Source organism: Chiloscyllium punctatum, chromosome 8, assembly GCF_047496795.1.
Source record: "Chiloscyllium punctatum isolate Juve2018m chromosome 8, sChiPun1.3, whole genome shotgun sequence".
Classification (NCBI taxonomy): Eukaryota; Metazoa; Chordata; class Chondrichthyes; order Orectolobiformes; family Hemiscylliidae; genus Chiloscyllium; species Chiloscyllium punctatum.
This window is the reverse complement of record NC_092746.1, coordinates 85,749,855-85,821,943: the sequence shown is the minus strand read 5'-3', so window position 1 is coordinate 85,821,943 and position 72,089 is coordinate 85,749,855. Positions and strand designations below refer to the sequence as shown.

The window sequence follows — 72,089 nt, the reverse complement described above, 5'->3', positions numbered from 1 at the left end:
TCTCCAGCATCTGCAGTCCTCACTTTCTCCTACAACATCACATTTGCCTTCCTAAATGCCAACTGAATCTGGATGTAAACCTTAAGAGAATCCTGAACTAAGACTACCAAATTATTTCATGCCTCAGATTTTCAAAGCCTTTCCCTGTTTAAAAAATAATCTGTGTCTCTATTCTTCCTATCCAAGGGCACAAATTCACACTATCCAACATTGTATTCCATCTGGCATTTCTTTGTCCATTCTCCTGGCCTGTTCAAGTCCTTCTGCAGCCTCCCTGCCTCCTCAACACTCCCTGTCCCTCCACCTATCTTGTCTCATCTACAAACTTTGCAACAATGACCTCAGCTCCTACATCCAGATCATTAATGTCTAATGTATAACATGAATAATTGTGGTCCCAACACTGACCTCTGCGGAACTCAACTAGTCACTGGCTGCCATCCTGAAACCGTTCCCTCTATCCCCATACTCTGCCTTCTGGCAATCAGCTGGGTCATCTAATCCTCTATCCATGCTAGTACTTTGCCCCTTACACCAACAACCGAGGTTAGGTTAACTGGCCTCCCTCTCTTCTTAAATTGGAGTATTACATTAGCTATTTTCCAAACCTCTGGATTTCGAGCATCAACAGTATTTTGTTTTTATTTAAGCTTTATTATTGTAGTTGTCCCATTTTGCATGACCTGCCAACCTGAATTGGAATTGAAGAAGGCACAGCAACAATTAGAAGTGTAGGAGCGTAACCCCGACTGAGGATGAAGACTCAGGAGACAGGCAGGATTCAAGCAAGTGGAATACTTTTGTTCAAGCAGAAACTGGTTGTTGCAGGGGGAGGTCCAACTGATCTTCCCCGAATCTGGCCTTGATGTGTGCACTCAATATTTTGCTTAATTTTTAGCTCAGATCAGAAGAGAGATCAATGATACACTGTGATTTTATAGTAAAAAGCAGTATTCGTATACATTTTGTGTTACAATGATCACATACAACATGGTCACTATGTCCTTCCTTCTTACTCCGTATACCCAGTCCTATGAGACACCTAATCAATGATGGGCTTTCCTATCAACAGCCCCATGTTCCCGTGATTTTATGGTGTTTAACAGACACTATAATTTCTACACCTTGGGATCTTCCTATACATCCAATTCATTCACATCCCAAAGTTACTAGCTATACTCCTTCGAATCTGTCTCAGGAGTGCTTATCTCTCAGGACAGTTTGAATTCTGTTATTCTTTGTATTCTATGTGCTGCCTGTATCAAATCTCATATTTTCCACTGTCCTAATTATATATGTCAAACTACGAAAGACAATTAGTTTTAACTACTTGTTATAAGATTTGTAGTGTTGATTTCTGTTATAAAGGGTAAAGTTATACAGCTACTTCTACTCTTAGCACTTTGTGATTAATGGGCTGTGAACAACCCATTTTTTTCAGGGCATAAGAGAAGTCATTTCCTAAAGCTAATTAACCTTTACATATAGGTTTTAAATGCCTTTTCTTGAATGCTTGTAGAATGCTTTGGTTGTATGTATCTATCTTTATGTTGAAAACTACCCCTATGATTCTCTGAAGAATCTTTCATTGGAACCTCCTCCTTAATATTCTGAATCATTTCAAAAACTAATTACTACAAAATAACTTTGTCTGTTGTTCTTGTTTAGGGAGTTTATGGGCTGTATCTCACACCTGGTATTATTCATTTACTGGAACAATCATCCTTTCATTAACAAAGCTGGGATCAGTCTTTTGTTTTTTTTTCAGACATCTGCTTATCAAAACTGTCTAGGAGAGTTGCTGCACAAGGCTCCTTCACTTGCCTTGGAGTACTTCCGTCCAAAGGTACCACTGTGTTTCACTTCAAGGCTAGAACAGGCTATTTGTCATGTTTATCTCTTGTCAGCCATTTCCTGTCTTAATGTTGGGATAGGCTGCCTCATTTTATTTGCCACTTATCGGCCATTTTGTATCAGCGGGCATGGGTCATTTTGGTATAAGCAGGTATTGGCCACCTCTACAGAAGCAACATCAGATAAATAGTGAATGTAAGGGGAAAATCATAAGACATTCATAACACACATTGCATCCGGGTACGGCAAAAAATAGTTGCGACCATGAAGCTTTCAATATTGTCTTCAGTCATCTTTAAAACCATTAAGCCAACCTCACTGTTAATGATTTCTTAAAGTGCAGACTAATGAGATGTAAAGAAAGAGATTAATGATAAAAATTCCAGATATCATAAGATTTAATTTTATTTTGAACTAAAATGCAAAAATGTAGGTAAAATGATCAACTCATGGCACTTTTTAGACTGCGCTTCACCTGCTGTTGGATAATGTGACCTAGTTGCCATCCTGTTCATTATTAATAGTGATGTGAGTGAGTGTAATGCAAGAAGATGGCACTGGAGTGTGGTGACTCTTTGCGAGCTCTCCCCAGCAGATTAACTCCTCACATTTCTTAGAAGCGTTCTACTCTCTTTAGTCTCAATTTTAATTCTTTCTCTACACCTTCTCTGCAGCAGCTACACTATACTCTGCATTCTCTTCTATTGCACTGTTGTATTTATGTAAGGTATAATTTGTCTGGGTAGCATGCAAAATAATGCTTTTCACTGTATCTCAGAACATATGACAATAATAAATCAAATCAAACCAAAATCAAAAAAGGCTAGCTGTAGTATCATTGGGGGTCACCACATCTCCAAGGTAGATTGCAGACTGCTGATGTACTCGGAACTAACACCAAAGAAATTGAGGTAGTTGTAACATTAAGACAATTAAATGTCTAGCATGACATCCAACACCTAATATAAATACTTACCTGGAACCATAACATTAGCTTTGATATATGAGCCCTTTAAATTCTTATTCCAAGCCTACTTAGCTGAGATGGCAAAGAACATTGGTATGTTGTTTCCAACCCTGTTCCTGCTTTGAGACCCACTGCTGCTCACCAGTGCTGGGTGATTCATCACTTGGAGACTTCTCTACCTCACTTTCTAACTCAGCTGGAAAACCAATTGCGTTGCTTGGCTTTGAAAGTGGTCTTTGCTGCTTTTGACGGAACATGGTCGTGTTCCTTTGAAGCACTAACCATTTCTAAAGTGTTTTCTTTCATTGTGATGTTGAGAAGGACCTCGAGAAACAGAAAAATAATTAAGAGACCATAGATTAATAGATGTAACAGAAGCTGTGCAGTTGTGTTTTTTTTTGCTTTATGAATGTGACAGTTAGATACCCTCACTGGAAATGTTTGTGGCCTTATAATGAGTTTTTTTTTAAAACGTCATTCATGTGACGAATGTATCACTGACTGGGATTATGTTTATGGTCCATTCCTAGTTGCCCTTGAGAAAGTTGTGATGGGCTGTTATCTTGAACCACTGCAATTCATTTGGTGTAGGTTGATGACGAGGAAGTTTCAGCAATTTGACGCAGTGACACCTAAGGAAAGCTTACATATTTCCAAGTTGGAATGGTAAATGCCTTGGGAGAGGATCTAGCAGGTGGTAGTGTTCTGATGTACATACTGTCCCTTGACCTTCGAGATGGTAGCGGTCATGGGTTTGGAAGGTGCTGTCTAAGAGCATGAATTCCTGAAATGCTTCTTGTAGATGGTGCTCATTGGTATTACTGACCATTGGTGGTGGAGGAAGTGAATGTTTCTGGATATGGTGCCAATTAAAATGATCTGTTTTCTCCTGGATGGAGTTACATTTCTTGAGTGTTGTTGAAGCTGCTCTCATCCAGGCAAGCGGGGAGTATTGCATCAGACTCTTGACTTATATCTTCTAGATGTTGCACAGGCTTTGGGGAATCAGAAGGTGAGTTACTTCACATGGGATTCCTGGCCTCTGACATGCTCTTGTAGCCATTTTATTTGTATGGATAGTCCAGATCAGATTCTGGTAATGGTAACCCCCAGATGTTGATAGGGAATTTAAATCTGCCTAGGTTGTGGGACAGCATATTAGTTTCACTTGCATTGAATTGAAACTATGGCCTAAATCAACAGTTGAGAAGAGGTCACATATGTGTTAAAAGTGCAAGGGAAATAAAGAGATACTAGACCATAGCTAGTGCATGGCTTGAGAACCACTGGTTATGTGGAAAATAAATATTTAAGTGAACTGATTGCATTTAGTTTTGCCACGTAACATGTATGTAATTCTATGCATATAGTTTAAAAATAATACTCAGGTGTGAGGAAATAATGTACCAAACTAATTATGCTCCAGGAAATACAAATGAAGAAGGAGGAGTGTGCAAAGCTATATATGAATCTATTTTCATGAACATTTAATGCCAATGCTGACGTAGGCTGCTGACATATGAGTTTACACTTCTGCAGTTTTTGACTGTCACCTGCACCCACGTCTACGTCAGTGTGGATTAGTTCAGAATAAAATTATGTGAACTTTTTAGAAATGCCTTCAAGTGATGAACATTGAGAGATAGAAAGTAGGCATTTTAACCACTGTGCTATTTTGTAAGTGTGAATTTGAGAATTCTTTGTATTTAAATAAATCAGTGTAAAATAATTACTCTGTATTCATGGCAAAGCTGAACAAGCTATAACTCAAGCCACTTTGTTGTAAATAGAATCACAGAGATATACAGCACGAAAACTAGTCCATACCGAACAGATATCCCAATCCAATCTAATCCCATTGGCCAGCACATGGCCCATATCCCTCTAAACCCTTCCTATTCGTATACCCATCCAGATACCTTTTAATGTTTCAATTGTACCAGCCTCCACCACTTCCTCTGGCAGCTCATTCCATACACACACCACCCTCTGCGTGAAAAAGATGCCCCTCAGGTCCCTTTTATATCTTTCCCCTCTCACCCTAAACCTATGCCCTCTAGTTCTGGAGTCCCCCACCCCAGGGAAAAGACTTTGCTATTTATTCTGGACTCCCCCACCCAGGGAAAAGACTTTGTCTATTTAGAAAAGACTGCCTAAATTTTTAATTCTAATATGGTGGATCTATCAAAGACAGAAAACCTTCAAAGGATTTTTGTTTTTATTCAGTAGCATAGAAAGCATTTTATACTATTCCTAGACTGTCGAAAACAGGAATTCTGGTATCACAGAGCATTTGAATTACAAACCTAAAGCAAGCTTTCTTTTTGTAGATCATCAGCTTCTTTTACTGCTGTTAACCACAACACTTTTTTAAAAATCCAATTGAGTTAATTTTGCTTTAAATTTTAGACACCATTCAATAAAAAATATCATTGACTATTGTTCCTTAGCAAATGAATTCCCCTGATGTGATTAGAGGGCTGTTAACCTGCAGTTATATGAATTCAAATAATTCAAAAAAATATGGAAACACTTTAAGCAAGTGAAAGATGTGACCACTTATCACAGGTCCTACACTTGTAACATCATTACCAATTAAGTGAAGTTTTAATTTGATGGTCTTTTCGTATAATCATCAGGCATGGGTTTTTAGCAATTAACAGGGATTAACACACGTATATTAACTGCCTATTACTATGTAATTTATGTTTTATCATTTTAGGTTTTGCACTGCGTATGAAATAATGTTTCCAGGAAAGACTCCAACATCAGAAACAGAATGGTTGTGTGAAGGTTTAATTCCCCAATCTAAATATTTCCTAACTGCTGAAAATGTGATGTTATAGGCAGTTGTCACCCTGTTGGGTGAAAGATACGTCAGGTATGTCAGAGAGTCTCAGGGCTTCTCTTAGAATACTGGGATTGACAAAATCTGGGATGTACTTCACCCAAATACTTCCTAGTCTGTCAAAGTTATGCCATGGATTCATAATGTTAGCAATTTCTGAACGACAGCAACAAATTTATAGTATGAATGTCATTCCCAATTTAAAATCAGGATTATCAGCCAATCAGGGCAAACATCAGGCCTATCATACATCACTGATTTGATTAAGACACCATATTTGATCCCCAGCCTCAGTTAAATACATCAAATACATTAATGACCTGAACCTAAACTCAGTAATGTGAGAAATTCACAAATGCATTAAGAATAATGTGTACAAGGTCTGCTGGGGATATGCAGGAAAGGTCTCAGGAATAAAGGCAGTCTGGTTCAAGGAGGGGAATGGAAATCCAGGACTGAGGAAGCCTAGACTTTACACATGAGTTCTGGCCCTCCTATTCATCCCAGCCCACAAAAAAACCTGAAAAAAATAAGAATAAGTCACTTTCTCAGTCCTCCTCTGAGCTTGTTGTACATTAGCACCATGTTTCCACAGGGAGATCAGCAATAGACTATGAACTAAATTATATTATCATATTTTCATTTTTTTGTCGATCAGTTAGGTCACCACCAACCTTGAATTAGAGCCTGACACCTTACCTGAAGTACATCTGTTAAAGAAGGGAAGATGCACATCTAATGGGGACAAGGCAACCGCCATATCTATGATTTTGCAATGCATTGCATGCCACATTTTAATCATGTGTGGGGGAATATGTTTAAGAAAGTATAAATCCCTTGAGATATATAATATAGCTTGGAGGCTATAAGCTAATATCACTTGAGGATAAATTTATATTTTCCAGTTAAAATGGAATTCAGTGTGATCAGATGCAGAATTTTCATGTCCACCGAGCTTGCCAGCTACGAAAGCCTGAAATTTTAAAGCCAAAGCACTCAGCTTTTGTATTTAGTCCCACACACATCCAAACATATGCACAAAATTTGAGATAATAAGAATATTCAGTCATGGTATTTATAATGTACACAGAGTCATGGACATTGTGATTTCCCAGTTTTTATACTCCATTTGAATCATACAAGGAATGTGAATAAATAAGTAACCTAGTAAAACAGACGCTTAGAGATTGAGTGCAGTGCCAAGATTTCATGCACTTTGGGTAATCACACTGGCTTCCGGAGCCCACCAACCCCCATACCATATGTTGTAGAGGCAATTGAACTTTATGCTGCAGCAAATTATGTTTTAATGTATTTTATTCAAAGTGCAGATACATTTTTAGTAAATATACATGACCCTTGTAGCAGACATTAAAAGGGACAAGTAGTTTATTCTTTCATATTATTCATTTTCACCATTAATGTAAAAGCAATGACATTTAGGCACTAATGCCAATAGACTTTCAAGCTTTTGAATTCCAACTAAATGTATTGTAAATTGTGCCCATATTTCTGAGGAAATTTAATGATATCCAACTCATAAAAAGTTTGTAATGAATCAAGTACTAACATTATGACTCAGTCCACTTGCTGTGTTCATTTCATTCATATACCTCATTCCTCATTGGGTGTTTGAATTGATTATTAGCCTCACTTTAATAATAGGTATATTGCTGAAACAATTGATAGGTGTAAACTTTAGAGAAACTTGAACACTGCTAAATTAGTAAATAGCAAGGTGAAAGAGAAAATCCTGCTTATGTAACCTCCTTGGTGAGCTGTGACTAACCCATATTTTTGTGTGATTGAATTTGTAAGCAGATGCTCACAAAGAAGATTGTTTTCATCCTAAGTAGTAAACTGCAAGGTACAGCCTGGATAAAAATTAATTGAATAGAAATTTATTACAGAGAATAGTGTCAGAAAGGGAAAAGTCAGTGGAATATCTATAATATGTAAGTTAGCTTTTTGTGCTTGAAAGTTTATTATTAAACATTTTGTCACCATGCTAGGTAACATCATCAGTGAGAGTCTCTGGTGAAAACCAAATCATCCGCCGACATTTCCGCCACCTCCAAAAAGACCCCACAACTAGGGATATATTTCCTTCCCCACTCCTTTCCGCCTTCCGCAAAGTCCGTTCCCTCCGTGACGACCTGGTCAGGTCCACACCCCCTACAACCCACCCTTCCATCCTGGCACCTTCCCCTGCCACCATAGGAACTGTAAAACCTGCACCCACACCTCCTCCCTCACCTCTATCCAAGGCCCTAAAGGAGCCTTCCACATCCATCAAAGTTTTACTTGCACATCCACTAATATCATTTATTGTATCCGTTGTTCCCGGTGCGGTCTCCTCTACAATGGGGAGACTGGACGCCTCCTAGCAGATCGCTTTAGGGAACATCTCCGGGACACCCACACCAATCAACCACACCGCCCTGTGGCCCAACATTTCAACTCCCCCTCCCACTCTGCCAAGGACATGGAGGTCCTGGGCCTTCTTCACCGCCGCTCCCTCACCACCAGACGCCTGGAGGAAGAACGCCTCATCTTCCGCCTCAGAACACTTCAACCCCAGGGCATCAATGTGGACTTCAACAGTTTCCTCATTTCCCCTTCCCCCACCTCACCCTAGTTCCAAACTTCCAGCTCAGCACTATCCCTATGACTTGTCCTACCTGCCTATCTTCTTTTCCACCTATCCACTCCACCCTCCCCCCGCCTCCGACCTATCACCTTCATCCCCTCCCCCACTCACCTACTGTACTCTATGCTACTTTCTCCCCTCCTCCACCCTCCTCTAGCTTATCTCTCCACGCTTCAGGCTCTCTGCCTTTATTCCTGATGAAGGGCTTTTGCCCGAAACGTCGATTTCGAAGCTACTTGGATGCTGCCTGAACTGCTGTGCTCTTCCAGCACCACGAATCCAGAAATCTGGTTTCCAGCATCTGCAGTCATTGTTTTTACCTACTGGTGGTATGTCCAGCCTCTTAAGATGGGTGATCTCATTTCTGGTTCTTTTCCTCAAGGGAAGGTAGATCGGGTCTAAATCAATGTGTTTATTGATGGAGTTCTGGTTAGAATGCCATGCCTCTAAGAATCCTTGTACGTGTCTTTGTTTCATCCGTGCTAGGATGTGTGTGTTGTCCCAGTCAAAGTGATGTCCTTCTTTGTCAGTATGTATAGAAACTAGTGATAGTGGGTCATGTCTTTTAGTGGCCAGTTGGTGTTCATGTATCCTGGTGGCAAGTTTCCTGCTAGTTTGTCTGATGTAGTGTTTCTTACAGTTCTTATTTAATCGCTTTTTAAGTGTGTTGGTAGGTTTGTGGGCTACATGATGCCAAGGGATCTGAGTAGTCTGGAAGTCAAATTCCCTTACATCAAAGACATATCAGAAATGACTTCCAGACTACTCAGACCCCTTGGTATCATGGTAGCCTTCAAACTTAAATAGTGGCTAATGAACCTAAAGGATCCATTAGGTACCACCAACAAAACTAACATCATTTATAAGATAGCTTGCAAGAACTGTAAAAAAAATTACATCAGACAAACTAGCAGGAAACTTGCCTCCAGGATACATGAACATCAAAAGACATGGCCCACTATCACTAGTTTCTATATATACAGACAAAGAAGGACACCACTTTGACTGGGACAACACACGCATCCTAGGATAGGCGAAACAAAGACATGCACGAGAACTCTTGGAGGCATCGCACTCTAACCAGAATTCCATCAATAACCACACCAATTTAGACCCTATCTATCTTCCCTTGAAAAGAAGTACCAGAAATGACATTACCCACCTTAAGAAACCAAGACCTATAAATAGAGTCAGGACATACCACCAGTGCTTTACCAGAGACTCTCACTGATGATGTTACTTAGTATGGTGATGAAACATCTGAAAAGCAAACGTTCAAGCTCAGTGAGCTAACTTACATACTTATCATCAACCTGAGCTACAAATCTTCTCAAAATTCACTAGAATGTCTATAGTATTCAATGTGTGATAGAAAAGGCATTTGAATTTATTGAGGCAGAGCCTAAATTATATGATGAAAGGTCATCAACCTGAAACTGCAAAATATTCCCCTTTCACGAAGTTGTGGAAGAAGTAGCAAGAAAGGTAAAAAGTGTGTATAAATGTTACGGTACACCTCTAGAGTAGATGAAACATTGCCACTGTGCCACAACAGCCTAAACAGATGGGTAAATAATTGAGTGAGTTGGCCCTGGCCAGAGAGTCCCTCATTTCCTGCCAACTTACTAACTAAATTATGGGGAAAAAGGTCCTTTGGAGACTTGACACCAATTATGACCCTTAAATTGTGAACTATTAGCCGCTTAACATCCTGAATTTGCTACCTCCCTGATTACCTGCCATCCCAGCAGGTGAGAAAGTGGCTAGTTTCCTGACTGGGAAACCAGGGTGACCTGCCTGCCAAACAGGAGACATTTGGAGACACAGATGGCAGGCAAGAATGTAGTATCTGAAGACCACTCATCTGTCCTTGCCTCTGATTCCCCTGAATCCTACTCCCCCTGACCCACACACCGAAGAGAAAAAAATGCAATTACCATCTTGCCACTGGATCCCCTCAGGTACCATCTCACCAAGCATCTATATCATCATAGGAATTTTTTTTTCTGCTGTAGTTCAATCCCCTTGTAATGAAGACCAACATGCCCTTTGCCTTCCTAATTGCACCTGCATCTGCATCCCAGTTTTTAATGACTTATTAACATAGACACCAATGTCCTTTTGGTCATCAAAATTTCCCAATCTCTCACCATTTAATAAAGTATTCCCCATTTCTCATTAACATTATGTTCCATCTGACTTGGTCTACACTGTACAAATCCACTTGAAGTCTCCTTGCATCCTCCTCTCAATTCATATCATCACCTACTTTTGTGTTATCACCAGGTATGGAGACATTACATTTGATTTCTACATCCAAATCATTTATATATGTTGCGAACAGCTGTGATCTTAGCCATGATTCTTCTGATACCCTAATAGTAACACCCTGCCATCCTCAGAATGATCCATTCGTTCCTATTCTGTATTTACTGTCTGTTAATCAATTGTCAGTCTATACAGTACTAGTATATTGCCCTCAATACCATGTGCTCTAATTTTGTTCTCTAACCTCCCACATGGGGCCTTCTAGGAAGCATTTGGAAAACCAAATATACCACATCCCTAATCTATGCTTCATGTAAAATCTTCAAGAAACTCCAACCAATTTGTCAAACATGATCTTACTTTCAGAAATGCATGTTTACTCAATCATATCATTGAAGAAGTGGAATACATTTTTGTGGTGCTTCTCAGTGTTGTGGCAATATTGGCTATAAACTAGCATGTATGCAGTCAATTATAACATTGTACCATGGGAACCCTCACAAAACACCACAGTTACACGGGAATGTCACACCTGCACATTCCCATCCGAGGACCATCCTGACTTGGAAAAATATTGTCACTCCTTCAATATTGTTGAGTCAAAATCCTGTAAATCAAACCTGATTGTAGGTCTATCTACAGCACTTGGACTGCAGCAGTTCAAGAAGGCAGCTCACCATCACCTCTCAAAGGCAACTAAGGACAATTAATAAATGCTGTCTGACTGTATAGCAACCAGGAGATGTTGCAATTGTCACCTATTCCAGCTTGGAAGGTGTCCAACATATCAAAATCTCACCATGGAGGTCAGAGCAGGTAGCTGGTGACTTCAGCTCACTGCTTGCTCCAAAGTATCTTCATGTTGGACGCCAGGGACCAACATTTCAGGTCAAGCTCTATGGGTGCCATATACATGCATACCACAAGGTAAGTTCTGTACACAAAGAACAGGATAATACAACCTGAGTAATTACTTGAACCATCAGTCTACTCTCAATCAACAGTAAAGTGATGAAAGATGTAATCAGTGAAAGAGGTCATCAACAGTGTTGTCAAGTAGCACTTACTTAGCAATAATCTGTTCAATGATGCTCAGTTTTGGTTCCTCCACTCAGCTTATGAACTCGATACAGCTTTGGTTCAAACATGGACAAAAGAACTGAATTCCAGTGAGGTGAGAATGACCATCCATGATATTAAGGCCATATTTGACACAGTTTGGCATCATTAAACCTAGCAAAACTGGAGTCAATGGGAATCAGGGAGAAAAGTCTCCACTTGTTGCACTTACATCTAGCATAAAGGAAGACAGTTGTGGTTGTTGTCATTTCACCTCCGGACCATCACTCTAGGAGTTCAACAGCATAGTGTCCTCAGCCCAAATGCCTTCAGCTGCTTCAGCAATACTCTTCTCTCCATCATAAGATTACATTACAGTGTGGAAACAGGCCCTTCGGCCCAACAAGTCCACACCGACCCGCCGAAGCGCAACCCACCCATACCTCTACATTTACCCCTTACCTAACACTACAGGCAATTTAGCATGGCCAATTCACCTGACATGCACATCTTTGGACTGTGGGAGGAAACCGGAGCACCCGGAGGAAACTCATGCAGACACGGGGAGAACGTGCAAACTCCACACAGTCAGTTGCCTGAGGCGGGAATTGAACCCGGGTCTCCGGCGCTGTGAGGCAGCAGTGCTAACCACAAGTGGGCAGCATGGTGGCACAGTGGTTAGCACCGTTGCCTCACAGCGCCAGAGACCCGGGTTCAATTCCCGCCTCAGGCGACTGACTGTGTGGAGTTTGCACGTTCTCCCCATGTCTGCATGAGTTTCCTCCGGGTGCTCCGGTTTCCTCCCACAGTCCAAAGATGTGCAGGTCAGATGAATTGGCCATGCTAAATTGTCCATAGTGTTAGGTAAGGGGTAAATGTAGCATTATGGGTGGGTTGCGCTTCGGCGGGTCGGTGTAGACTTGTTTCCACACTGTAAAGTAATCTAATCTAATCTAATCATAAGGTCAGAAATAAGGATGTTTGCTGATTTGCATCTGCTCAAATACCAAAGCAGCCCGTGGTACAGGCCAGGAGTGTGATGGAATACTCCCCATTTGCCTGGATAAGTGCAGTTCCAACAACACTCAAAAAGCTTGACACCATCCAGGGCAAAATAGTCTGCTTGATTGGCATCTTTACCACAAACAGATGCTCCCTCTTCCATTGACGCACAGTAGCAGCAGTGTGTACCATCAGCAAGAAATTCATCAATGCTGTTTAGAAGCACCTTCCACAACCATCACTTTCTTGAAGGACAAGAGCAGCAGATACATGGGAACATCGGCACCTTCAAGTTTTTCTCGAAGCCGCTCATCATCTTGACTCAGAAATATATAATCATTTCTCCACTGTTGTTCATAGAATCCCCAGAGAGTGGAGACAGGCCAATTGTCCCAAAAAATCCACACACACCCCTTTGAAGAGCATCCCACTCAGACCAATCCCCCAATCCTTTTAACCTTACATTTTCCATGGCTAATGCACTTAATCTACACATCCCTGAACATTATGGGCAATCCACCTAACTTGTCTATCTTTGGACTGTGGGAAGAAACTGGAGCAGCTGGGAGAAACCCACACAGACACATGGTGAATGTGCATCTCCACACAGACAGTAGGCTGAGAGCAGAATTGGACCCAGATCCCTGATGCTATGAGGCAGCAGTGCCAATCACTGAGCCACAATGCCATTCAGTCAAAATCATGGAATTCCTATCACCCCATAAGGGCGTACCTACACCAAAAGGACTGCTATGGTTCAGGAAGGCCACCACCTCCTTAAGGGCAACTGGAAGCCGACAACAAATGCTGGCCTAACCTACCAAGTCCACATCTGCTGAGTAAGTTATACAATGGCATTCATTTGCAAGGGATTTAAGTGCAAAAGTGAAGATATCCTATTGAAGTTGTATAGGGCCTTGATGAGAATGCACCTGAATTATTATGTACAGTTTAGGTCATCTTATTTAAGTACAGAGATGCTTACTATAGATGGTTACATTGAGGTTCACAAGAATCAGTCCTGGTATGACTGAGATTGCCTTTTGAGATAAATTTACAAAACTGGGTCTGTATTTCCCATCATTTTGATGAATGAGAGATGATCTCATTGAAACTTACAAAATCTAACAGGCTGTGATCAGGTGGATATAGAATAGATGTACCCCTGGCTGGTGATCATAGTACTAGGACACAGTGTCAGGATAAGGGATAGGCCTGTGAAGATGGAGCACTACTTCACTCAGAGGATGGTGAATCTTTGGAATTTCTTACCCCAGATTGTCATGGACAGAAATCAATATATTTCCAGAGCCTAATTACATTAAGGGGTACGCAAACAGTGCAGGAAAGTCATGTTGTCATGATGATCAGCCGTGATCCAGAATGGCAGGACAAGTTCACTGGGCTGAAACATATAAACATAGATGATAGAAGCAGGAGTAGGCTACTAGGAGTAGCTCAACTCTTCAGGCCTGCTCTGCCATTCAATATGATCCTGGCTGATTACTGAGCTCAATACCCTATTCTCTTTCACCACAAGAGCTACATCTATCTCCTTGAAAACACATAGTGTTTTTGTCTCAACCACTTTCTGTGGTAGTGAATTCCAAAAGCTCACCACTCTCTGGGTGAAGAAATTTCACCTTATCTTGTTCCAAAAAGGTTGTTATCCTTAAACTATGGTCCCTTGTACTGGACTCCCTATGCATAGAGAACATCCTTCCTAATCTGCCAAGTTCTAATAGAATTATGTAGGTTTTTACAAGATCCACTTCTCATTCTTCTAAACTCTGGTGAATACAATCTTAACTGGCCCAGTCTCTCCTCAAATGTCAGTCCTTCCATCCTAGGGACCAATCTGGTAAAATCTTCACTATCACAAGAGATTCCTTCTTCAGGTAAAGAGTTGGAAACTGCATGTTATTCCAGGTGTGACCTCACCAATGCCGTATATAATTGCAACAAGACATCTTTGTTCCTGTACTCGACTCCTCTCATTATGAAAGCCAACATACAGTTTACCCTCTGTACTGCATGCTGTACCTGTACACACTTACTTTGAGAGACTGGTGCATGAGGAATCCTAGGTCTTGTTGCATCTACCCTTTCTCAAATTATAGTCATTCAAATAATAATCTGTCTTTCCATTTTTTGCCACCAAGCGGATAACCTCACAATTATCCACGTTATACTGCATCTGCTAAGCATTTGCCCGCTTATTCAGCCTGTCCAAATCACACTGCAGCATCTCTACATTCTCCTCACAGCTCACCTTTCCACCCAGCTTAGTGTGATGTGCAAAATTTGAGATATTACATTTAATTGCGTCATCTAAATTATTACCATATATTGTGAATAGCTGGGGTAGAGTACTGCTCCTGTGGTACCCCACTATACTGCCTCCCATCTAGAAAATGACTCATTTTCTTCTTACTCTGTTTCCTGTCTGCCAGCCAATTTTCTATCCATCTTCATACACTATGCCCCAATTCCATGAGCTTTAGTAATACATATTAATCTCTTACGTGGAATTTTGGTGAAAGCCATCTGAAAGTCCAAATAAACCATATCCACTGGCTCTCCCAATCAATTCTACTATTTATATCCTCAAATAATTCCAGTGGATTTGCAAAGCATGCTTTCTTTTTTGTAAATCCATGCTGACTTGTCTGAATCTAACAGAGTTTTCTTAGTGCATTATTATAAAATCCTTGACAACGGACTCTTGCATCTTTTCCACTGCTAAAGTTAGACTCACTGGTCTATAATTTCCTGTTTCCTCTCTATCTCCCTTTTTAAATAGTGGGGTTACATTAACTAGCTTCTAATCTGTATAAACTATTCCAGAGTCTAAAGAGTCTTGAAAGGTAACCACCAATGAATCCACTTTTTCTAAGCTACTTCCTTAAGCACTCTGGGATAAAGATTATCATGCCTGGGGATTTATCAGCCTTCAATCCCATTGATTTCTCCAGAACCATTTCTCTACTAATACAGATTTGCTTCATTTCCTCTCTCACACTAAACCCAGTGTTTCCTATTACTTATCATATATTATTCATGTCATAGATTCATAGAACCATCCAGCATAGAAACAGACCCTTCAGTCCAACTTGTCAATGTTGACCAGGTATCCTAAACTGAACTAGTCCCAGTTGGTTGAATTTGGCCCATACCCTCCAAACCTTTTCTATTCATGTACTTATCCAAATGTCTTTTAAATGTTGTAACTGTACCTGCCTCTACCACTTCCTCTGGCTGCTCATTCAACACAAGCCCCACACTTTTTGTGAAAAAGTTGCCTCTCAGATCACTTTTAAAAGTGACAGAACCAATCCCAAATAGTGAAGGGACCAATATTCTTGCGGGTGGTTTTACTAGCATTGTTGGGTGGACTTAAACTAGCTTGGCGGCGGGGTGGGAACCTAAGGGAAGGCTCTAAGTTAGCTAGAGTAGGTGAGAACTTAAGGAAGAGGAGAACCAAAATAGTAAATAAAAATGCAAGAAGCAGCTGAGCAGTGTAGCACTAAGATGAGTAGAAACCAGGTAGAGACAGAAAAAGAGAGAATGCTTAAAAACAAAGGTTCTTCTGGTGGAGGTTTTAGGATTCAAAAAGGTTTAAAAACTAATATAAGGGCACTTTACCTGAATGCCCATGGCATTCGAAATAAGATAAGTGAGTTGATGGCACAGATCATTGCAAATGGGTATCATTTAGTGGCCAGTACAGAGATGTAGCTGAGGGTGATCATGATTGGGAGTTAAATATCAGGGGTATCAGACTATTTGGAAGAACGGACAGGAAGGAATGGGAGATGGTGTAGCTCTGATATTTCAGGATAACATCAGGGCGGTAAGATGGGTGAAAATTAGAAATAGTAGAGTGGAAAAGTCACTGATAGGTGTAGTCTATAGGCCACCAAATAATAACATCATGGTGGGGTGAGCAATAAACAAAGAAATAACTGATGGTACAGCAATTATCATGGGGGATTTTAATCTACATATTGATTGGTCAAATCAAGTCAGTCGAGGTAGCCTTGAGGAGTAGTTCATGGAATATACCTGCTATAGTTCCCTCGAACAGTATGTAATGGAACCTGCACGGGAGCAAGCTAGCCTAAATCTGGTCCTGTGTAATGAAATAGGAATAATGAATGATCTCATAGTTGGGGATCCTCTCAGAAGGAGCCATCACAGTAAGGCTGAATTTAAAGTACAGATGGAGGGTGAGAAGGTAAAATCCAATACTTGTGCTTAAACAAAGGAGACTACAATGGGATGAGGGAGGAGTTGGCTAAGATAGACTTGGAGCAAAGACTTATTTGGTGGAACAATTGAGGAACAGTAGATGACTTTCAAAGTGATTTTTAACATTGCTCAGCGAAAGTACATGCTAGTGAAAAGGAAGGACTGTATGAAAAGGGATAATCAACCATGGATATTTAAGGAACTAAAGGATGGTGTCAAATTTAAAGCTAATGCATACAGTGGCAAAGATTAGTGGGAAACTAGAGGATTGGGAAATCTTTAAAAGTCAATAGAAAGCCACAAAAGAATTACAAAGAAAAATAAGTAGATGATATCAGCAAACTATCTGAGAATATAAAAACAGATAGCAAAAGTTTCTACACATATATAAAATGAAAAAGAGTGGCTAAAGTAAATATTGATCCTTTGAGAGATGATCAAGAATGAAGGATGAAGGGGGATTTAATAATGGGAAATGAGGAAATGTCTGAAGCATTGAACAGGCTTTTTGTGTCAGTCTTCATAGGGGAAGACACAAATAACATGCCAATAATCGGTGACAAGGAGGCTATGGCAGGTAAGGACCTTGAAGTAATCATTATCACTAAAGCGTAGACAAGGTAGACAAGTCTCCTGGTCCTGATGGAATGCTTCCCAGGGTATTAAAAGAGATGGCAGGGTAAATAGCAAATGCACTCCTATAATTTACGAAAATTTGCTGGACTCTAAAGTGGTTTCAGCAGACTGGAAAACAGCAAATTGACACCATTGTTTAAGAAGGAGGTGGACAAAAGGCGAATAACTGTAGCCCATTAGCTTAGCTTCTGTTGTGGGGGAAATGCTTGAATCAATAATCAAGGAAGAAAAAGTGAGACATCTGGATAGAAATTGATCCATAGGGCAGTCGTAGCATGTGTTCATGAAAGGCAAGTCATGTTTAATTAATTTACTGAAATTCTTTGAGGACATTACAAACACATACTATAAAGGTGCATGCCATTACGGCTAATGTATTAGCATGGATAGAGGATTGGTTAACTAAGAGAAAGAAAAGAGTGGGGATAATTGGGTGTTTTTCTGGTTGGCAATCAGTGGCTAGTGTGGTGCCTCGGATATCAGTGTTGGGAATGCAATTGTTTACAATTTGCATAAGTGACTTGGAGTTGGGGACCAAGTATAGTTTGTCAAAGTTATCAGATAACACTAAGATAAGAGTGGTAGAGCAAAGTGTGCAAAGGACACTGAAAGTGTGTGGAGCAACATTGATAGGTTAAATGAGTGAGCAAGTGTCTGGCAGTTGGAGTACAATATTGGTACATGTGAGTTCATCCATTTTGGTTGGAATAACTATTATTTAAATAGTGAATTGTAGCATCTTGTTGTGCAGAGGGACATGGGTGTCCTTGTGTATGAATCACAAATAGTTGGTTTGCAGGTGCAGCAGTTCATTAAGAAGGTAAATGGAATATTGTCCTTCATTGCTAGAAGGATGGAGTTTAAATACAGGGAGGTTATGCTGCATCTGTATAGGGTGCTGCAGAGGCCACATGTGGAGTATTGTGACCAGTTGCAGTCTCCTTACTTCAGAAAGGATATACTGGCACTGGAGTGGGAGCAGAGGAGGCTCACTAGGTTGATTCCAAGGTTGAAGTGTTGACTTACCAGAAGAGGTAAAAACAATGACTGCAGATGCTGGAAACCAGATTCTGGATTAGTGGTGCTGGAAGAGCACAGCAGTTCAGGCAGCATCCAAGTAGCTTCGAAATCGACATTTCAGGCAAAAGCCCTTCATCAGGAATAAAGGCAGTGAGCCTGAAGCGTGGAGAGATAAGCTAGAGGAGGGTGGGGGTGGGGAGAAAGTAGCATAGAGTACAATGGGTGAGTGGGGGAGGGGATGAAGGTGATAGGTCAAGGAGGAGAGGGTGGAGTGGATAGGTGGAAAAGAAGATAGGCAGGTAGGACAAGTCCGGACAAGTCATGGGGACAGTTACTGAGCTGGAAGTTTAGAACTAGGGTGAGGTGGGGGAAGGGGAAATGAGGAATCTGTTGAAGTCCACATTGATGCCTTGGGGTTGAAGTGTTCCGAGGCGGAAGATGAGGCGTGCTTCCTCCAGGCGTCTGGTGGTGAGGGAGCGGCGGTGAAGGAGGCCCAGGACCTCCATGTCCTCGGCAGAGTGGGAGGGGGAGTTGAAATGTTGGGCCATGGGCGGTGTGGTTGATTGGTGTGGGTGTCCCGGAGATGTTCCCTAAAGCGCTCTGCTAGGAGGCGCCCAGTCTCCCCAATGTAAAGGAGACCACATCGGGAGCAACGGATACAATAAATGATATTAGTGGATGTGCAAGTAAAACTTTGATGGATGTGGAAGGCTTCTTTAGGGCCTTGGATAGAGGTGAGGGAGGAGGTGTGGGCGCAGGTTTTACAGTTCCTGCGGTGGCAGGGGAAATTGCCAGGATTGGAGAGTGGGTTGTTTGGGGGCGCGGACCTGACCAGGTAGTAGCAGAGGGAACGGTCTTTGCAGAAGGCAGAAAGGGCTGGGGAGGGAAATATATCCCTGGTAGTGGGGTCTGTTTGGAGGTGGCGGAAGTGTCAGCGGATGATTTGGTTTATGCGGAGGTTGGTAGGGTGGAAGGTGAGCACCAGGGGCGTTCTGTCCTTGTTACGGTTGGAGGGGTGGGGTCTGAGGGCGGAGGTGCGGGATGTAGACGAGATGCGTTGGAAGAGATTGAGTCAACTGGGATTAAACACATTGGAATTTAGAAGAATGGGGAGGGATCTTATGCATTCCTTTCATCATTTTATATGTTTTTATAAGATACCAGCAGGGAGGATGTTTCCACTGGCGGGTGAAAGTAGAACGAGGGCACATAGCATCAAAATAAAGGGAGCAAATTTAGGACTGAATTGAAGAGAAACTTCTTCACCCAAAGGGCTGTGAATCTATGGAATTCCCTGTCCAGTGAAGCAGTTGAGACTACCTCATTGAATGTTATTAAACTGAAGGTAAATATTTGAACAGTAAAGAAATCAAGGGTTACGATGAGCAGGCACATAATGGAGCTGAGTCCACACATAGATCAAATGGCCTACTCCTACTCCTATTTCTTCAGTTCTTATCTCGTTCCCCTCTCACCTTACACCTACGTGAAGACAGAAGGAAAGTATGAATTTAGGTTTTCAGCCTTTTCTTTGCTCCCGTCCCCATGAAAAATTGCCCTTGTTTCTGACTGAAAGGGAGTTACAACAGTTTTCTTTGCATACTTACAGAACTTTGAAAGTTATGTTCCTGCAAGCTTACCCTCATACTCTATTTCCCAATTCTTAATCAATTCTTTGGCCCTTCTTTGCTGACTTCCAAAATGTTCCCAATCCTCAGGTCTATTATATTTGTCTTGTAAATGTGTATGCCTTTTTGTTTTACATTTGATATTATAGCTAACTTACATCCTAATTCTTGTTTGGCCACAGCTCTCTTTGCACTCTTGCACCAACACAGGAAAAAAGCGTTTTTGTAGTTCAACCATTCACTCTTCATGTGTTCGCTGTCAATCTTTTCATTAATATTTCCCAATTCATCACAGCCAACATCTACTATGGACACTCTCTTTCTGCGATCTCCCTTGGACAGATGGTGGGAGGGCAGGGTTTGTTCAGTTTTCTGACCAATCACAAAGACGGCAGCTGGGCGGAAATGACGTTGGGGAGCCTGAGCGTGTTGTTGGTAACGGTCGCCATGACAACGAGACCGGTGGACCCGCTCGTTCCAACTGCATCAAACGGTCGATTGGAGCTCCGCGATGGACGATGAGGCGCCCAGTGAGTGTATCTACAACCTGCTGCCCCGGCCCCAGCCTCCGCCCCGCCAACGCCTCAAGTGAGTGTCCGGCAGGTCCGCTGGTTTCGTCACAGGGTACGGACCCTCCAGAAGACTCCAGGGAGGTAGCGGGTTTGGAAAGACAGGGGGAGTGTGGAGTGAGGGAATGAGGGGAGGGAGGACAGAGAGAGAGGGAGGGAATGAGGGGAGGGAGGACAGAGAGAGAGGGAGTGTGAAGCAAGGGATTGAGTGGAGGGAGGACAGAGAGAGGGAGGAAATGTGGAGTGAGGGAATGAGGGGAGGAAGGACAGAGAGGGAGTGAGGGAATGAGGGGAGGAAGGACAGAAAGGGAATGAGGGGAGGAAGGACAGAGAGGGAGGGAGTGAGGGAATGAGGGGAGGGAGGACAGAGAGAGAGGGAGGAAATGTGGAGTGAGGGAATGAGGGGAGGGAGGACAGAGAGAGGGAGTGTAGAGTGAGGGAATGAGGGGAGGGAGGACAGAGAGAGGGAGTGTAGAGTGAGGGAATGAGGGGAGGGAGGACAGAGAGAGGGAGTGTAGAGTGAGGGAATGAGGGGAGGGAGGACAGAGAGAGGGAGTGTAGAGTGAGGGAATGAGGGGAGGGAGGACAGAGAGGGATGGAGTGTGGAGTGAGGGAATGAGGGGAGGGAGGACAGAGAGAGGAAGTTTGAAGCGAGGGATTGTGGAGAGGGAGGACAGAGAGAGAGAGAGGGAGTGTGGAGTGAGGGAATGAGGGGAGGAAGGACAGAGAGGGAGGGAGTTTGGAGCAAGGGAATGAGGAGAGGGAGGACAGAGAGGGAGTTTGGAGCAAGGGAATGAGGAGAGGGAGGACAGAGAGGGAGTTTGGAGTGAGGGAATGAGGAGAGGGAGGACAGAGAGGGAGTGTGAAGCGAGGGAATGAGGAGTGGGAAGACAGAGAGAGGGAGTTTAGAGTGAGGGAATGAGCCGAGGGAGGACACAGAGAGAGAGAGAGAGGGAATGAGCGGAGGGGGACAGAGAGAGAGGGAGTGTGAAGCGAGGGAATGAGGGGGAGGGAATGAGTGGAGGGAGGACAGAGAGGGAGGGAGTGTGGAATGAGGGGAGGGGGGACAGAGAGAGAGGAAGTGTGGAATGAGAGGAGGGAGGACAGAGAGAGAGAGAGTTTGGTTCGAGGGAATAAGGAGAGGGAAGACAGAGAGAGGGAGTTTGAAATGAGAGAATGAGGAGAGGGAGGACAGAGAAAGAAGGAGTTTGGAGTGAGGGAATGAGGGGAGGGAGGACAGAGAGAGGGAGTTTGGAGTGACGGAATGAGGCAAGGAAGGACAGAGAAAGAAGGAGTTTTGATCGAGGGAATGAGGGGAGGGGGTACAGAGAGAGAGAGGGAGTGTGGAGAGAGGGATTGAAGGAGTTTGGAGTGAGGGAATGAGTGGAGGGAGAACAGAGAGAGAGGGATTGTGGAGCAAGGGAATGAGGGGAGGGGGTACAGAGAGAGAGGGAGTGTGGAGTGAGGGAATAAGTGGAGGGAGGACAGAGGGGGGAGAGTTTGGAGCAAGGGATTGAGGGGAGGGAAGACAGAGAGAGGGAGTGTGGAGTGAGGGATTGAGGGAGTTTGGAATGAGGAGAGGGAGGACAGAGAGAGGGGGAATGTGGAGCGAGGGAATGAGGGGAGGGAGGACAGAGAGAGGAAGTTTGAAGCGAGGGATTGTGGAGAGGGAGGTAGAGAGAGTGGGAGTATGGAGTGAGGGATTGAAGGGAGGGAGGACAGAGAGAGGGGGAGTTTGGAGCAAGAGAATGAGGGGAGGGAGGTCAGAAAGGGGCGAGTTTGGAGCAAGGGAAGAGGGGAGGGAGGACAGAGAGAGAGAATGTGCAGCGAGGGAATGAGCAGAGGGGGGACACATAGAGAGAGGGAGTTTGGAGCGAGGGAATAAAGAGAGGGAGGACAGAGAGATGGAGTGTGGAGTGAGGGATTGAGGGAGTTTGGAGCGAGTGAATGAGCGGAGGGAGGCCAGAGAGATAGGGAGTGTGGAGCAAGGAAGTGAGGGGAGGGAGGACTGAGTGAGGGAGTTTGGAGCAAAGGAATGAGGAGAGGGAGGAGAGAGAAAGAGGGAGTGTGGAGTGAGGGGATGAGTGGAGGGAGAACAGAAACAGAGAGGGAGTGTGGAGCGAGGGATTGAGGGGAGAGAGGACAGAGAGAGAGGGAGTGTGGAGCGAGGGAATGAGCGGAGGGGGGACAGAGAGAGAGGGAGTGTGGAGGGAGGACAGAGAGGGAGGGAGGGAGTATGGAGTGAAGTATTGAGGGGAGGGAGTTTGAAGCGAGGGATTGAGATGAGGGAGGGAGTGTGGAGCATGGGAATGTGGGGAGGGAGGACAGAGAGGGGGGGAGTTTGGAGCAAGAGAATGAGGGGAGGGAGGACAGAAAGGGGATTGGAGTGAGGGAATGAGGGGTGGGAGGACAGAGAGGGAGGGAGTGTGGAGTGTGGGAATGGGGGAGGGGGAACAGAGATGGAGGGAGTGTGGAGCGAGGGAATGAGGGGAGGGAAGACAGAGAGGGAGATTGGAGCGAGGGAATGAGGAAAGGGAGGACAGAGAGAGAGGGAGTGTGAGGAATGAGTGGAGGGAAGACAGAGAGAGAGGGAGTGTGGAGCGAGGGAATGAGGGAGGGAGGACAAAGAGAGGGAGTTTGGAGCGAGGGGATGAGCGGAGGGGGTAAAGAGAGAGAGGGAGTGTGGTGTGAGGGAATGAGTGGAGGGAGGACAGAGAGGGGGAGTGTGGAGCGAGGGAATGAGGGGAGAGGGAACAGAGAAAGAGAGGGAATGTGGAGTGAAGGATTAAGGGGAGGGAGGACAGAGAGGGAGTTTGGAACAAGGAAATGGGGAGAGGGAGGACAGAGAGAGAGTGTAGGGTGCGGGAATGCAGGGAGGGAGGACAGAGAGAGGGAGTGTGGCTTGATAGAATGAGTGGAGGGAGGACAGAGACAGTGGGAGTGTGGAGCGAGGGAGGGAGGACAGAGAGAGGGAGTTTGGAGCGAGGGGATGAGGGAAGGGAGGACAGAGGGAGTGTGGAGGGAGGACAGAGGGCGGGAGGGTGGAGTGAGGGAATGAGGGGAGGGGGGACAGAGAGGGAGTTTGGAGCGAGGGAATGAAGAGATGGGGTCAGAGAGGGAGGGAGTGTGGAGTGAGGGAATGATGGGAGAGGGGACAGAGATGGAGGGAGTGTGGAGCGAGGGAATGAGGGGAGGGAGGATAGAAAGAGAGGGAGTGTGGTGTGAGGGAATGAGTGGAGGGAGGACAGAGATGGAGGGAGTGTGGAGCGAGGGAATGAGGGGAGGGAGGATAGAAAGAGAGGGAGTATGGAGTGAGGGAATGGGGGGACAGAGAGAGAGGGAGTGTGGAGGGACGACAGAGGGAGGGAGGGTGGAGTGAGGGAATGAGGGGAGGGGGGACAGAGAGAGGGAGTTTGGAGCAAGGGAATGAGGGGAAGGAGGACAGAGAGAGAGGGAGTGTGGTGTGAGGGAATAAGGAGAGGGAGGTCGGAGAGGGGAGTGTGCAGTGAGGGAATGAGGGGAGGGGGTAAAGAGAGAGAGGGAGTAGAACATAGAACAATACAGCACAGAACAGGCCCTTCGGCCCACGATGTTGTGCCGAACTTCTATCCTAGATTAAGCACCCATCCATGTACCTATCCAAATGCCGCTTAAAGGTTGCCAATGATTCTGACTCTACCACTCCCACGGGCAGCGCATTCCATGCCCCCACCACTCTCTGGGTAAAGAACCCACCACTGACATCTCCCCTTTTCCTTCCACCTTTCACCTTAAATTTATGTCCCCTTGTAACACTCTGTTGTACCCACGGAAAAAGTTTCTGACTGTCTACTCTATCTATTCCTCTGATCATCTTATAAACCTCTATCAAGTCACCCCTCATCCTTCGCCGTTCCAACGAGAAAAGGCTGAGAACTCTCAACCTATCCTCGTACGACCTATTCTCCATTCCAGGCAACATCCTGGTAAATCTTCTCTGCACCCTCTCCAAAGCTTCCACATCTTTCCTAAAGTGAGGCGACCAGAACTGCACACAGTACTCCAAATGTGGCCTTACCAAGGTCCTGTACAGCTGCAACATCACTTCACAACTCTTGAATTCAATCCCTCTGCTAATGAACGATAATACACCATAGGCCTTCTTACAAACTCTATCCACCTGAGTGGCAACTTTCAAAGATCTATGTACATAGACCCCAAGATCCCTCTGTTCCTCCACCTGACCAAGAACCCTACCATTAACCCTGTATTCCGCATTCTTATTTGTTCTTCCAAAATGGACAACCTCACACTTGGCAGGGTTGAACTCCATCTGCCACTCCTCAGCCCAGCTCTGCATCATATCTAAGTCCTTTTGCAAACGACAAATGCCCTCCTCACTGTCCACAAGTCCACCTATCTTCGTATTATCTGCAAATTTACTGACCCACCTTTCGACTCCCTCTTCCAAGTCATTAATAAAAATTACAAACAGCAGAGGACCCAGAACTGATCCCTGCGGAACTCCACTTGTAACTGGGCTCCAGGCTGAATATTTACCATCTACCACCACTCTCTGACTTCGACCGGTTAGCCAGTTTTCTATCCAATTGGCCAAATTTCCCACTATCCTATGCCTCCTGACTTTCTGCATAAGCCTACCATGGGGAACCTTATCAAATGCCTTACTAAAATCCATGTACACTACATCCACTGCTCTACCCTCATCCACATGCTTGGTCACCTCGAAGAATTCAATAAGACTTGTAAGGCAAGACCTACCCTTCACAAATCCGTGCTGGCTGTCCCTAATCAAGCAGTGTCTTTCCAGATACTCATAAATCCTATCCCTCAGTACCCTTTCCATTACTTTGCCTACCACAGAAGTAAGACTAACTGGCCTGTAATTCCCGGGGTTATCCCTATTCCCTTTTTTGAATAGGGGCACAACATTCGCTACTCTCCAGTCCCCTGGTACCACCCCAGTTGACAGTGAAGACGAGAAGATCATTGCCAACGGTACTGCAATTTCCTCTCTTGCTTCCCACATAATCCTAGGATATATCCCGTCAGGCCCGGGGGACTTGTCTATCCTCAAGTTGTTCAAAATGTCCAACACATCTTCCTTCCTAACAAGTATCTCTTCTAGCTTACCAGTCCGTTTCACACTCTCCTCTTCAACAATACGGTCCCTCTCGTTCATAAATACTGAAGAGAAGTACTTGTTCAAGACCTTTCCTATCTCTTCCGACTGAATACACAATCTCCCACTACTGTCCTTGATCGGACCTACCCTCGTTCTCGTCATTCTCAGGTTTCTCACATACGCATAAAATGCCTTGGGGTTATCCTTGATCCTATCCGCCAAGGATTTTTCATGCCCTCTCTTAGCTCTCCTAATCCCTTTCTTCAGGTCCCTTCTGGCTATCCTGTATCCCTCCACTGCTCTGTCTGAACCCTGTTTCCTCAACCTTATGTAAGCCTCCTTCTTCCTCTTTACTAGACATTCAACCTCCCTCGTCAACCAAGGCTCCCTCACACGACCATTTCTTTCCTGCCTGATAGGTACATACATATCAAGGACATGTTGTAACTGCTCCTTGAAAAAGTTCCACATTTCCACCACATCCTTCCCTGACAGCCTATGCTCCCAACTTATGGTCCTCAAATCCTGTCTTACAGCATCGTAATTTCCCTTCCCCCAGTTGTAAAATCTACCTTGTTGTGCGCACCTATCTCTCTCCATAACCAAGGTGAAAGTCACAGAATTGTGGTCACCATCACCAAAATGTTCACCCACTAACAAGCCCATCATTACCGAGTACCAAATCCAATATGGCCTCCCCTCTGGTTGGACAATCTACATACTGAGTTAGAAAAGCTTCCTGGACACACTGCACAAACACCGCTCCATCCAATCTACTTGAGCTAAAGAGCTTCCAATCAATATTTGGGAAGTTGAAGTCGCCCATGACTACGACCCTGTGGCTTCTGCACCTTTCCAAAATCTGTTTCCCAATCTGTTGCTCCACATCTCTGCTGCTATTGGGGGGCCTATAGTAAACACCCAACAAGGTGACTGCACCTTTCCTATTTCTGACTTCAGCCCATACTACCTCCAAAGGCAGATCCCCCTCAAACTTCCTGAGGGGGAATGAGTGGAGGGAGGACAGAGACAGTGGGAGTGTGGAGGGAGGGAGGACAGAGAGAGGGAGTTTGGAGCGAGGGGATGAGGGGAGGGAGGACAGAGAAGAGGGAGTGTGGAGCAAGGGAATGAGGGGAGGGAGGACAGAGAGTGTGGAGCAAAGGAGTGAGGAGAGAGAGAGAGAGAGACAGAGGGAGTTTGGAAATGAGGAGAGGGAGGAGAGAAAGAGAGAGGGAGTGTGGAGTGAGGGAATGAGCGGAGGGGGACAGAGAAAGGGGGAGTTTGGAGCAAGAGAATGAGGGGAGGGAGGTCAGAAGGGGGCGAGTTTGCAGCGAGTGATTGAGGGGGCAGTACAGTGAGAGGGTGTTTAGAGTGAGGGAATAAGCAGAGGGAGAACAGAGAGAGAGTGTGTGGAGTGAGGAAATGAGGGGAGGGTGAACAGAGGGGAGTGTGGAGTGAGGGAATGAGGGGAGGGAGGATAGAGAGAGGGAGTTTGGAGCGAGGGAATGAGCGGAGGGGGACAGAGAGGGGGAGTTTGGAGCAAGAAAATGAGGAGAGGGATGACGGGGGGGGTGTGGAGTGAGGGAATGAGGGGTGGGAGGACAGAGAGGGAGGGAGTGTAGATTGAGGGATTGAGGGGATGGAGGACAGAGAGAGGGAGTTTGGAGTGAGGGAATGTGGGGGGTGGGAGGAACAGAGAGAGAGGGAGTGTGGTGAGGGGAGGGAGGACAGAGAGAGAGGGAGTGTGGAGCAAGACAATGTGGGGCGGGAGGACAGAAAGGGGGGAGTTTGGAGCGAGGGATTGAGGGGAGGGAAGACAGAAAGACGGAGATTAGAGTGAGGGAATGAGGAGAAGGAGGACAGAGAGAGGAAGTTTGAAGCCAGGAATTGAGGGGAGGGAGTACAGAGAGAGAGGGAGTGTGTGGAGTGAGGGAATGAGTGGAGGGAGGACATAGAGAGGGAGTGTGGAGCGAGGGAATGAGCGTAGGGGGGACAGAGAGAGGGAGTTTGGAGTGAGGGAATGAGAGGAGGGAGGACAGGGAGAGGGAGGGTGGAGTGAGGGAATGAGTGGAGGGAGGACAGAGAGAGAGAGAGGGAGTGTGGAGCGAGGGAATGAGCGGAGGGGGGGACAGACAGAGAGAGGGAATGTGGAGTGCGGGATTGAGGGGAGGGAGGACAGAGAGAGGGAGTTTGGAGCAAGGAAATGAGAGGGAGGACAGAGAGAGAGTGTATAGTGTGGGAATGCGGTGAGGGAGGACAGAGAGAGACAGGGAGTGTGGAGTGAGGGATTGAGGGCATTTGGAGCGAGGGAATGAGCGGAGGGAGGACAGAGAGGGAGGGAGTGTGGAGCAAGGGAATGAGGGAGGGAGGACAGAGAGGGAGGGAGTGTGGAGTGAGGGAATGAGGGGAGGGAGGACAGAGACAGTGGGAGTGTGGAGTGAGAGAATGAGGGTGGGAGGACAGAGAGAGGGAGTGTGGAGCAAGGGAATGAGGGGAGGGAGGATAGAAAGAGAGGGAGTATGGAGTGAGGGAATGAGGGGAGGGGGACAGAGAGAGGGGGGGAGTGTGAAGGGAGGACAGAGGGAGGGAGGGTGGAGTGAGGGAATGAGGGGAGGGAGGACAGAGAGAGAGGGAGTGTGATGTGAGGGAATGAGTGGAGGGAGGACAGAGAGGGAGTTTGGAGTGAGGGAATAAGGAGAGGGAGGTCGGAGAGAGGGAGTGTGGTGTGAGGGAATGAGGGGAGGGGGTAAAGAGAGAGAGGGAATGTGGAGTGAGGGAATGAGCAGAGGGGGGACAGAGAGGGGGAGGGAGGACAGAGAAAGGGGGAGTTTGGAGTGAAGGATTGAGGGGAGGGACGACAGAGGGAGTTTGAAGCGAGGGATTGAGGAGAGGGAGGGAGTGTGGAGCAAGGGAATGAGGGGAGGGAGGACAGAGAGAGGGAGTGTGGAGTGAGGGAATGAGCGGAGAGGGGACAGAGAGAGAGAGGGAGTGTGGAGTGCGGGAATGAGTGGAGGGAGGACAGAGAGAGGGAGTGTGGAGTGAGGGAATGAGGGGAGGGGGTAAAGAGAGAGAGGGAGTGTGGAGTGAGGGAATGAGGAGAGGGAGGACAGAGAGAGAAGGAGTGTGAGGCAAGGGAATGAGGGGAGGGAGGACAAAGAGAGGGAGATTAGAGCAAGGGAATGCGGAGAGGGAGGACAGAGAGGGAGGGAGTGAGAGAATGAGGGCGGGGGGACAGAGAGGGAGGGAGTGTGGAGTGAGGGATTGAGGGGAGGGAGGACAGAGAGAGGGAGTGTGGAGTGAGGGAATGAGCGGAGAGGGGACAGAGAGGGAGTGTGGAGTGAGGGAATGAGCGGAGAGGGGAGAGAGAGGGAGTGTGGAGTGAGGGAATGAGGGGAGGGAGGACAGAGAGAGAGAGAGGTAGTGTGGAGCGAGGGAATAAGTGGAGTGGGGACAGAGAGAGGGGGAGTTTGGAGCAAGAGAATGAGGGACGGAGGTCAGAAAGGGGCGAGTTTGAAGCGAGGGAATGAGCGGAGGGAGGACAGAGAGAGGGAGTGTGGAGTGAGGAATGAGGAGAGGGAGGACAGAGAGAGAGGGAGTGTGCGGCAAGGGAATGAGGGGAGGGAGGACAGAGAGAGAGGGAGATTTAGAGCAAGGGAATGAGGAGAGGGAGGGAGTGAGGGTGGGGGGAGACAGAGAGGGAGGGAGTGTTGAGTGAGGGATTGAGGGGAGGGAAAACAGAGAGAGGGAATTTGAAGCGAGAGAATGAGGAGAGGGAGGACAGAGACAGGGGGAGTGTGTAGCGATGGATTGAGCGGACGGAGGACAGAGAGAGAGAGAGCAAGATTGAAGCGAGGGAATGAGGAGAGGGAGGACAGAGAGAGAGGGAGTTTGGAGAGAGGGAGTTTGGAGCAAGGGAATGAGGAGAGGGAAGACAGAGAGAGATGGAGTTTGGACCGAGGGAATGAGGAAAGGGAGAACACAGAGAGAGAGGAAGAGTTTGGAGCGAGGGACTGGGGGGGCAGTCAGAGAGCGAGGGAGTTTGGTGCGAGGGATTGAGGGGAGGGAGGACAGAGAGAGGGAGTTTGGAGTGAGGGAATGAGTGGAGGGAGGCCAGAGAGAGAGGGAGTGTGGAGCAAAGGAGTGAGAGGAGGGAGAACAGAGAGAGGGAGTTTGGAAATGAGAGGGAGGAGAGAAAGAGAGAGGGAGTGTGTAGTGAGGGAATGAGCAGAGGGGGACAGAGAATGAGGGGAGGGAGGTCAGAAGGGGGCGGGTTTGGAGCGAGGGATTGAGGGGGGAGTACAGAGAGAGGGTGTTTGGAGTGAGGGAATGAGGCGAGGGAGGACAGAGAGAGAGAGGGAATGTGGAGTGAGGAAATGAGGGGAGGGTGGACAGAGAGGGGAGTGTGGAGTGAGGGAATGAGGGGAGGGAGGACAGAAAGGGAATGTGGAGTGAGGGATTGAGGGCATTTGGAGCGAGGGAATGAGCGGAGGGCGGACAGAGGGAGAGAGGGAGTGTGGAGCGAGGGAATGAGCAGAGGGGGGACAGAGAGAAAGAGGGAATGTGGAGTGAGGGAATGAGGGGAGGGGGACAGAGAGAGAGGGAGTTTTTAGCGAGGGAATGAGGCGAGGGAGGACAGAGAGGGAATGTGGAATGAGGGGAGGGAGGACAGAGAGAGGGAGTTTGGACTGAGGGAATGAGGGGAGGGAGGACAGAGAAAGGGGGAGTTTGGAGTGAAGGATTGAGGGGAGGGACGACAGAGAGAGGGAGTTTGAAGCGAGGGATTGAGGAGAGGGAGGGAGTGTGGAGCAAGGGAATGAGGGGAGGGAGGACAGAGAGAGAGGGAGTGTGGAATGAGGGGAGGGGGACAGAGAGAGAGGGAGTTTTTAGCGAGGGAATGAGTAGAGGGAGGACCAAGAGGGAGTGTGGAGTGAGGGAATGAGTGGTGGGAGGACAGAGAGGGAGGGAGTGAGGGAATGAGGGGATGGAGGACAGAGAGAGGAAGTTTGGAGTGAGGGATTGAGGGGAGGGAGGACAGAGAGAGAGGAAGTTTGAAGCCAGGAATTGAGGTGAGGGGGGACAGAGAAAGAGGGAGTTTGGAGCGAGGGATTGAGGGGAGGGAGTACAGAGAGAGAGAGGGAGTGTGTGGAGTGAGGGAATAAGCGGAGGGGGGACAGAGAGAGAGGGAATGTGGAGTGAGGGAATGAGCAGAGGGGGGACAGAGAGGGGGAGGGAGGACAGAGAAAGGGGGAGTTTGGAGTGAAGGATTGAGGGGAGGGACGACAGAGGGAGTTTGAAGCGAGGGATTGAGGAGAGGGAGGGAGTGTGGAGCAAGGGAATGAGGGGAGGGAGGACAGAGAGAGGGAGTGTGGAGTGAGGGAATGAGCGGAGAGGGGACAGAGAGAGAGAGGGAGTGTGGAGTGCGGGAATGAGTGGAGGGAGGACAGAGAGAGGGAGTGTGGAGTGAGGGAATGAGGGGAGGGAGGACAGAGAGAGGGAGTGAGGGGAGGGGGTAAAGACAGAGAGGGAGTGTGGAGTGAGGGAATGAGGAGAGGGAGGACAGAGAGAAGGAGTGTGAGGCAAGGGAATGAGGGGAGGGAGGACAAAGAGAGGGAGATTAGAGCAAGGGAATGCGGAGAGGGAGGACAGAGAGGGAGGGAGTGAGAGAATGAGGGCGGGGGGACAGAGAGGGAGGGAGTGTGGAGCGAGGGATTGAGGGGAGGGAGGACAGAGAGAGGGAGTGTGGAGTGAGGGAATGAGCGGAGAGGGGACAGAGAGGGAGTGTGGAGTGAGGGAATGAGCGGAGAGGGGGGAGAGAGGGAGTGTGGAGTGAGGGAATGAGGGGAGGGAGGACAGAGAGAGAGAGAGGTAGTGTGGAGCGAGGGAATAAGTGGAGTGGGGACAGAGAGAGGGGGAGTTTGGAGCAAGAGAATGAGGGACGGAGGTCAGAAAGGGGCGAGTTTGAAGCGAGGGAATGAGCGGAGGGAGGACAGAGAGAGGGAGTGTGGAGTGAGGGAATGAGGAGAGGGAGGACAGAGAGAGAGGGAGTGTGCGGCAAGGGAATGAGGGGAGGGAGGACAGAGAGAGAGGGAGATTTAGAGCAAGGGAATGAGGAGAGTGAGGGAGTGAGGGCGGGGGGACAGGGAGGGAGTGTTGAGTGAGGGATTGAGGGGAGGGAAAACAGAGAGAGGGAATTTGAAGCGAGAGAATGAGGAGAGGGAGGACAGAGACAGGGGGAGTGTGTAGCGATGGATTGAGCGGACGGAGGACAGAGAGAGAGAGAGCAAGATTGAAGCGAGGGAATGAGGAGAGGGAGGACAGAGAGAGAGGGAGTTTGGAGAGAGGGAGTTTGGAGCAAGGGAATGAGGAGAGGGAAGACAGAGAGAGATGGAGTTTGGACCGAGGGAATGAGGAAAGGGAGAACACAGAGAGAGAGGAAGAGTTTGGAGCGAGGGACTGGGGGGGCAGTCAGAGAGCGAGGGAGTTTGGTGCGAGGGAATGAGGGGAGGGAGGATAGAGAGAGAGAAAGGGTTTTGGTGGGGGAGGGAATGGGGGGGGGAGGAGAGAGAGGGGGGAGTTTGGACCGAGGCAATAAGGGCTGGGAAGAGAGCGGCAAGGATGGTGTGAAGAGTTTGGAAAAGTGTGTGAGGGAAAGAGATATGATTATGAAGAGAGGGACTTTGTTTGATAACTTTGGACTGTGGAAGACATATAGTGCCGAAAGGGAGGATGGGCAAGTGGTACAAAGGCAGAGCGAGGTGGGTGGGAGAATGAAAGGAGACTCACAGGATGGATTGACAGAAATTGAGTCAAAAGCAGAAAGCATAAAGAACAAGGGAGTGAATAGGAATGTGGTATGAGAAGGAAAATAATGGAGGGTGGAGAAGAAAGCTTATGGAATTTTAGATTGTTTAACGAGGGGGAGTGGTTTGCCATTCAAGTGTATAGCTTTGTACAGTGTAGTTTTGGATCATCTGAATGTTGTGAAGTAGTGGTGAACAGGTTGCTTTTCAGACTGGAAGCCTGGGACCAGTGGTGTGCTGCTTTTCATCGTTTAAATAGATGATTTCGATGTAAACATAGGAGGTATAGTTAGTAAGTTTCCAAATGACACCAAAATTGGAGATTTGGTGGACAGTGAAGGACATTTTACAACAGGATTTTGAGCGGATGGGCCAATGGGCTGCTAGGTGACAGATGGAGTTTAATTTAGATAAATGCGAGGTGCTGCATTTTGGAAAAGCAAATCAGAGCAGAACTTATACACTTAATGGTAAGATCCTGGGCAGTGTTCATAGTTCCTTGAAAGTAGAGTTGCAGGTAGATAGGATAGTGAAGAAGGTGTTTGATATGCTTTCCTTTATTGGTCAGAGTATTGCATACAGGAATTGGGATGCCATGTTGCAGCTGTACCGGACGTTGGTTAGGCCACTGTTGGAATATTGCATGCAATTCTGGTCTCCTTCCTATCGGAAGGATGTTGTGTGACTTGAAAGGGTTCAGAAAAGATTTACAAGGATGTTTATAGGGTTGGAGCATTTGAGCTATAAGGAAAAGATGAATAGGTTGGGGCTGTTTTCCCTGGAGCGTCGGAGACTGCGGAGTGACCTTATAGAGGTTTATAAAATCATGAAGGGCATGGATAGAATAAATAGACAAGATCTTTTCCCTGTAGTGGGGGAGTCCAAAACGACAGGGCATAAGTTTAGGGTGAGAGGGGAAAGATATAAAAGGGACCTAGGGGGCAACGTTTTCACCCAGGGTGGTACGTGTATGGAATGAGCTGCCAGAGGAAGTGGTGGAGGCTGGTACAATTGCAGCATTTAAAAGGCATTTGGATGTGTATATGAATAGAAATGGTGAAGAGGGATGTGGGCCAAGTGCTGGCAAATGCGACTAGATTGTGTTGGATATCTGGTCGGCATGGACGATTTGGACCAAAGGGTTTGTTTCCATGATATTTGTCTCTATAACTCTAGGTATTTGGGCTGAGGTGAGTCATTTGGCACAAGTCATGATATTGATGCAGCTAGTCCCGTTAAGTTTTCTGATCAATAAAATCATTCGGATATTAATTCTTCTGGATTTGCTGATGATAATGCTGTTGAATGTCAAGAAGATAGTTATGCTGCTTTCTTTATTGGAGATGGTTATTGTCTGTCATTTGAGAAGTAAATATTACTTTTCTTATGAAACATACTTTTGACTCAAAACAAAGCATGGAATTCTAGATAAACACTTCAGCTCAGAGACATACCCATATGATCTGGTTGTCATTAGAGGAGAAACTTGAACAGAACCCATTGAGTTGGGTGGCACTTTTTCTATTGTGAAAAGATGTTAAAAAGACAGCTGGTGTTTGAACAGGAATTTGGTGTGGTAGGGAGAAATGAAATCTCATTGCAGAGTTGGGAGTGACTGTGGAACTGATCTTGTAATGCTACAGATCTCCCCAAAGTATGGTGGACAGTGAAACATATTTTGTGAACGGAAAAAAACATGCTTTATTTAGATTAATGTATTAGTTGTCACTCAGTAATTTTTAATCAGTATTAATTTTTACATTTCTGGTAAAAAACAATTCTTAAAAGCTTTTTCTTTTTGGTTCCTCCTGCCAGTTGCTGGGGAAATTCATCTTTTTATAAAAGTTGCAGACTTTACTGGAATTGTAACAAACAAGAGGCTGATATGAGAGAGATCTCTGCAGCCATGAAATGGATACCCTGCAATTTTCCATCATTTAAACAAAGAAGATTTCCAGTTTCTTTGTGTTGTATTCACAGGAAAGACAAAATGGCTATTTCTATTTCCACAGACAATTTTAGAGACAGCTTTGTCAGCATATTTACTGTAAAATCTTTTAAATGTCTAGCCTTGTCCTTCAGTTCTATGTATTAGTTGCTTGAAAATCTATCTTTTTAAAAATGTTTTCAGTGACATTGGCATTGTAATACCCTCTGCTTATCAGCCTAAGTCTAGATGTTTTCCAAGACTTGCTTTTCATCTGCATCATTATCAGAGAAATGGTGAACAAAACTGGATGGAATATAGTGCAATGACCAGCTGTTGTGATCCCTTTGGAGGCTACTCATAGAGTCATAGTCATAGAGATGTACAGCATGGAAACAGACCCCTCGGTCCAACTTATCCATGCCGACCAGATATCCCAACCCAGAGGAGAAAGTGAGGACTGGAGATCAGAGCTGAAAATGTGTTGCTGGAAAAGTGCAGCAGGTCAGGCAGCATCCAAGGAACAGAAGAATCGACGTTTCAGGCATTCCTGAAGAAGGGCTGATGCCCGAAACGTCGATTCTCCTGTCCCTTGGATGCTGCCTGACCTGCTGCGCTTTTCCAGCAACACATTTTCAGCTCCGATATCCCAACCCAATCTAGTTCCAGACATCTTTTAAATGTTACAATTGTAATACCCTCCACCACTTCCTCTGACAGCCCGTTCCATGCATGTATTACCCTCTGAGTGAAAAAGCTGCCTCTTGGGTCTCTTTTATACCTTTCCCCTCTCGCCTTAAACCTCTGCCCTCTAGTTCTGGACTCCCCCAGCCCAGGGAAAAGACTTTGCCTATTTATCCTATCCATGCCCTCAGCCTCCAGGGAAAACAGTCCTCGCCTTTTCAACCTCTCCCTATAAATCAAATCCTCCAACCCTGACAGCATCCATGTAAATCTTTTCTGAACTCTTTCAAGTTTCACAACATCTTTCTGATAGGAAGGAGACCAGAATTGCACACAATATTCCAACAGTGGCCTAACCAATGTCCTGTACAGCCGCAACATGACCTCCCGACTCCTGTACTCAATACTCTGACCAATAAAGGAAAGCATACTAAACACCACCTTCACTATCCTATCTACCTGCGACTCCACTTTCAAGGAGTTATGAACCTGCACTCCAAGGTATCTTTGTTCAGCAACACACCCGAGGACCTTACCATTAAGTGTATAAGCAGGACTTATACACTGCTAAGATTTGCTTTCCCAAAATGCAGCACCTCACATTTATCTAAAGAAAACTCCATCTGCCACATCTCAGCCCATTGGCCCATCTGATCAAAATCCCTTTGTAATCTGAGATAACCTTCTTCGCTGTCCACTACACCTGCCAACTTACTAACTATATGTCTTATGATCACATCCAAGTCATTTATATAAATGATGAAAAGTAGTGGACCCAACACCAATCCTTGTGGCACTCCACTGGTCACAGGCCTCCAGCCTGAAAAACAACCCTCCACCAGCACCCTCTGTCTTCTTCCTTTGAGCCAGTTGAACAACCTCTGATCATCTTGTACACTCTGTGGCTGTTGCCTAACTTCCCTTGTGCTTTTTGTTACTAGTTCCAACAACACTTTCAGGCTTATCTGGTTTTCCTACATCTGGCTTTCTCCTAGCCCACCAACACTGTGATTTCATGTTGCCCAATTTATTACAATGAAAACACTGGAGCTTTTTAACTACTTTGTCCCCCTCAAAGGTTTCTTTTTTACCCTATAAGTTACCTTTATGATCTTCACTGAGATCTACCTTTCCCTTTCCACATGAGAATTTTTCTTTGCCCCAATTTCTATTCCTCATGGACTGAAATTGATTCTGGAAGCCAAACCGTGTTTTATGCTCATAATCATCAGCCACTTCAGCAGCTAACCTTACTCTTCCACATGACTTTGCACAACTTCCTCACTGAAGTTACCTTCAGCCCTTTTAGCTAACTTTCCTTTTTAAGTGTCAGTTTTTGAAGTTCAAAAGCTCTCTCTTTTTTCCTCTGTTCTGCTGATCTCTCTTCTTCTCTTCTGCTTCTAATCGTAACTGTTTCATTTCTGCTGCCCTTTCCTTATCTCTCGCCTCTAACTCAAGCTATTTCATTTGCAGTTGAATTCTTGCCATCTCTATAGATTCTGATGGTTTCTCCAGGAAGTTTAAATGCTGACCTACTGCTGTAATTATCTCTCCTTTTCTCACAGAAGCAAGCAGTTCCAATTCCAGCCTTTCTGCTAATTCTTGCAACTTGGTCTTATTCACTTATTGCAAAACTTGCAAAGTCACTGCATCCACTTCCAGAAAACATTTGGTGACTGAAAGAGCCATTACTATCCCAAGCAGTAGTCTATATCAGAGTGGTGCTGGAAAAGCACAGCAGGTCAAGCAGCATCCAAGGAGCAGGAAAATCGACGTTTTGGGAGAAAGCTCTTCATCAGCCTTTCATTACTATCCCAAGCCTTGTCTACCCAACCAAACCAACACCTGAAATAAAGACGCTAGCACCTACCACTCACTGTTTAAAATCCCGCAAAGAGCCTCCAATCTGTTATGGACTGAGCCAGACCACTCAAAACATTCTTAAACTGGCAGCTCAGACCAAAACTTTGCAATTTGTTTCGTTAAGTGTACTGTAAAAAATTACCCAGATCAAGTTCGCTAGGTTGGCTCCTAGATTTTAAAACAGACAAGCATTTATTCACAAAATTACACAATGAAACACAAAGAACAGAATAAAGAACCCCTACAGACCTCTGCCTATCCAACTAGACTTAATTATGCTGTTCCAAATATACACAACAGTCCCAAGAAGCAAACTCCCTTTAAAAACCGGTTTAGATGGAACACATGCTTAAGGGGTTGAATTTAAAGGACAGAAAGAGAGAGAGAGTTTCCACACAGCTCCCTGTTGAACTTCCAACCAGTTCAAGGCTGAACTAAAACTGCTCAGCTAGCTAGAGAGCTGACCACTCTCTTTATACATGTCACTTCTAAAGCATGACCAATTTGGCCTGAAGTCTCATCTGTTTACATTTAAACAAAAAGCCTCTCAAAATCCTTTTCATCTCTATTCCAAACCAGACTGATCTGAGCCCATCCTGGTTTATTACCCCTCTGAAAGAAATCAAGGACAGAGTCTCCTTGAGCCAAGGAACAGCTTTTAGAAAAAAAAGGGACTAACTTTGTGACAGCTTCTGGTATTGTGCCAAAATTACAGCTGTTGCTTTGTTGACATGAAAATGCTCAAAAAAATTGAAGATTTTTTTTCTTTTGTCAGTTATCGTTCAAAACAACGGAACATTGTACAGAAAGACTGGGATTCTAAGAAATCAGCACACAAGACGATGGGTTTGCCCAAAGTTGAGCCTCCTTGTCCAAAGCACCATCTATTGAAGCATTCCAAGGAACAAAAGCTACCAGAACGTAAGTCTCTGTAAAATATTGCAAAATAGTTTCTTATCTCCAATATCTTAACTGTAAGCTAAAATTAATGTTCTTTTTAGAAGGGTCATTCACCTTGAAGTAGCGAATTGTTTTCACAGAATTCAAAACCACACGTGGGTGATTTCTCCATGAGTTGACCCACAGCATGAGATTTTCACAGATCAATTTTAATATTTGGAAAACCACAGACTGTAATCTACTCCTTGTTGATAGTATCAATGTGGATTTAGTCCACAAGCTACAGAGTTGGCTGATATTTAATTTAATTCATTTATGATAACACAAGTGTGGCTAGAAATTAATGCCCATTTTGAGTGTCAACAATTTATTGAACTGTTGTTTTTCATTACTCATAATGGACAGCATGACAGCTTTCAATTTTTATTGGGCATATTGCATTTACATTGTATGTGCAAGCTGATTTTCTTCTCCACATGTTACTTTTCTTGTAGAGTATCAAATAAAGTCAGATCCTACTTCTAACTGTGGCATTTACATTCTGGACAAAGCTAAGGAATTTGGAATAGTGAGGGCAAATGGGAACTACTGTTTGGAGGAGAGTGACTGCAGAATGGTTATACCATTGAGGGGAAGGGAATGGGATGAGGGAAGAAAGATTCTAGAAATAGGGATTAGTGAAGGAAGGAAGAATGAATTAAAGGTTAGGGAGACTTGGGGGCCAGGGTTAAGTAATATGGAGTCAGGAGAAAAGGTTGCAGTGATTGTTGGAGTTTACAGTCAATAAAAGAGAAAGTGGTGAGAGGATAGAAGTGTGGAAACGTGATTATTGAGAGGAGCAAAGAGAACAAGCAGGTCATTTCATTGAGGATTTTATTCTGTTAAGTGAGGTCAATGATCTAATTCATTTATCCCACCTTTTAAAAAGTAGAGGAGATAACACATGAGACAATAGAAAAGAGGATGTCTGGTGAATTGGAGGATAGAATGAAAAGGAGAAGGGTTACATTCAAGAGATGAGGGTGAGCAAGAGTGATTTGAAATATGATTTGGTCAGATAACAAGGAATGGAGAGGTACTTTAAGAACTGCATGGGGCACAGGTGAGGAAAGAACAAAGCCTAGAAATTGGATCGGGGAGGTGGAAACAGTGGTTTAGAAAATTGAATAACAGGAGGTTTGGGGTCAAGCTGGGAGGAGTGAAGAGAGATGCAGCAGTGAAATGAAGTTGATGTTGGAGCCAGGAGTATTTTGCTAAGGCAGAAGCAGTGACAGCACTATATGATTGTTAATAATACCAAGAGAAGGGCAAACAAAGGTGAGTAAAATCCAGAGTCTTTACTTTGCATAAATAGATTCCTCTTATGAATGGCGATTGGAGCAAGGGGATGGAGACTGAGCATCTAATTTGAAGAACCAAAGCACAAAGTTGCTTTTAGCACTGAGGACAATTAGACCAGAAGTTGTTGCACCATAATGGCTATTGAGGTAGAGTATAGAATATCATTTAAAAGGGATTGGAATAAATATACAAATAGAAAGAATATGTAAAGGTCTGAAGGGGAACAAGATTACAGAAGTAAGTGGCAGCATTGGGGCTGAAGAGCTTCCCCCTGTTCTGTAATATTTATCATTCTGCAAAAATTTATCTTTTAATGGGTCTAAGCTCTGCAGTCATTAGTACTGAGCTGAGTTTATAATGATGTGTCATGTGAGAAGAAAGGCTCAGCAACTGACTCTTGTTCTTTGTGCCATCCCTTAGTTTGATTCAAGTTGGTCTTTACTGACACATATTAGTGCATGATTGAGGACGACCAGTTTATTGTTGTCATCTTCACACACAAACTGAGTTCAAACCTTACACTATGGAATTGGATCCTGGCTAGCAGCTGATGAAGTTTTTTTTGCCAGTTAAAGCTGAAATAATGAGGCACTTTGCCTATTACAGCCAATTTCATATAAATTTTCAAGTTATGATGGTTTTGAGAGCAATTTCAGTATTATTAATAAATGATGCCATTTCAATAAGCTACTTTTACTGATGAAGTCAAGATTCCTCCCACACTTCTGCTTTTTTTTTTACTAACTCACTCCCTCTACTTCAAGGATGTAGGATTAAGAGAAATGATCCATTGTCATAATTGAGATCAGCTAATTTAGCACAGACTAAGAAATTTACATTGCTTAGCACGACATCAGGCAGTGCCTACACTTGTTAGAAAGTAATTAAAGCTTGCAGTATTTTTCTGTAAATTAATTTATTTCCACAGGTAGGTGTGATGTGTCAGTTCCCAGCCAGCCTTTGGGTGGAGAAATATCACATTGCATCTCTTTTCGAGCCATTGCTGAACATTGGCAGTCATGAAATAAATCCATAATCTGCATCATTTCAGGAAAAAATCTGTTTCATTTCACAGGGAAACCTTACAAAGTACCTGTAGAAGGAATTAAATCTTCTATCCCATCTGACAAACCACTAATGGGACTTCGCACCAAGAAAAACTTTGTTCAAGCCAACGTAGTTGACGTTCAGATGCAAGTCCCCAAGAAACCTGTGCCAATCATTGTTGATACTAGAAAAGGAAATAAAATCTTGTTGGAACCATCAGGGCTTCTTCCAACACTTCTCTACAGAAAGGTTTGTGCATTGATACATTGGAATGGATTATTTGCTGTGTTTTTATTACCTTTTTGTATAAGTTTTAAAATCCTTCACCTCAAGGAATCTTTTTACATACTTCTGATGTACCAAATATTTTCCATCCCTTGCACAAAAGTCTGTCTTTCAAATGTTCAATTTATCTTGTCATAGATTCTCTGCAGTGTGGAAACAGGCCATTCTGCCCATCAGGTATACACTGACCCTTTACAGAGCATCCCACCCAGACCCATCACCCTACCAAGTACCTGTAACCTTGCATCTCCCATGGTTAGTGCACCTAGCCTGAGCATCCCTGGACACTATGGGCAATTTAGCATGGCCAAACCACCTGATCTGCACATGTTTGGACTGCGGGAGGAAACTGCAGCATACGGAGGAAACCCAAGCAGACACGGGGAAAACGTGCAAACTCCATGCAGACAGTCACCTAGGAATCAAACCCGGGTCCCTGGTCCTGTGAAGCAGCAGCACCAGCCACTGATCCGCTGTGCCACCCCAGTCTACCATCCTATATCACCACAACAGTTTAAAATATTTCAAATTATCAAAACTTTGAGAAATAATTTCTTCCCCTTAACATTTAGATTACTTTTCAGAAAGATCATGCTGGAAACTCCCACTGTATTGAAGCAAGGCTGCAGATTTTTATGGATTGAGGCCTGAATCTTAAAGTTGCAGGAAATTTAGGCGTACATGAAGCTAGGAAAATGTAGAGGGATGGCTTTGTTAGTTAATAAATAACAGAATAGAAATTCAGGAAACCAGAATTCAAAAATTGTTTCGGTCAAGATGAAAAGTGATGAAGGCAAAAAGTCACTCCTGGAAGTGATGCACGACCCCTTAACTGTCACTACATGATACAGTAGAGCATAAAGGAAGAAATAATGAGAGACTTTCAGAAAAGTAAGCAATAATCATGACAGAACAAAGGTAGCCTAAATAAGGAGATCATAGCGTATTTTTGGATAGTTTCTTAGAACAAAATATTCTGTTATTGCTTCTGTTGGTTTTACCATTTACTGTAAATTTTCCTCCTGCAGTAGATCTTCCAAAATGCATCACGTCACATTAAATTCTATCTGCCATTTTTCTGCTAAGTCTCCAGCCTATATACATCCTGCTGTATCCTCTAGGAATCTTCCTCACTCTCCACAGCTCCCACAATCTTTGTGTTGTCCTCAAACTTACTCATCAGACTACCTACCATCCTCTCCATATCTATTAACAACAACAGATCTCCCAGTACTGATCCCTGCAGAATGCCACTGATCACAGATCACCAGTCAGAAAAACACCCTTCCACCACTACTGTCTGCTATGACCAACCCAATTCTGTATCCATCTTATCAACTTACCAAGTCACCATGTGACATCACCTTCTGGACCAGCCTGCCATGAGGAACCTAGTCAAAGGCCTTTGCTAAAGTCCATGCAGAAAATATTCACTGCCCTGCCCTCATCAATCATCTTTGTCATTTCCTTAAAAATCTTAATTGGGTTTGTGAGACACTACCTCCCTGTGCAAATCCGTGCTGTCTATCCATAATAAGTCCATACTTTTTCAATATTTGTTACAAAGTTTGAAAAGGAAACTGATAGCGAGCAAACCATGAAAGGAAATAACTTGTAATTGGTATATCTTGGGGATGAAACTAAAGCAGTAGAGGAGGGACCAAGCCGATTAATATCACAGCTAGCATGCTACTCAAGGTAAGACCTTAAAGGTATTTATACAACTGCTCAAATAACAGGCTGATGTGAACTAACTTTGAAAAATCTATAGTGTAGTTTTTGATTTGTAAACCAATCTCACGAATGTAAGTCATACAACATAATGCCGTGCTATCAAAAAAATTTACAAACTTGTAGTAGTTCTTATGATACAGAATCTGAAAATGTATGCTAAATATTAATAATTTTCAGAAGACTATGTAATGATCGTCAATACTCAACCTTACAAAGGACCCTTTTACTAGTGTTTACAGCAGAAGATATTTTCACAAGCAGATCCATATCTGTGCTTTTGATCTCATTTTTTATCACCTCCTAAGTGGATATGTGTGGGCTGGTACTTGAGTAAGGAAGGTGTCATGCCAAAGCCACTGAGTCAGAAACCACAATGGAGCTGTTAAATTTCTCAATGAGGTATACAAGAAATATCTATTTTAGGAGACTGTACTCTAAATTGTGAAGAATATGTTACTGAGTAATGATGGGTGGTATTTCAAATAACCAAAATTTCAGAAAACTATAAACACCAAGCACCATAAGCAATTTATCTCATCGCCATCTTGAATCGATAGCTCTCTTCGAATCTTTTATCTCCCTTTACCTCTCTGATTTGTCTGTTCGGAATAATAAAGCATCCTGCTCATGTCTGTTCAGAAACAAAACAGAAATTGCTGGAAAAGCTCAGCAGGTCTGGCAGCATCTGTGAAGAAAAATCAAAAGTAATGTTTTGAGTCTGGTGAACCTTCCTCTGAATTGTTGCTAGGTAGGAAAATGTTGATATGTATGCAGAAGATAGGGAGGAGCTAATGTAGGGATAGAGCACAAAGAGAGAGAAAACAGTTGGACAGACACAGGAATCAATAACGATCTGGGAGGGTGAAGAGCTGTTTATGGAGACTGTTAGTGGCTAACAATAGGTAGTGTGTAATGGCAGACTATGTGATAACAAGGCCTGGTGTGTGTGGTAGGGAGCTAGGACATGGGGGAGTTCAGGCCCTAAAATTATTGAACTTGATATTGATCCAGGGAGCTGCAGGGTCCCCAAGTGGAAAATGAGGTGTTGTTCTTCCATTTTCCCCTGAGCTTCGCTGGATCACTGCAGCAAGCCTGAGACAGAGATGTTGGCCAGCCTTGATGCTTCCTTTTTCTTCTCGAAATGGTACACTTTTTCCTTGTGCACATTATTCTCTGCTCCAGAAAATAAAGATTTAGATGGACTATTAACTGGCAGGTGTTCTATTTATGATAATTGCTTTCAAATGCAGATAATGCAACAACTTCAATTTTCAGAAACACTACAGAAAATGTAATACGGGGCCAATGGAATTGTGGAAGAGAGATGTGTTGCTGATAGGGAGATAAGACTGTCAATGTGACATGCTTCTCTAATAGCTAGTGCTTTTGCCTCTAAACCAGAGGATCATGGATGCAAACCTCACTTTAGAGCGTTGAACTTTTAACCTATGCTGACACCTCAGTACAGTATTAAATAATTGCTATGTCAGAATTGCCATCATTCCTCCACATTTTCAAAGAAGAAATTAGTCTGGCTACTATTTGTCTTTCAATTCTCATCTTTTAACTCAATAATGTATTTATGTCAATAATCAGTGGAGCCTTGTTGTATGCAAATTAGTTGTCAATTTTTCCTGTATTGCAGTACATTATTCGCTGCACTTCAAAACTGCTTAATTGGAATGTCCTGAGATTGAGAGACAGTAAATGAATGTAACATTTATCTTCATTTAATTAACAATGGTCCCATTCTTTATCTATGCACTTTGTGGTCCAATTTATGTTAATACGACTTGTGTTTCAAGCATTTGTGCAAGCAGTATGCTTTTCTAAAGCCATAGGCAGGTTTCTTTAATTCATTAATGGCATGTAGTCCACATTGGACTAGACTGGTATTTCTTGCATGTCCCCAGTTCTTGAGAAAGAGGTGTGATGTGCTGCCTTCTTAAACCATAAGTTTTGGAGACTGTCATCGAGCTGTTAGAAAGGGAGTTCCAGAATTTTGACCTAACAATAGTAAAGAAATCACAGAATCACTACAGTGCAGAAAGAGGCCATTCTGCCCATCGAGCCTGCTCCAACCCTCCAAACAGTATCTTATTCAGACCCGCCCAATCCCCGTAACCCTGCATTTGCCACAGCTAATCCATCCAGCCTGCACAATTTAGCATTGCCAATCCACCTAAGCTGTATATATTTGGACTGTGGGAGGAAACCAGACCACCTGGTAGAAACCCGTACAGGCACTAGGAAAGCGTGCAAACTCCACACAGGCAGTCATCCCAGGCTGGGATCAAACCCAGGTCCCTGGTACTATGAGGCAGCATTGCTAAGCACTGTTCCACTATGCCGCCCAATATCAATATAGTTCCAAGTTAAGATAGTGTATGGCTCAAAGTGGAACTTGCAGGTGATTGTTTTCTCATATATCTGCTGCATGTCCTTCTAGGTGGTAGAAGATATGAGTTTAGAAGGTGCTGTATAAGAAACCCTAGGGACTTGTTCCATTGCGTTCTGTAGATGGTACGCACTGCTGCCACTGTGGTTGGTAGTGAAAGAGTGACAGTTATTGTGGTTGTTGTAATGCCAACCAAGTAGGCTACTTTATCCTGCATGGCTTTGAGCTTTTTGAATGTTAATGGAGTGGCACTGATCCAGAAATGTGGGTATTATTCAATCACACTCCTGACTTGTGCCTCGTTTTGTACAGTTCTATGCATCAAATTGTAGGGAGGATGTAAATGTGTTGGGGAGAGTACAGAAAATACTTGTAAGAATGGTTCCAAGGATGAGAAACATCAGTTATAAATTTAGATTGCGATTATTGGAGAGAAGAAGTCTAAGAGGACATCACATTATTGAAGTTTTCAAAATCATGAAGGAGCTGAGCGAAGTAGATAGGGAGAAACTGTCCTTGCTGATAGAAGGATCGAGCATGAGACAGCATGTATTTACAGTCATAGAGATGTACAGCATGGAAACAGACCCTTCAGTCCAACACGTCCATGCCGACCAGATTTCCCAACCCAATCTAGTCCCACCTACCAGCACTCGGCCCATATCCCTCCAAACCCTTCCTATTCATATGCACATCCAAGTGCCATTTAAATGTTGCAATTGTACCAGCCTCCACCACATCCTCTGGCAGCTCATTCCATACACGTACTACGTTCTGCGTGAAAACGTTGCCCCTTAGGTCTCTTTTATATCTCTCCGCCTCGCCCTAGTTCTGGACTCCCTGACCCCAAGGAAAAGACTTTGTCTATTTATCCTATCCATACCCCTCATAATTTTATAAACTTCTATAAGGTCACCACCTTATGGGCAGCATGGTGGCACAATGGTTAGCACTGCTGCCTCACAGCGCCAGAGACCCGGGTTCAATTCCCACCGCAGGCGACTGACTGTGTGGAGTTTGCACGTTCTCCCCGTGTCTGCGTGGGTTTCCTCCGGGTGCTCTGGTTTCCTCCCACAGTCCAAAGATGTGCAGGTCAGGTGAATTGGTCATGCTAAATTGCCCGTAGTGTTAGGTAACGGGTAGATGTAGATGTAGGGGTATGGGTGGGTTACGCTTCGGTGGGGCGGTTTGGACTTGTTGGGCCGAAGGGCCTGTTTCCACACTGTAAGTAATCTAATCTAATCTAATCTCAGCCTCCAACGCTCCAGGGAAAACAGCCCCAGCCTGTTCAGCCTCTCCCAGTAGCTCAGATCCTCCAACCCTGGCAACATCCTTGTAAGTCTTTTCTGAACCCTCTCAAGTTTCACAACATCTTTCTGATAGGAAGGAGACCAGATTTGCATGCAATAGTCCAACAGTGGCCTAACCAATGTCCTGTACAGCCGCAACATGACCTCCCAACTCCTTTACTCAATACTCTGACCAATAAAGGAAAGCATACCAAGGAGCTATGAACCTGCACTCCAAGGTCTCTTTGTTCAGCAACACTCCCTAGGACCTTACCATTAAGTGTATAAGTCCTGCAAAGATCTGCTTTCCCAAAATGCAGCACCTCTCATTTATCTGAATTGAACTCCGTCTGCCACTTCTCAGCCCATTGGCCCAGCTGGTCCAGATCCTGTTGTAATCTGAGGTAACCCTCCTTGCTGTCCACTACGCCTCCAATTTTGGTGTCATCTGCAAACTTACTAACTGTACCTCTTATGCTCGCTTCCAAATCATGTATGCAAATGACAAAAAGTAGAGGGCCCAGCACCAATCCTTGTGGCACTCCACTGGTCACAGGCCTCCAGTCTGAAAAACAACCCTCCACCACCATCCTCTGTCTTCTGCCTTTCAGCCAGTTCTGGATAGTTCTCCCTGTATTCCATGAGATCTAACCTTGCTAATCAGTCTCCCATGGGGAACCTGGTCAAACGCCTTACTGAAGTCGATATAGATCACGTCCACTGCTCTGCCCTCATCAATCTTCTTTGTTACCTATTCAAAAAACTCAATCAAGTTTGTGAGACATGATTTCCCACACACAAAGCCATGTTGACTATCCCTAATCAATCCTTGCCTTTCCAAATACATGTACATCCTGTCCCTCAGGATTCCCTCCAACAACTTGCCCACCAGGCTCACCGGTCTATAGTTCCCTGGCTTGTCTTTACCACCCTTCTTAAACAGTGGCACCACATTTGCCAACCTCCAGTCTTCCGGCACCTCATCTGTGACTAACGATGATACAAATATCTCAGCCAGAGGCCCAGCAATCACTTTCTGGATTAGTGGTGCTGGGAGGGCTTTTGCTCGAAACATAGATTTCGAAGCTCCTTGGATGCTGCCTGAATTGCTGTGCTCTTCCAGCACCACTAATCCAGAATCTGGTTTCCAGCATCTGCAGTCATTGCTTTTGCCCAGCAATCACTTCTCTAGCTTCACACAGAGTTCTTGGGTACACCTGATCAGGTCCTGGGGACTTATCCACTTTTAACCGTTTCAAGACATCCAGCACTTCCTCCTCTGTAATCTGGACATTTTGCAAGATGTCACCATCTATTTCCCTACAGTCTATATCTTCCATATCCTGTTCCACAGTAAATACTGATGCAAAATATTCATTTAGTATCTCCCCCATTTTCTGTGGCTCCACATTTGGGCCGCCTTGCTGATCTTTGAGGGGCCCTATTCTCTCCCTGGTTACCCTTTTGTCCTTAATATATTTGTAAAAATCCTTTGGATTCTCCCTAATTCTATTTGCCATTGCTATCTCATGTCCCCATTTTGCCCTCCTGATTTCCCTCTTAAGTATACTCTTACTTTCTTTATACTCTTCTAAGGATTCACACAATCTATCCTGTCTATACCTGACATATGCTTCCTTCTTTTTCTTAACCAAACCCTCAATTTCTTTAGTCATCCAGCATTCCCTATACCTACCAGCCTTCCCTTTTACCCTGATGGGAATATACTTTCTCTGGATTTTTGTTATCTCATTTCTGAAGGCTTCCCATTTTCCAGCTGTCCCTTTACCTGCAAACATCTGCCTCCTATCAGCTTTCGAAAGTCCTTGCCTAATACCGTCAAAATTGACCTTTCTCCAATTTAGAACTTTTAGATCTGGTCTATCCTTTTCCATCACTATTTTAAAATGATTAGAATTATGGTCACTGGCCCCAAAGTGCTTCCCACTGACACCTCAATCACCTGCCCTGCCTTATTTCCCAAGAGTAGGTCTAGTTTTGCACCTTCTCCACATACTGAATCAGAAAATTGTCTTGTACACACTTAAGAAATTCCTCTCCATCTAAACCTTTAACACTATGGCAGTCCCAGCCTACGTTTGGAAAGTTAAAATGCCCTATTATTCTTACAGGTAGCTGAGATCTCCTTGCAAGTTTGTTTCTCAATTTTCCTCTGACTATTGGGGGAGTCTATAATACGATCCCAATAAGGTGATCATCCCTTTCTTATTTCTCAGTTCCACCCAAATAACCTCCCTGAATGTATTTCCGGGAATATCTTCCCTCAGCTCAGCTGTAATGCTATCCCTTATCAAAAATGCCACTTCCCCTCCTCTCTTGCCTCCCTTTCTATCCTTCCTGTCGCATTTGTATCCTGGAACATTAAGCTGCCAGTCCTGCCCGTCCCTGAGCCATGTTTCTGTAATTGCTATGCTCTCCCAGTCCCATGTTCCTAACCATGTCCTGAGTTCATCTGCCTTCCCTGTTAGGCTCCTTGCTTTGAAATAAATGCAGTTTAATTTATTAGTCCTACCTTGTCCCTGCCTGCCCTGACTGTTTGACTCACGTCTGTTCTCAGCTGTACTGGTCTCAGATTGATCTCTTTCCTCACTATCTCCCTGGGTCCCACCCCACCTTACTATTTAAATCCTCCCAAGCAGTTCTAGCAAATCTCCCTGCCAGTATATTAGTCCCCTTCCAATTTAAGTGCAATCCGTCCTTCTTTACAGGTCATTTCCACCCCAAAAGAGATTCCAATGATCCAAAAATGTGAATCCTTCTCCCATACGCCAACTCCTCAGCCATGCATTCATCTGCTCTATCCTCCTATTCCTGTCTTCACTAGCTCATAGCACTGGGAGTAATCCAGATATTACTACCCTTGAGGACCTCCTTTTTAAATTTCTGCCTAACTCTCTGTAATCTCCCTTCAGAATCTCAACCTTTTCCCTTCCTATATCGTTGGTTCCAATGTGGACAATGACCTCTTGCTGGCCCCTCTTCCCCATGAGAACATTCTGCACCCTCTCTGAGTCATCCTTGATCCTGGCACCAGGGAAACAACTCCCCATTCTGCTTTTTCTCTGCTGGCCACAGAAACATCTGTCTGTACCTCTGACTACAGAATCCCCTAACACAATTGATCTCTTGGAAGCCGATGTACCTCTCGTTGCATTAGAGCCAGTCTCAATACTGGAAACATGGCTGTTCATGCTACGTTCCCCTGAGAATCCATCACCCCCTACATTTTCCAAAACAGCTTACCTGTTTGAAATGGATATATCCACAAAAGACTCCTGCCCTAGGTGCCGACCTCTCTCACCCTTCCTGGAGTTAACCCATCTATGTGACTGTATCTGAGACTTTCCCCCCTTCCTCTAACTGCCATCCATCACATACCGTTTCTGTTGCAAATTCCTCATTGCTTCTATCTGTCTCTCCAACTGATCCACTCGATCTGATAATATTCGCATCCAACAGCATTTCTGGCAGATATAATCCGCAGTAACACTTAAACTCTCTTTAAACTCCCACATCTGACAAGAAGTACAAATCACTGCAAAGGCCATTTTTGCTCCTTCACAATCTACAGACCCAGAAAATAACACTGTCTTATTCCTCTACAAACACTGCCCCAGGTTAAATTAATAGCTATGGCTTATATTTGAAATGATTTGCAAGAAAACAAACAAGAGGTGAGAGAAAAAAACTTTTTCATATAAGAGTGGTTTGAATGTACTTCCTGGAACTATGTTGGATGCAGGTTCAGCTGAGGCATTCAAAAGGACATTCGATTATTATTTAAATAGAAAAGATCACAAGAGTGTCCTGCAAAATTGCAAGGTGGCAGCTCACCACCACCTTCTTGGGAGCAACTAGGGATGGGCAATAAAATGCTGGCTAGCCAGCAACATCCACATCCCACAAACAGGTATAAAAAAATGAAAAGGCAGAAGATTGGCACACAGTCACAATGGATAGCTGGTGCAGATACAATGACCCAAGTGGCTTCCCTCTGCACTATAACATTTTGTTTGAAATTCTCATTGACCGTACATAGTATGTATGGTACCATGAATGGTTATGATTTCGTGTTAAGGGTGAAAGGATATGAGGTTGATGGTTGCAATATTGACTGTAGAAATTATTTGAATTAAGGGCTGAGCACTCTTCTTATGGGACTGTCAGACCTCCTTGTGTACACAGATCAGGAAAGCATGCCTTCTTGACAGAGGCTTCTCTGCCAGTGGTTTCAGGCATAATAGTCACATCTGGCTCCTCTGAGGAGATGGGCAATCGTTCTGTATTTTCTTTTGCTTTAGCTGCAGTTTTACAAGGTGATGTTGACCATGACTGTTGGGTGTCTTTAATAGGGTATAGTAAATGGCACCTACAGATCTGTTGCTCTATTACTGCCCTTGGGGCCACATAGGTGGTGTAGTTTATCTGCTTGGTTTTACCAAAAGGGTTCCTAGATAGAGTCATGGAGTCAGACAGTGCGGAAACAAACCCTTCAGTCCACCTACTCCATGGCGACCAAGTTTTCTAAACTAAATTAGTCTCACTTGCCAGCATTTGGACCATATCCTTCAAAACCTTAAGTTAAGTCTCTTGCAATTGATAAATACCTCTGGCTGAACTGAAAAACATGGAATACCAGATGTGTTGAACCAGTAATTCCCTCTGAACCTGTGAAAAACCAATCAATGCAGTGAAGCTGACAGCCATCTTTTATTGGTCACATCAAGATGTAATAAAATGATGGCTTTCAGAAATAAGGCATTAGTGTCACGAGAAATACATTTAAAGGCAGCAAAATGTGAGATTCTGGAGAAAACACTAGCACATCTCTAGCAGGAACTAGAGAATCAACTGCAAGACATTCAAGGCAATGATAATCTGGATGGTAACTGGAATGCTTGACCACCTGGCAGTCTTGGAAGCAGGTCTCCTTCCATGACCCTACAGATGCCAACCTGTTGATGAAGCACTATTGTTCCATCATGTTGAGGATGCTTATTGCTTGTACGCTCTGTGCTGGGAGTATCATCTCCTTCAAACTGGAGCACTCTCAACATCCATCCTCCATCCCTACTGTCTTATGGAGTGTTAGCTGACCGCAGAGAATTCTGCCACTGTTAGCGCTCTTGCAATTTTTGCATTTCTTGCTGATACTGCTGTGATTCCTCCTGCTGCTTCTCATCAGAAGTTCAGGTCATTGCTGCATTAAGTTGTTGCTCCCATGATGTATTCTGAATTAGTGGTGCTGGAAGAGCACAGCAGTTCAAGGAGCAGCAAAATCGACGTTTCGGCCAAAAGGTCAATTTTGCTGTTCCTTGGATGCTGCCTGAACTGCTGTGCTCTTTCAGCACCACTAATCCAGAATCTGGTTTCCAGCATCTGCAGTTATTGTTTTTACCTCGTTGATTTTTGCTCCCATGATGTAGTTCAGGTTCAGGGAAGTTAAGATGAAGATGAGTAAACTCTTAAGGTAATTCAAAGTGTTTCCAAAATGTAGGAAATGACACTCAAAACAGTGAAATTAAACTCTCACATCTAAACCTGCAAGCACACAAAAGCCTTTCACTGAAATAATAACAGAAAGTGCTGAAAATGCTCAGCCTGACTGGCAGCATCTGTTTACAGAGAAAGAGAATTAAATTTTGAATTGAATGTGACTCAGAGCTATTTGAATAAGGCCTTGCACTGAAGATATCACATGTTTTGAGTTTGTTGCTACTTTGTTTAACAGTTCAATTAATCCCTGCTATGCTCTCATCTTGGCAGAAAATACTTAGGAAACCTCTGTACTGGCTGATAAAGTTAATTGCATCTTACAATATTTAAATTCCTTTACTCCATAGCTCCACAGGTTACCCTATTTGCATACAAATCCACCCTGGTTAAACTCTAGCAATAGGATCTTGTCAGGTTCTTGATTCAGCACCACTTTAATTCACTAATTCCTAGCTCCACCAATATCCAAACTGATATCCACTTGACTGTTAACTTTCTGCACTGACAACTCCACCATTTCTTCAGAAAGTATTGAACTTCAGCCATACCAACCCTACTTATTTTACTTCTAGTTTGACCATTGCAGTTATTGCTTGAGCTCTCGCTCCAAGGTATCTTCTGAAATTTATGGAACATGAAACAAATGCATGTGCAAGCAGTTAACCTATTATTTATCATTGCCTCTTCTTACTTCATTCTTTCTCTTAGGTTTGTACAAACTGAATCTGAATGAAGCTTTGACCTGCAGTTTTTCAAATATTGTGAAAAACAAGTGGGCAAAAGCAACTAAAAGCTGTAGAAAATGTTCAAACAGATTGAGTTGCTGCTGATGCATTCCAGGACATTTAGCACACTGTAGCTGTTTAAAATTCAAAATCTACCTTTAGCTAACTAAGCCAAAGGATTAAGCAGAAGAAAAGTTCCGTCGAAGTCCAATCTTTTAAGAGAGGCTGAGACTTTCAACTAAAAATTGTAATGCGGACATTAAAAAATGGCAGTATATCAGTGGATATGTTAAACCATTAATGTGAGATATATAAAATTTCAAATAATTATCTAGTTTATTTTGGATACTAAAATTTTAGCCAGGGATGAAAAGAAGTGTTAGAACTTTTTTCCCCCAAGAGTATTTGAGTGATTTACAATGCCACCTAGTGCTACAACAAGTAATTATTACAAAAGTGTGATTTAGTATTAGTAGTCCTATTACAGCATCTCATAGTGGTCTGACAGGTAATTGTTATAAACATGACAGGTAAATGAATGTTTAACATTGAAATTCTAATTAGAAATGTTTAACTATCATTTTACATAGTTAACTTTTGATATGAAGTAAAATTCCTTTTGTAGACAGGAATTGCATGCTATGTATAAATGTTTACTTAATGTTTGAAGTCAACAGAAATATTCCAGAATCCTATATCTGTGATTCCAGTTATCCAAATAGACATGAAATGTTAATTCATAAAATGGATGCTTAGTACTCTGGGCTAATTTTATTTGCAGGACTTTGGAAAAATCCCAGATTATCTAATTAAGCAGTCTGAAGAGGAGAAGAAAGCACAAGAAGAATATGATGCCTATGTAAAAGAGCGTATACGACAAGGTTCCATGAAGATGTTGACAGAAGAGGAGCGGAACAGCGTGTTGTCGGTTAGCAATGATTACCACTTCCTAATATCATCAAAGAAACAGATATCTGGCTAAAATTTCAAAATAGAAAAGATATGAAAGATATAAGCTAATGAGATCATTAAGTCTTTTTCGCCATTCTGTTACCTTGCAATTCTCCCAGTGCAGCTAATACTCACTGATTTCTCCAGCTCCTGTATGGTTTCAGAATGGTACACTTTTTCCATTATCATCAATTTACAGTTATCCCAATCTCCTTCCCCGTTCATGTTAGTCTTTTTATTGTCTAGCATCTCGTCAGCACCTCCTACAACTTCCAATTCATGCTTTTAGTCCTTAGTCCATGCATTCGCATTTGCAATCGCAGTTCATAGTGTCATTTTGGCACAGAAAGAGGATATTTGACCTTTCGAATCCATGCCACCTCTCTGTCCTACAATCTAGTCAGCCCTATTCCCAGATGCTGTTCCTGTAGCATTACAAGTTTATTAATGATACCAAAATTTAATTTTGGTATCATTGAACATCTCTGTCACATCACATTCAAAGACAGCAAGGTCCCAGTCACAGAGTCATAGAGATGTACAGCATTGAAACAGACCCTTTGGTCCAACCCGTTCATGCCGACCAGACATCCCAACCTAATCTAGTCCCACCTGCCAGCACCTGGCCCATATCTCTCCAAACCCTTCCTGTTCATATACCCACCCAAATTCCTTTTAAATGTTGTAATTGTAACAGCCTCCACCACTTCCTCTGGCAGCTCTTTCCATAACCGTACCACCCTCTGTATGAAAACTTTACCCCTTAGGTTTCTTTTAGATCTTTCCCCTCTCACCCTAAACCTATGCCCTCTAGTTCTGGACTCCCCGATCCCAGGGAAAAGACTTTGCCTATTTGCCCTATCCATGTCCCTCATAATTTTGTAAACCTCTATAAGGTCACCCCTCAGCCTTCAACACTCCAGGGAAAACAGCCCCAGCCTGTTCAGCCTCTCCCTATAGTTCAAATCCTCCAACATCCTTATAAATCTTTTCTGAACCCTTTCAAGTTTCACAACATCTTTCCGATAAGAAGGAGACCAGAATTGCACGCAATATTCCAACAGTGGCCTAACCAATGTCCTGTACAGCTGCAACATGATCTCCCAACTCCTGTACTCAATACTCTGACCAATAAAGGAAAGCATACCAAATGCCTTCTTCACTATCCTATCTTCCTGCGACTCCACATTCAAGGAACTATGAACTTGCACTCCATATGCTACATCAAAAGGTCTTCCTTACGTTCTCCCTTTCATCAGGCTTGGAACAAATAGATTTCAAGTGAAAAGAAGAACATAAGGCAAGATCTGTGAAAAATAGGAAACCAATGCAATTCCTTGCTATATTCAAAATAATAATTGTTTTGTTCAACCAAATTGTCTTTTTGTTCATGAGATGTGGTGTCATTGTCTAGGCCAGCATTTATTGCCTATCCCTAATTGTTCTGGAAAAGGTGGTGGTTAGTTGTCAACCAAGTTTAATATTTGCATATTTATATCATCACCATAAACTATTCTCTTAAGTAGGAGAGCGGAAAAGTGGTGGAATATTGATAATGTCACTACACTACTAATCAACAGACCTGAGATAATGCCCCACAGCAGGTGATGAAATTTCACTGTAATAAAAAATCTGGAATTAAAAAGCTAGTCTAATGGTAACCATCGTTAAATGTCAATAAGAACCTCTCTGGTTTTGAAACCTGTTATCCTTATCTGGTCTGGCCTACATGTCTCCACACCCATAGCCTTCTAAAATGGCTTTGCAAGCTGTAGATTGTACTATATTGTTATGAAGTCTAAAGTAAGGACTGCAGTGGTTCAAGAGGTAGCTAATCACCACCTTCTCAAGGACAATTTAGGAATGCACAATAAATATTGACTTGGCCTACATCCTGTGATTTTAAAGAAGGATGGTTTAAGGGGTCATAACTAATGAGCTCTGCTTTTAAGGGTACATAAAATAGCATTGAAATAATTAAACTAATTTAACTGTTAAACAAAAATCATTCTAATTTTAATCAAAGTATTGATTAGTTTGCTTTTCTTTTTCTGGGTCTATTTTAGGGACTAAAGAGGAATTGGGCAGAGCTGAATCATGCCTATCAAAGTCTTTCCATTTTGATAGACACTCATTCGAAGCAAATCCACAAGGAAGTACTTGAGACCAAAATGAAAAAACTAGAACAGGACATTGACATGTTTGAGAAACATAAATTTATCTACATTCCACGAAACTAAAGTCCAAGATAATGTTGCTTTTTCGATTTTTTTCAAAAATGTATTATTATGCAAATATTGTCCCATTTTTGATGCTAGTATTTGCCCATATAAAATTTCTACATATTTCATACTTAAATGCATTCTTTATGTAAGCACAAAAATGAAGAGTTTGTGACAACTGAACAAAGTTGCGATTTATCTATGACTATGACTCTAAGTGAACAAAGTTACAATTTAAATTTATTATCAAAGATTTTCCTTTTTCTTAATTTGACAAGGAATTGTTGTTAATGACAATGTATTGTACAAATTTTAAATATTCAATATATATCAATAACAATGGTTTATTCTGAGAAACTGTCACTGATTTTTGCATTTGGAGAAGCAAGCTTTGATATGGCATGCTGAATTAACTGAGCTTCAAAAGTCACCAACCTATAGGTATTGATAAACTTTAATAGTGCAACATGTACAAAAGAAAGTGACTTGGTGTTCATTGTTCAAACTTGTGGAAAAAATATCATGGAAGTAAATCAAGTATAGTTATTTGGTAGTACCAAACTTGAGTATTGCTGAAAAAAGACACGTTTTGTTGAGGTTGTCCATCTTGCACTCATCAGGACAATGCAAGGGATAAACCAACAGTTATATTATGAGCAGTGCTGATTAGTTGCTTCACTAATCTAGCAATGGCTATCACCCGGTCTCCTGAGTCGAACCAGATATAATACGCGTTTTTTTTTAGATTAGATTAGATTACTTACAGTGTGGAAACAGGCCCTTCGGCCCAACAAGTCCACACCGCCCCGCTGAAGCGTAACCCACCCATACCCCTACATCTACATCTACCCCTTACCTAACACTATGGGCAATTTAGCATGACCAATTCACCTGACCTGCACATCTTTGGACTGTGGGAGGAATCCGGAGCACCCGGAGGAAACCCACGCAGACACGGGGAGAACGTGCAAACTCCACACAGTCAGTCGCCTGAGGCGGGAATAGAACCCGGGTCTCTGGCGCTGTGAGGCAGCAGTGCTAACCACTGTGCCACCGTGCCGCCCACTTGTGTCTAAAAGTGGCATGCCTTTGCTTGTTCACTGCTAAAGGCAACACCTTGGCCACCACCTACCTGCCTAGCTTAAATGTAAGGAAAACCTGACAGATTACTGTCCATCAGCATTAATCGGCATATTGTCTATGGCAACACTTCCATTAATCAGAGTCTATTTATTACCAACCAGCACTTTTTTCTCTCACACAGTGTGAATGTTGATTTTCCACTTGAACTGGCATTTTTGCAAGTCACGCTGATGAAGAATTTCAACAGAATATATCTTCAGCAATACCAAAGCAAAAGCATTTAGCATAGGACATAATGGACGTGCCAAAAGCGTTGACATTGCACAATAAAATAACAAAGAAAGGACTCCAGTATAATTGAATGACACATACTATGATGGCAAACCAGCCAATGGAGGAAGCTAATTACCCTGAATATGATGACCTTGTCTGAATCCACATTTATGCTTAAATGGTAAAACTTGACTATATGAGGAAGCTTTGATGCAAAATAGCTGCTGAAGATGAAAATAAATGCAATATAATAGAGACAACATTGCTTTTGACACATAAAAGACTGAAGTAAATTAGAAACAACAGCATCACTAGCAGTCACAGCCAGATTTCTTTAAGGATGCTGGCAAACTTAATGTGCTGTATGTTAACTGTGCTTATGTTCTTCCCTTTGGGAAGGTTGGGAGCTAATGTCATCCTCCAATAACTTGTGTACAAAACCTAGCCTAGCACTTCAGTGTAAGAAATAGAAGCTGGAGTGTGCTGTTTGACCCTTCGAGCCTGTTTTAGTGTTCAACAAAGCTGTGGCTGATCTAGCTCAGCTCCACTATCCAATATGCCTGATAAGAACATCTGAATCAGGAACAGGAGAAGACCATTCAACCCTTTAAATCCGTTCTGTCATTCGATAAGATCATGGATGAATTGATGGTAACTTCAAATCAACATTTTGCCTACCCCAGTAACCACTCATCCCTTTGCTTAACAAAAAAATTTATCTGCCTAGGTCTTAAAAATATTGAAGGACTATACTTCCATCTTTTCAGGGAGAGAGTTCCAAAGACAATCCTTTTAGAGAATGAAAAGTTGCCTAATCTCTGTTTTAAATGGGTGATCCCTGATTTTCAAGTGGTGATTAGGCCTAGATTCTTCCATGAGAAGAAACAGCCTGACCACATCTACCCTGTCAAGGCCCTTTAGAGTTTTGTGTTTCACTCCAGTTGCCTCTTACTCTCTTAAATTCGATTGGATGGAAGTCTAGCCTATTCAACCTTTCCTCATACGACAACCAATGATTAAACCTTCTAACAAACCTTCTCTGAACTGCATCCCATGCATTCACTATGCACAGCACTCCAGATACTTTAGCATTTTGTTCCTTGTGATAAATGATAATGTTTATATTAACTTTCCATAACAGTATACTGACCTTTTATGATTCATGCAAAAGGACACGCAGATCTCTCTGCATCTCAGAGGTCTGCAATCACTCACAATTTGGATGGCATGCATTAATAATTCTTCCCACCAAATTTCATATTTTCCCATATTATACTCTATTTGGCACATCTTTGCCCAATTACTTAACCTATTTGTATCCCCTGTAGCATTCTCACATCTTCTATCTATACTTTTGTGTAACTTCCTTGTGTTGTCTGCATACCTTATTCTAGGTATCAAAATGAAAAATTACTGTCTCAATACCTAGTGTTTGAGATTAAGATTTATTTTTCATTTGTGCTAGTGGGGTCTACTTATGAGCAATAGGAGGCCCTTCAAAGGACAACAATGTTGAATAAGACACTCATATAATACAGATTAAAGGCATCTGTTATCACAGAATTCTGAAAGTGAACCTAGTATTGACCAACTATGTCGACTAAACATCCTGGCCACAGGCAATCTTGACCACATCATTGAATAATACAAATTAATCCAAGTAAATGCATGTGAAACAGAAATAACGTCAAGCAAACTATAAAGTTTCACCAAAGTTCCATAATTCCCAAACATTCTAAGGTCTGCGTAATATCTAGGAGTTGGTCCCCTCACACCTTGGACTATAAAATGTGCACACATTATCCTTGTATGCAATCTGCCTTTCTTGCACAATGTGAGATGTGTGGGGTAAGTTCTCATTCTTCCTCACATACCTACAATCTCACACTGTATATGTTCCAAATGGGTTCTGTAGCATGCATCTAAATCAGGATTACATTGTGAAGGTTAATGTGGAGGCAGCTCATTGCCCACCTTGTTGCAGGTCTCCATGTGGGCGGCATGGTGGCACAGTGGTTAGCACTGCTGCCTCACAGCGCCAGAGACCTGGGTTCAATTCCCGACTCTGGAGTTTGCACATTCTCCCCATGTCTGCGTGGGTTTCCTCTAGGTGCTCTGGTTTCCTCCCACAGTCCAAAGATATGCAGGTCAGGTGAATTGGCCATGCTAAATTACTCGTAGTGTTAGGTGAAGGGGTAAATGTATGGGTGGGTTGGTGTGGACTTGTTGGGCCGAAGGACCTGTTTCCACACTGCAAGTAATCTAATGTACAGATGTTTCACGAATTTAAATGTCACATTTGTGAGTACTGAATGAATACATTATTAAGAAGCTGTTTCAGATATTGCCCACTGAGTGCCACAGAAATTGATAAGGAACACAGCCATCTTTGCTCCTAATACCAGCAGCAATCTCTAGTAAATGCAGAGCAGCCTTCGAATACAGAATTTTCACCAAAGTTTCCTGCCAATCCTCATGACATGGTGAAAGTATAGAATTCCCAAAGTTGCTAATCTTCCATGGAATGCCATGTAGATAAGAGAGGGGCAGTGACACTGTTCTTTGTTTAGAGATAGCAGTCAGAACATGGTCTAATAATGCCCAGCATTTCTGCAATGGAACATCTTCTTGCATAAGGTATCTCCTCAACGTCAGAGTCCCATGCTTATCAGGTGTTGGGATTTGTAACAAACAGTACATTGAACAAACAAACAGAAAACTAGCCACCAGGATACACAAACATCAACTAGCCACAAAAAGACATGACCCACTCTCACTAGTATCCTTACATACGGATGAGGAAGGACACCACTGACTGGGACAACACATCCATCCTAGGACAAGCCAAACAGAGACATGCTCAAGAATTCCTAGAAGCATGGCATTCCAACCAGAAGTCAACAAACACATTGACTTGGATCCCATTTACCACCCCGTGAGAAAAAGAGCAGGAAATAGCATCACTAACTCAAGGAAACCCAAACACATAAATAGAAAGTGGGTTATTCCACCAGTGCTTCATCTGGCAGCTCTGTGAAGGTGATGAAATGTCTGAAAATGAACTTTCCAGCTAAGTGAGCAAACCTACATCCAGAGCCTCAGCCTGAGCTACAAATCTCAAAACTCACTTCCTTCTTCCTATCCCTGCATTGCTGGGTGGCACCTTTGCACCAGTCTGACAAGGTTTATATTGTGGACTCCTCTGGCTATCTTGTGGAAAGAAAATAAGTTTGCTGTCCACCACCTTAGTCACCAAGGCTTACAGGGCCCTATCAACAAAGTGGGATGCCAACATGCTTCTGTCAGCCATCCCCAGTGCAATTCTTCCCACATTGCATGTGAAGGGCAATTTCTGGCAAATTTAAATATAGTAACAGTAGTTGTAAACCTGGAAGTTCCCAGCAAAGGTGAGCACTTCCATGGCTGGTCAGTGTGCAAGTGATACCTGGGAGTCATGGTGCAAACTTAATGAGGTGAGTGGTATAAAATTGCTAATTCACTAGAGTCACAGGAGCCGTCCTACCATATAGCCATTCAAAATTAGCACAGGGTTTTTTGATAAAATTAAACCTTCCTAATTTTTTGATGTAATTTGTTAACATTATGTGATCCATTTCCAATTACACCAACCTCTGAATACAAGCGTTTCCTATTTAACCCTTCAAAACAAACTTACCTGCTTTTTTATTTTTCCTACAAAATGGATAATTTTGCACTTTGTCATAAATGGTACCATTAGCCATGTTCTTGCCTGTGTGCTTTAATCTATATCCCTCTGCAATCTCAGTGCCATCCTCAGTGGTTACATCCCTTTGTCAGCTGTAGTGCTGTTGCCTTTCAAGCACAAGGTTATGGGTTCAAGCCTCCCTCCAGGTGCTCTAGATGAGATGTTAATATGACTGTATATACCTCAGGCTCCCATATAGAACAGCTGAGAAGTTATACCTGGTGCCCTGTCTAATGTTTATCTCTCTCAATCAATATCCCAAAAATATTTTATTACATTTTGTGAAAACTTGATATATGCAAATTTAGTGACATAATATCTATATTACAACAGTGACCATGAAATGTCCAATCATCTTTAAAGGTGCCGTAGAAATGGTTCTTTTTAACTTTGTATTGGCAATAACTCTAGACACAATATACTTAGCTGCCTCATCTAAGTTATGAATATGAATTGTAAATACAGTGGTCCAAGAACTAATCCTTCTGTATATGTTTAGTTACAATTTAACAACTAAAGAATGTGCTGTTTATTTCTAATCCCTATTTCCTTCTCAATAATCAAATCTCAATCCATGCTAATATATCCATGTGACCTAATTTATTATAAAAACACTTGGTATGATACCTTAACAAATACTTAATGAAAATCAAAATGCACCATGTCCATTGATTTTCCCTTATTATCATGCCAATTTAATCAGAGTTATGTTTCAGACTGGAGGTCTGTGGCCAGTGGTGTTCTGCAGGGATCGGTGCGAGGTCCACTGTGTGTCACTTATATAAACAATATGAATAAGAATTTAGGAAGCATGTTCGGTAAGTTTGCAGATGACACCAAAATTGGTGGACAGTAAATAAGGTTATCTAAGATTACAAAGGGATCAATTGGGCAAATGGGCTAAGGATTGGCAGATGAATTTTAATTTGGATAAATGTGAGGTATTGCATTTTGGTGAGACATACAAGGGCAGGACTTAGACAGTTAATGATAATGACCTGGGTAGAGTTGACAAAACGAAAGAATGAGGGCTTCAGATATAGTTTTTCTGAAAGCAGTGTTACAGGTGGGCAGGATGGTTACGAAGGCATTTAGCATGCTTGCCTTCATCACTCAGACCATTAAGTATGGGAGTTGGGACATCTTGTTGTGGTTACATAAGGTATTGGTGAGGCCACTTTTAGAGTACTGGTTGCCCTGTTAGAGGGAGGATCTTATTAAATTGGACAGGGTACAGAAAAGGTTTCCAAGGATGTTACTGGGACGCGGGTTTCTGTAAAAAATTGGAAATAGTGGAACATTCAAGGACACACTGCTTTTGTCGCTTTCAGACAATATAAACCATAATTCCAGCAGCAACAAAAACAGCAATAATCCTGATTCCCAATCCAACTCTTGCTCCAGTGGCGATTCCAGGACCTAGAGACAGAATGAAGCCATTAACAGACAGAGACACACAAACAAAACTAACAGTAGAGACTTTCAGCACCTAGTGTTTCAGAATCTGCCCCAGTGCAAATAGATCCATAGTTAATTCTAGTCCCTGGAGGGATGTGAAAGATTAGATCCACTAATCACACACACACACCAGACCACCCCATAGCTCTTTGCACACACACACACACACACTGCCCCACAATGGGATCGATTAATGCTTTCCAATAGAGAGAACTGGACACTGCCCAGGAACACTTTCCCCTTAAGTTAAATCCAACCACCACTGATATTGTTTTAATTTTACAAATCTTTTTCTGCCAAGAAGTTTCAACAGAATGTGCTATACAGCTGGGACAATATTATACTCCAACGTCTTCACTGACCAACATTTGAGAAGCACATGCCCTGAAGTATCTTCAGAAAAGACAGACAGCCACAAGGCAAGTTATACACTGACAGCAAAGCTGGCCACTTCTTTTGATTCAGGGTAGTGTTTGATTCAAGCCATTGAAGCCATTATCAAGTTAGAATTAAATGGGAATTAAGTAACGTGAAGTTAAGTGAATTGAGCTAACGTTGTAGTTAAGTTAGATGAAGTAAAAAGTAAATGTTACAACTAATATATCTTTTATATTGAGTATTAGTACTTAAAAGGGTCAAAAAAAAAGCATTTGTTTAATTGAATTCTGAGTTGGTTTCCTGTATTTTGTCTGTCTCACAAGGGAAGAATACCTGGAAAAAAGGTTTGAGTACTCCTCTTGGGTAACACCTGTATATTCTCGATCCTCCTTATCTCTGCAATCTCCTCCAGCCCTACAATCTTTCACAGAAGAGTTGGAGATTTTTGACAGTTCTGATGAGTACCTGAATAGTTACCTAAGAAACATTAGAAAGAATGATTTATCTTCTGGGTAACTGTACAATCCACATCCAATAATTCACATTGAACTCACCCCCTCCTGATTCTTCCCTTGATTCCCCTGATTAATCCACTGACACCCTGACTACACTATAATCTTCACTCCCCAGCCTACCTTGACTAGGCCCAATCTGATAAACCATTTTTATTTGACCTGACTGCCCTTGAATACCCACTTAATCATTAGTTCACCAATTCATCTGCCACCCTACCTACCCTACCCACCAATGCGCTACCCACCTGACACTCTACACACCTCTACCTCATCTACCTATCCACCTCACCACTCTGCCTATCCAATCATTCATTCACTCACCAATTCACTAACATTGGACATTTAAGCTCACCTTACCGCAGCAAATGCCTTAAAAATGGGGACATGTTAAGTCTAACTCCTGACACTCCACTGCTGTGACAGATCTATTTGTGGGACTGTATGCTTCACAACTCTGAAGAAACCACCCAAAAAAAGATCCAAATACAGAACAATGTTGAAGCACAGGAAAATAGGACTGAACTGGCAATCAGTCACAAACAATCCAAGTCATCATCATAAATGTTAATGTTAAAACTTTGGTGTAGTTCTAATGGAGAGCTGCACTGGAGAGGTGCCATATTTTAGATAAGTCATTAAGGATCTGAAAATAAATCCTGTGGTGCTACTTCAAAGAAGAAGGGAGTTAGCTCCACTGTCTTGTTTATTGCATATTCCTCAATTGATATCACAGAAATAAACTACATGGTAATTATCACATTGCACAAATATCTTGTCTGCAAATTGTCAGTGGCCCAATTTTCTAACATATAACTGTGACAACACAATAATAAATAGTTTGGGATGTCCTGAGGTTATGAAAGGTGTTCTAGGAAAACATATATTTTAATTCCTGTATGAATGTAACCTGAATGACAAATTTATACACACCTTCTGCTCTTGCCCGCAAATTAACCCTGTATCAGAAGTGATCCATGATAACCATTAATGCTATAACTTGCATTAGTGACCCGTCAGTCCCAATCTGCTGCCTGTTTACTAGAATCCAGATTGTTTCCAAGGTCTTAGGTTAGCAGAAATCTCAGTGATGGTGGCGTTGAAGTGCATTTCTCTTTATGCCCTCTTTATGAAGCCTGACTTACCCCACAACAGTCATGATGACGGGATATGGAGTGATATATTTCACATATAATCTATAGTTAGACTAATGCAATCAACTTTATATTTAGTGAATCATATACCTGCATCTAAAGAACTGCACAATCCTCTCCAGTATGTCTTTGAAATCACCTGCTAGTGATGAGATCATTAATAATGCAAAGAATCTGTGAATCAGAAGTATATTTGACATTTTTTCTCATCAAGTCTTTTTGAATTTCAGCAAATGTTAATGAATTAGTGCCTGTAGGTGGATCTAACTTTGGTTACTCATTTATCTGCATTTGCAGCCTGACCTGTTTCCTAGGCAGCATAATCTATAGGGACAGAAGCAAGATGCTTACTATCACAGCTGTTAGTGTAACCTAATGAGAGCAAGTGATTGTTTACAGTTTGATTTTAAAAGCACTTTGCATTTGAAAGGGATTAAAAATTTCCAATATTATCTGCATCTCATATAGTGTGTCCAAATGTAAGACCATGTATTATATTAACATTTTAAAAGATTTTTTTCCATGCTTTAGTACTTCTACTACTGTTCAAGGAAATATATGCTAAATCACAGTTAAATTTTGATACAATAGCAATACATCCATGTGTAATGTAAATTAAGATTTTACAAATAGATATTGTTACCCAGCTGATGTAACATTGCCACTGCTGAAACCTTTTCCAACCATTGACAGAAGCTGACTAGACTGACCGTGTCATTCCTGTGGTTACAACAGCAGGTCGGAGACCAAGAATTCTGCAGTGCGTAACTCATCTTCTGACTTTCCTGTGCCCTGTCCACCATCAAGAAGGCACAAGTTCAATTCAGAAGTGTGATGAAATACTCTCCCCTTACTTAGATGAGTGCAGCTCCAACAACACTCATGAAGCTTGCCACCAGCCAGGATAAAGCAGCCCAGATAATTGGCATCACATCTAAAGGTCTCAACATTCACTCCCTTCACCACCAGGGTACAACATGTACTATCTAGAAGATGCACGGCAACAACTCACCAAGGCTCCTGAGACAGCACCTTCCAAATTCTGTCAGCTACAAGGTCAAGACCAGCAGATGTATGGGAAAGCCATAACCTGTAACTTCCTTTAAGCCATGCTCCAGCCTGACTTGGACCGATATTGCTATTACTTCCCTGTTACTAAATCAAGGTCCTGGATTTCCCTCTCTGGGTGTTCTAGTACTCCATGGAGTTTAGCAATTCAAGAAGGCAACTCACCAACTCTTTCAGGCAATTAGAGAAGGGGAGCCTAGCCATTGATTCCCATATCCCATGAATTTTAAAATAAAATCTTGTACTATTACCCTATCTTTTCTCCATAGACTAATTTTGTTTTTTCTATAATGATTCAAATCCCTGTTAAAAGCCTCAGATACCCAACCTCCACAACACTCGCAGGATATTCATTTCTGATTCTAACCACTAACTGCATGAAAAGTATTATCTTCATCTCACCATTGCATTGCCAATTACCTTGAATCAGTGCATTCTGTTTCTCAGACTTCTTGATCCTTAATCAACCATACTGCTTTTTTTTTGCACCGTTTAGTATTCTTATGCCTATGGAAGGCTGTTAGACTTCATTTTTGTTAGTTGCTCGTCTCTTCTCATGCTCTGTCTTTGTTTCTCTTAGTAGCTTTCACAATTCCCCTCTGAACTTTTCATATTCAGCCTGGTATTTCTGCATGACATTTGTCATAAGCACAGTTTTTCAACTTCAAGTTAATCTGTATTTGTTTTGTAAGTAAACTTTGGATTTATTTGTCCCATCTTCATCCTTCATGGGAATATTCATGGTGGACATGGTACAATCACAGGAGACCTCCAGCAAGGCCTATCTCAATGTCAGGAGCAACTGGCTGCAACTTTTATCCAAGATCCCCGCTTCAAGATGAGATTCTGATGAGGCAACATCACCTTATTGGTGATTGTTTCTTGTTAATGACTTTATTACCTGCACATCTTGCTTCATTAATTTCTATCTTACAACTTGCTGTGAGCAGCCTAATGCTGAGAATTCTTGACAAGAAAGTGAAACTGGGTACCTAGTGACTTCAGCTCGCACTGATTGCAAAGAACCCCATGGTCGTCACCACAAAAAAAGTAGCTCAAGGCAGGATCCATGGGCATCAGCCACACACATGCCTCATCCATGGACATTAACATCCAATAACTACCCAAGATCCTCATGGCACCTCTCTGATCTACTTGCATGGCATTTAAGAAGTTGAGACATACAATGCAGGGAGCATTAGCATTGAAAGGCTACTTCAAGAACACTTTTCATGTGGGGTATTTACCTAGCTCATTAATTCAACCAGGCTGCCTTTCAGGGCTGATTGCTTACTCTCTTAACACTCCTGCACATAGTGCCTGCCTCTGTATGCTTGCAGCATCCATGTTTTGTCTTATTTTGCCATGCCTGTTGGTATATTGGCACCTCAATCAGAGTCTAAAAGCTATCTGTGCTCCATATTGACATGCTGTATTGGACTGCCACACAAAGTGGTTGTTTGTCAGGTTTGGTGTGGAGGCCAAGGGACATCTTGCTATACAACACATACTGAGACATTAATCTAACACCCGCAGCATGTGTCATTTACAGCAAATGCACTCCATATTTTTTCAACACAATGGTCATATCAGAAGGTAGGTTGGGGCAGTCTTCAGTCCAGTCAAGGGGGAGCCAATCTCAGCCAGTGAGTCCTGCTGCTGTCAATCATGGGCACAGTGCACAAAAAATCCTGGGGTTGGCCTTGGTCAGTCATCTGCTACTGCTAGTCTCAGTCAGACATATGTCCAAGTACCATCCAGGGGAGTGGGTAATGGTCATTCCTGTAGAGCTGTCACCAACAGTAAGGTCAATTAAATGTCATCAGATAGGGAGCTGCAATGACAGCAGTCAAAGGTCTGCTCGGTTATGCTTAGAGGCTATTCATCAAAGATGTGGAATGATTACAATGCTTGAGGACTGTCAGTTGTGATATGGGCCGGGGTGCAAATGAGGACTGCTGGAGCAAAATGCAGCTCATTGCCAAAATGGGGTGGGGCACCAAGGCTGGAGAGGAAGAGGATAAGGATAGCAACCACAGAAAGTCAAGGCATAAGGAGAGTATGTGGTAAAGTATCAGAGGGCATGGTAAGCTTGGGGGGGGAGGTGGGGCAATGGAGTAATTATTGTCAGTAACCACCACCTTAGCCTCCATAAGGGGAGTGCACAGGATAGGATTAAGAGCATCTAAAGTGTACAGTTAGGGATCAGGCATAACATTGGATATTGAGGCATGTTCAGGATGAGATAAAAAAAAAGGGAAGCTTTTTTTACTGATACTGAGGATTCAACACCAGAAGCCTGAGAGGAATATAGAAGGTGCACAGGTCTTTCTTAAAATACAATAGGAGAATGAAGAAGAAGCATGAAGAAATTTTTGGAGGAACAAAGCATATTCCAAAGGCATTTTGACAGTAAATTAAGGGTAATAGGATAACCAGAGAAAGAGTGGGGATCATTAGGGACCTAAACATTTGTAGAGCTGGAAGGCTTGGTGAGAATTCAAGGAAGTACTTTTCTCTAAGAGAATACAGATGTATAGCACAGGTTTGTATATCAGGGATTAAATTCCATTTGTCATTGTTCTACTCCTCTGACGAGCTTATCTGTATTAAACCTGTTAGACATGATCAATCCCTGACAAAGCCATGCTGACTATTCTTAATTAATCCTTGCCTCTCCAACTAAAGATTAGTTCTGTCCATCAGATTTCTTTCCCCAGTTGATTCCCTATCATAGGTGTTATACTCATGGACCTGGTTTATCATCCTACCATCCATCTTGAATAATTACACTACATTAGCTGTGCTCCTGACCTCTGACAACTCTCCTATGGCCAGAGGGGATTGAAAAATTAATGTTAGGGGGCCCTGTAACATTTCTTGGCTCCCACAGCACTCTGATACCTAGTCCAGCTCAACCTGGGAACTTGTCCAATTTTAAGTCTGTGAAAATCGCTTTTACTTCCTCCCTCTCAATTTAATTTGTTCAAGTATATTACAGCAAGATATTCTTAATATCTATGATCCCTCTGTGCTGCACTTCTTCTGGAGGCTCTCTCTGTTTAAATAATAATCTGGTTTTTGATTCTTACTGCCAAATTGTGTAAGCTGACACTTTCCTACATTAAACTCCATCTACCAGGTTTTTGCCCTCTCACTCAGTCAATGTTCCCTTGCAGTTTCCTTAAGTTAACAATATTGTTATTATTAACTAAATTATTATCTTTTTATAGTAATGACTTGGAAGAGTGGACACAGTATAATGTATTCAAATTTGAATAATTATATATTTTCTTACTAAACTTAGCCTTCTTCTATTCATGCCTTCTTTCCTTCTATCACAAAAGGTCAAAGAGGGAAATGTTTGCTGATCATTGCACAATGTTCAGCATCATTCAAAACTTCTCAGATACTGAAACAGTCCTGAAACAGCAAGATCTGGACCACATCCAGGCTTGGGCAGATAGGGTGGTACAGTGGCTCAGTGGTTAGCACTGCTGCCTCACAGCACCAGGGACCGAGATTTGATTCCAGCCTCAGGTGACTATCTGTGTGGAGTGTGCGCATTCTTCCTGTGTCAGTGTGGGTTTCCTCCGGATGCTCCCGTTTCCTCCCACAATCCAAACATTTGCAGGTTAGGTGAATTGGCCATGCTAAATTGCCCATAGTGTCAGGTATGTGTAGATTAGGTGCATTAGTCAAGGGTAAATATAGCATAATAGGGTAGGGGGAATGGGTCTGGGTTGGTTGTCCTTCGGATGGTTGGTGTGGATTTGTTGGGCCGAAAAGCCTGTTTCCAAACTGTAGGGATTCTATGATTCTATGATATAAATGATGAATGACTTTCACACCACAGAAGTGCCAAGCAATAATCATCTCCAAAAAAAGAACATAACTATTTTCCCTTGACATTCAATGTCATTGCCATCACTGAATCCTGCTGAACTGAATCAACATCCCTAGAGGTTCCTATTGATCAGAAACTGAACTGGACTGGCCATAACAATGCCGTGGCTACAAGGACAGGTCAGGCACCAATTGTTTCTACTAGTTTCCTTTCATTGTTAATCTCAGCTCTTTGGATTTTGTTTTTAGTTTAAAGTTCTCCAAGTCCTCCAGAGCACAGTGTGCAATATGTACAACAATGCCATATGATATGTCTTAGTTTTTACCTTTATGTTAACTTTTTGACTTCCTTGTTAAGCCATGAATGATTTTTTTCACCTTTTTATAATTCCTTTTCCTCTTAGAAATAGACTTTAATTGAGAGGTATTTAGTATCTCCATAAGGACTTGCCACTGTTCTTCAACTGCCCTGCCCTTTAATATATTTGCCCAGCCCACTTGGGTCAACTCTACCTTTGCCCAATGTTAAAACTCACAGGTCTGACTGTCTTAACTCTTTCAATCTGAATTTCAAAATTAGGCAGTTGTGGTCACTCCTTCCAAGAGGATCCTTAACTACAAGACTATTTATCAATCCTTCACTGTTACATAATACCAAATCTAAAATAGCCAATTCTCTGGTTCATTCCATGACATGTTGCTTTGAGAAACAATATCTCATATACTTTATGAACCTTTCTTGGAGGCTACCCTTGTCAAGTTGATCAATCCAATTAATATGCATGTTCAAATCACCCATAATTACTGTTGTGTCCTCTCACAAACCCTCATTCTTTCCTGGTTTATACTATGCCCTACTTGGAAAGTACTATTCAGGGGCCATGTAAATTATTCCTATCAAGGGGTTTCTTCCCTTGCTTTTATTTCCACCCAGACTGCTCCAACATTTTGGTGCCTAGTGACAATATGATTTCTTAAAACATCCTGAAACAACTCTACCTCCTGCCCCTTGTCTATCCTTTCAGAATACTGCATAACCTTGACTCTTCTTGTAACCCCATTTCAATAATCCACACCAGGTTGTACACATTTGTCTCTATTTGTGCCTTCGGCTCATCTACTTTATTCAGAATACTGTGTGCATTTAAGTAAAACATTTTTAAATACGTTATTAGATTCCTTCGGCCCAACAAGTCCACATCAACCTGCCGAAGCACAACCCACCCAGACCCATTCCTCTCTTCACCTAACACTATGGGCAATTTAGCATGGCCAATTCACCTAACTTGAAATACCATGGTCTTTCATCATTTATGTTTCTATGTGGTAGAGTCTGGATGCGTAATTTTTTTGGATTGTGGGAGGAAACCAGAGCACCTTGAGGAAACCCACGCAGACACAGGGAGAATGTGCAAACTCCACACAGAGAGTCGCCTGAAGCGGGAATTGAACCCAGGTCTCTGGCGCTGTGACGCAGCAGTGCTAATCACTGTGCCACCATGGCTTGTGTTTCTCTTTTAATATTTTCTTGTGCACTGCACTTTCCACGCAGCCTTATTTATTAATCCTTGACAACATTGAGCTGCATCTCTATCATTTACTCTGACTTTCAACTCACATTTTGATCTTTTGTGATTCCTTCCCTCACCATGATCATTCGACTAGCCCTGTCTATTCATCCTATTAACTCTTACCTTCTGCTATTTTTTCGTTCCCAACCTCCAAAGCAGATATGTTGTCATTTTTTTCTGTTGTTGGGTAAAAGTTCTGGAAATTCCTTCCTAACAGCACAGTGGTGGATATACACCACACAAACTGCAGCAGTTCATTGTGCCTCACCACAATGTTCTCAAAACTAATTATGAATGAACAATAAATGCTGACCTAGCCAGCAACATCCACCTCCGTGAACAATTTTTCTTTCGTAGTCGTGAAATTAATATCTAATTTTGTTGAAATGTGAGTGAACAAGTTTGCTGCATTTCTATAACAGAGAAGCTAAAAGAAAGAGAAAATTAGTCAGCAACTCCATTATTATTGTGTCATGTGACTTTGAAGATTATAGAAGGCTAACTTGAAATACCATGGTCTTTCATCATTTATGTTTCTATGTGGTAGAGTTTGGGTGTGTAATTTTAAATTGTTCAGATGTTTGGTAAATTGGTGCAATTTTTGGAAGATATTACACTGTGTTTAAATTTCTCAATTAACATTGTATAAACAGACAGATTCCAGAGAACAGATACTAATTCAGTTCAAGGCGTTTTCCCCAGTTCTCCTGAAGGCTTTGAGTCAGAGGTTTTGTGTTCAACTGCAAATCAGAGCCCTGAGCACATCATCTACACTGTTGCTCTGAGGGAGTGCTGCACTGTCAATGGTGCTGACGTTTGGATGAGACACTAAAATGAGTAAAACGGGCATTTTTTAAAAGTCCCACAATATTATTTTAAAGAAAAACAGAGGAATTTCCCTCATATTCTTTCCAATATTTATTCTTTAACATATAACTTGACAGATAATCAACTTCACTGCTCTGTTGTGGGATCTTGCTTGTCCAGATACTGCTTTTCCCAGCAGGATGTTTAATTCATTACACTAAATTGCTCTGATCACTATAAATTGTACTGACAGTTCTGTGGATAGTTGTAAACTGCTCATGTGTAATATAACTTTAAATGCTAATTTTAGATACCTTCCAGATTTGGAAGTCCAAAATGTGGAAGAAATTAGGATTTTAGACTGGGTTTGTCTGACCTCAAAAGTAATGTTGCACTGAATCACCTCATCCAATTCTGCGACAAATCTCACCTCCAGTCCACATCACTCAGGACCCCATACACCCATTGTGTTTATTTCTGGATATCATGCTATTAGAAGGAAATGCTTCTGTCAGAATGAGCCAGAAAGGTGCATCAAGAATTGATCACATTTCAAGGAGTTGAGTTAGAAAGTAAAATTAGCAAAATTCATGACTTGGCAGTCGGGGGGAAGAGATTACCTTGGTCACATCCACAATTTGGAAATTATAAG

At 43.0% G+C, this 72,089-nt stretch overlaps 1 protein-coding gene across 2 annotated transcripts; it reads left to right on the top strand.

The window, feature by feature from the left end:
• The first annotated feature begins 20,614 nt into the window (after nt 1–20,614).
• enkur (enkurin, TRPC channel interacting protein) lies at nt 20,615–55,966 on the top strand. 2 transcript variants are annotated; one of them, XM_072574968.1, is made up of 5 exons: nt 20,615–20,771; nt 37,927–38,072; nt 40,468–40,688; nt 53,169–53,315; nt 55,405–55,964. In XM_072574968.1, the coding sequence occupies exons 1-5, from the start codon at nt 20,695–20,697 to the stop codon at nt 55,576–55,578; spliced, it is 765 nt and encodes a 254-aa protein (XP_072431069.1). In that variant the 5' UTR covers nt 20,615–20,694; the 3' UTR covers nt 55,579–55,964. The 2 variants fall into 2 exon arrangements, with proteins under 2 accessions (XP_072431069.1, XP_072431070.1); XM_072574969.1 differs by having other exon boundaries at nt 20,695–20,807; nt 55,405–55,966.
• The last annotated feature ends 16,123 nt before the right edge of the window (nt 55,967–72,089 follow it).

Excerpts from the sequence above, each read along its gene's own strand:
- enkur (XM_072574968.1), top strand. The coding sequence starts at position 20,695 with ATGGACGATGAGGCGCCCAGTGAGTGTATCTACAACCTGCTGCCCCGG. Across the intron at positions 38,073-40,467 it reads GGAACAAAAGCTACCAGAAC|GGAAACCTTACAAAGTACCT; the intron begins GTAAGTCTCTGT and ends TTCATTTCACAG. Across the intron at positions 40,689-53,168 it reads CAACACTTCTCTACAGAAAG|GACTTTGGAAAAATCCCAGA; the intron begins GTTTGTGCATTG and ends TTTTATTTGCAG.